This window comes from Danio rerio, chromosome 22 (assembly GCF_049306965.1).
Source record: "Danio rerio strain Tuebingen ecotype United States chromosome 22, GRCz12tu, whole genome shotgun sequence".
NCBI classification, from domain to species: Eukaryota; Metazoa; Chordata; class Actinopteri; order Cypriniformes; family Danionidae; genus Danio; species Danio rerio.
Genome location: NC_133197.1, coordinates 7,230,205 through 7,292,500, shown reverse-complemented (window position 1 = coordinate 7,292,500; position 62,296 = coordinate 7,230,205). Strand labels below are relative to the sequence as shown.

Genomic DNA, 62,296 nt, shown 5'->3' with positions numbered 1-62,296 from the left:
ATTTATATATATATATATATATATATATATATATATATATATATATATATATATATATATATATATATGGCATGTGGCATCAAAGTACCGCGACAACGCTCCGAGATCAGACGGCAAATTCAGACCATGCAGCTTCTGAAGAGCGACTGCAGGAGCTTTGATGACGACACCGATATTACACGATTGGCCAAGTTCACCACATGACAACAAACACGTGTATTTCGGGTTTATAATTGGACAAATTCCGATTCAAAAGTTTCAAAACAAACAATTCACTTTTCACACCCTCTATCCTGTACACATCTTGCTTATTAAAAGACTACAAATATTTTACTGCAGTATCATCTTTTGTTAAATAATCTGGTTATAAAGGTTAGCTTGTTTGCACAGGTTTATTTTAAACTTTTTTTATACAGACTATTTACTGCATTCATCTCCATGAACGATTTAAATGATATATTTTAGTGTATATTTTAGTGAATAACCTAAATATGAACTCAAATAAGTCTTACAGACTTGAAATAAGAAAATCATCATCACTGATCCTGCCCCCCTAAAGCTCTCTTAACAAATTAAAGTAAAGAACTATTTTATTAAATAATTATAAAATGGCTTTATTATTATAATATAAATATATATTTTATTTTCTGTCTAGCAGTTTAAAGGCTACCTGCTCTTTCTGGGAAACTTCTACATAGTTCACTTATTTTACCTTTTGTTCTTTTCAACACAATCTTTTTGGATTAAAATGCTTTTTTGAAAATTCATTCATCATCCAAAATAATGTCATTTATTAAGACCTAATCAAAACACCTTGTTTTGCTTTTTACATGGGAAATTTTTATATCTATAAATGTACATATATGTAAACCCTTTTTTAGCAGATTCAAACAAGAAGTATAGCCTAAAGATTGATGTTTAACTCCTAGAATTTATGCTTATTGCTTTGTATTTAATAGACCTGTTCGTTTTTATGTTTATATTATGTTTATATTAACCTCTCATTTCCTCTTATTTCTCTCATGCATTTGTTATATATTTTATTCATAATTCTCTCTTATTGTTTAAAAAGGAACTACAGTTTGAAGAGCCTGTATTCTGTTTTATTTGTAAATGTTTTGTTGTTATAAATAAAAATAACAAAAAAAATATGATGACGCCATGTGATCGGTCATCATGACTGCAGCAACTTTGAGTCCCGGAGTGTCCAGCTGTCCGTCTTGACGGCTCCGTTATCAACTCCGCCCCCGCCTGCGCTCGGCTAATCTCGTTGATCACCGGCTGCAGCTGAGCTTCATGTCGAACGCACCTAATAATACAAGTTTCTGGCAGCGCAGCATCTCGTTGTCATATTTATTTTGCATTGTTTGCTGATTTTATTCAACAAAACCAGCATAAGCCGAGTGTTTAGTGCGAGTTGGAGCTGCTTTGCCGTATGGTGAATGCAGTAAGTGACTGTTATCATCAATAACGTTACTCGATTAGCACAAAAGTTCAGAACATACAAAAACAGAAAAAAACTTAATATTACCTATAAAATGTTCTGCCTTTGTGCTTTGTTTTCTTTGTTTGCTCGTTACTACACATGTACACAGCGCTAAAGTCCCGCATCTTCACGTAATAACCTCGTCTTGACTAGTGCGGTTGAATGACATTTGTGCTGGGAGCACTGTACCAATGTGGCGGCGCTATTGACGCATGCTCAGGGTCCCTATGCGGTATCTAGTATATATATCTATGTGTGACACCACACGATGAAATCTAGTCCAGGCATGCAGGGGTGGACTTAACCATTAAGCGAGGGAAGCAGCCGCTTTGGGGCCCGGGGATTTAGGGCACCCGATAAATGAATAGAAACCTATATTCATATATCTTTTTGTGCATTTTCTATCATCTGTTGTAAAATCTGTTAAGATTTCAAAACCGGAGTTCCCCACGAAAAATGGAACGTCCCGGTCGCACTGCTCATGCGTGAGAGGCTAGTCCGGTGTTGCAACATAGGAACTTTTCAGAACCACCTAGCGTCACATGTTCAAAAAGGCGACTAACTACTTTATTTTGGTGTTAGTGAAGGTTTTTGGAGACTCTCAGATACGAGAGAAATATTTTTTCGCGCCTTTGTAATGTTACGGCAGAAAAAGCACACTGAAAACGCTTGTTTGAAGAACTTTCACTTGTCTTAGTCTTTCACGCAATCTGCTTCGTTTTTTTCTTCATTTTTTTTACTTAAGAAGACAATGACTTTGAAAGTGACAATGAAAATGGTAACACTCACAGTGTTTGCATCAGGTAAGAACTTTTTGTTGTTCTCTTTTTTTATGACTATGGTTGTTTTATTGACAACATACAAAATCCAATCTTACACACAAAAAGCAATGATAGTAACAATGATAATAAATGAACAGGTCAGGTTAAATAATATTATAAACGCATATAAAACTGTAAAAAAAGAAACGAAAGAAAAAATTAACAAAATTTAACGGATGTATAATTAACACAAATACAGCAAGCGGAAAGAATGTCTTATGTGTCCGTGATATTTCCAAAATAATTATCATAATAATCCAAGAATCACTTTTCTTGTTTTAACCAGTCTAAGAGATTTAATAAAAACGTCAATTTAAATAAAAAATGTGAAATGTAAGGCTGCGAATTTGAGAATTTGTTTGTGAATGAAATATTTTCCATACAAAATAAAAAAAGTTAATAATGTAGTTCTCTGATATATCAATTTTACCTTTATAATTACAAATAACATGTTGTAGTTGAAAGGCTCTGGAAGAAGCAATGTAATTACCTATGAAGATATAAGCTATTCCAGAAGCTTTTTGTTTTCACACTGATAAAAAAATATGTGAATCAAGGTTTCATCTTAAGTTTTATAAAATGAGCATGAACTATCAACCTCTATATACTTAGCCAAAATACTATTCACTGGATATGTTTTATGAAGAATTTTAAAATGAACCTCTTTTTGTCTTATTGGGAAAGCAGTACTTATGAGGTAATAGCCAGGCTATTTTTATTTTAGAAAATTTGTGGAATGTAATTATTATATGTAATTATATAATATTATACAATAAATGCGCTATATAAATACACGTTACATTACATTACATTACATTATAATTTTTGTTGTCAAATAGACTAATTCCATTTAAGTTGAGCTCTGGCTCTTTAATAACATTTTTATTAAAAATTAAATGAGATTTTATAGGTTTAGCTAGCCCTAAAGGAATTGCTTTTTGCACAGCATTAAATTCCTTAAAAGGTAATGGAAAATTATTATTAGACATAAATTGTTCATAAGAAAAGAAGTTGCCTGACTTATCAAAAGTTGAGAGAATCCCAATTATATGCCTGTAAACTATGTGCATAGAAAAATTGATTTATTTCTAATTCTAATATTAAGGTTGTTCCGTAAAATGCATTTATGAGGTGAGAAATTGTGGCAATAACACAATTTCCAGGAAAGAAGAACCTGCTGGTGAAATTTTGACAGTACAATTGGCAATTTATTAGATAGATAATTACATTTTAAAATAAATGGAAGACCTCTAATTTAAAATATATATATATATAATTTGGAATTAAAAACCCATAAAGAGTTGGGGTATTTTAATCATCTTTTAATCCAATTAATTCTAAAAGTGTTTATTATGTCCTCAAAGTCTAACATTTCAAGTCCACCCTCTTTTCTACTATTTGCTAGAACTGTTTTCTTAAGTTTGATAAATGGTATTTATTCTTCTAAATAACGTTTAGAAATATTTTGTTAACTTCTTTAGCGGTAGGGATACTAACAGAAAGAGAAAATGAAGGATATACCAAACGAGACAAACCTTCTACTTTGGTCAAAAGAACCCTCCCATAAAGGGAAATGTCTCTTCGGAGACAAATATTAAAAATACTATGAGTTTTTTAAGTCTACCAGAAAAGTTAAGCTGTTGTCTAGCCGCTATATTTTTTGTTAAATATATACCTAAATACTTTACATTCTCTTTTACTAAAATACCTTTTAATAGGGAGTCATTAGTTTCATGAATCATCATAATTTCACATTTGGACACATTCAATCCAGAAGCACATGAAAATTCTTAAATTATACTTACAGCCCTTATACTTACAGCTGACATCTTTTAAAAATAAGGCAGTGTCATCGGACAACTGGGAGATTTTAATTTCTCTTTCACAAATCGATAAACCTTCTAGGTTAGGTTCATATATAATATTTAGCAGTAGCAATTCTGTTACTGAAATAAATAAAAAAGGTAAGAAAGAGCAACCCTGTCTCACTGCGGTTAATAGAAAATCTTTTGAAGGTGCTGAAGCTAATTAAAACAAAACTACTTATATCTCTATAAAGCATTTCAATAGCATTGACCAAAAAAAAAAATCTTTTTTATTCATGTACCAAATTAGCATTTTATGTAAAAATACATACTTAATTAGGTATTTTGTATTGTTATTAAAAACGTCATCCTTTAAGAGACAGTTATTAAATTTCCAATAACCACGTAACTTTGGATTCTCCTTATGACAACCTAATTTTAATATTAATTGGTTGTGATCAGTGAGGTGTGCAAACGAATGAGTTTTGTCTTTAACAAATTGTAAGGCTAATGAGGATAATAAAAAGAAATCAATTCTAGATTTTAAAGACAAATTACTGTTTGAACAAGTCTTGTGTGTCAGGTTGAAAAAAGCACCAAGGTTCTGTGAGAGAGAGGGAAGAACATATTGATAAGATGTTATTAGAGTTCAAATGAAGAGCTTCATTGCTTCTATATTGCCAAAAAAAGACACTACAAAATTATAAAAAATGTAGTATACTTTTTTGTTTCTTTTGATTTTTCATCTTTGTTAATATTTTGTTACATGATTTCCCCAAACATTTACATTGTGGGTGTATTCTTTTCTGGATTGCGACCTACTTTTTTGTTAGATTAGTTTCAGTTTTGGCTTTGGTATTTTCTACTCTATGACTCTGGTATTGACTGTAAAGTATCTTGTAGAAAATATTAATTTTAAAGAGATCTTTGGAGATATGGGTAAATTCTCACCTGTAGTAAGTCAGTGATGCCTCTGTGAATATACTACACCCTTTAAAATCTTAAAATTACAGTAGGGTGATTTACTGTAAATATTTTTCAAAAATATTTGCATGCTGTATATTTATATTAATAATTTTTTAAAAATAAATCTCACTTATAGCAAGACTGTCTGGCTTCTGGGGATGTGCTACAAACTTTTAAATGAAAAATATAAATAAAATAAATAAATAAATACAGTTGGGTGAATTACTGTAAGTGTTCTTTAATATACTGTACAAATATGAATGGAAATATGGGAAACTCTGACCTCTAGTAAGTCAGATTAGTCTCTAGGAATGTGAGCACACATCAGAATAAGAAGCTCTAGGTAAACTATTGTAAATATGTTTTTTTTATATATTTGTGTGATGTATGCATAAATGAAGGGGGAATTTGAGAAAATAACATTAAGGTGCTTAAGCTGATGTGTACTGTATGCTTATGACAAGAGATATTGCCTATTTCTGCCTTGTATGTACCGTATAGTTATTGGTATAGTAGCCTTGCTACCTGTAGTAAATCATTCTGGCCTCTAACCATTTACTGGAATTTTCTAGAAATGCTTTTTTCTTCTTTGCTTCACTGTGCGTTTTGATTCCTTCTATGTAATTTGCAGATGATCCCTAAAACTGCGTGTGCGATTGTCCAGCAAATATCAAACCTAAAACCAACCTTGTAGAGCTGTTTTAGGCTTGACAGAATTCCATGTATAACAATAATATTGCACCTTTTGCTCAAAATCGGTGACCAATGTCTTAAATACTAGGGCTGCTCGATTTTGGGAAAAATCATGACCACGATCATTCAAAGCGATTATCAGTTAAAGTCAAAATTATTAGCGTTCCTCACAATTTTTTTTTTATAAATATTTTCCAAATGATGTTTAACAGCAAGGCATTTTAACAGTATGTCCTCTAATATTTTTTCTTCTGAAGAAAGGCTTATTTGTTTTATATTGGCTAGAATAAAAGCAGGTTTAAATATTTTGAAACCCATTTTAAGGTCAATATTATAAGCCCCTTTAAGCAATATTTTTTTTATTGTCTGCAGAAGAAACTACTGTTATAAAATGACTTGCCTAATTACCCTAACTTTACCCCAATTACCCTAGTTAAGCCTTTGAATTGCACTTTGAATCTGAATGCTTGTAGTTTGAAAAATATCTAGTAAAATACCATGCACTGTCATCATAGCAAAGAGAAAAGAAATCAGTTTTTAAAAATGAGTGATTAAAACTGTTATGTTCAGAAATAAGTACAAATCATCTTTCCATTAAACAAAAAATAGGGAGGAAAAGGGCTGCTAATATTTAGGGGGGCTAATAATTCTGTCTTCAACTGCATATATGCAGTTATTTTCCTCCCTGCAAAATAAAGAGAAATTAATACAATAGAATAAAAATATGAAACAAACTGTGCTTTAAGCATCTTCAATGTAAGAAAAACACTTTGACTACAGCCTATATTTCATCATGTGATCATATCTGTTTGGAAGATTGTAGAGGTATATTCAATTTTATTTGTGTCGAATTAGCACATTTTTTACATGTTGTCAAATGTTGCCTTATGAGAGTAACCTGAGCCATTTTAGTGACCCAAAGAAAATGAAACATTTGAAAATGAAACCTTTCCATGACAATTAAACTCTCTTAACCAATAGTCGCCATGGCTGCCCCTGCTTCATAAAATTTTAAGAATTTAAGCCTTTGTTTTTGGGATGATCTGCTGGTCTGAGAATTGTTTCACTCCCAATTAAATTAATTCTTCAGTAAGTTTGATTGAGCAAATTGGTTCATGTGTCCAACAATCACACATATATTCACAGTGCTTTGTTGTATAATTTGTCCTATTATCCTTGATTGAATTCTGACTAACTGTTTATTTGTTTTCCAGGTGTTCTCTGTGCTGGTTCAGATGTCGTGTCAGTGTCTGTGAAGAAGGGAGATTCAGTCACTCTACACAATGATTTCAAAATCACCAATCAATATAAGATTAGATGGTATTTTAAAAGCACTCGAATAGCTGATATTGATTTATCTAATGGTAAGAGCTGTACAGATGTTCAGTGTAATGAAGGCACTGAGGGATTCAGAGACAGACTGAAGCTGGATCATCAGACTGGAAATCTGACCATCATGGACATCAGAAACACAGACTCTGGAGAATATACACTAGAGGTCATTATCAGCACTGGTGGTGACCATGAAAAGATCTTCAGTGTCACTGTCTATAGTGAGTATAAAAAGCAGGGCCCCGTTTCAAAAAGGAGGTTAAGTGAAAACTCAGAATATTTTAACCCTGAAATGACCACTTCAAAATGGCAGGTTTGTCAAACTGGAAAAAAGCAGGGTAAGGCAAGCCTGTTTCTGAAACAGAGGTAACTTTAACTCTGTTAACCATGGTAACTTACTCTGTTAACCCAACATGGTCAGGAACAGGTTTTATTCTCTAAACTCTAACCGTACGTTCACACCAAAAGCGGCGAGAGCGTCAAAGTAGCCGGAAGTCATTCATTTTCAATGAGAGCCGGCGGCGATAGGCGATGATAAGCGGCGAGGAGCAGCGCGGCGCGTCTTCGCCGGCGTGAGCGTCGAGGAGAGTTGAAATGAAGTCAACTTTATGGTAATGAGCTATGACGCGGTTCGGCGGCAAGCAATCAGAATAAAGACGTCCACCGCTTGATAGTAGTTCAGGGAACACAGACCTGTGAACTTTGGTTCCGACCACAGTTGTTCCCAAGGGTTTGATTATTGCGGTCGCCGGATTTCCAATTATTTACAATGTTTTCTTACAGGAACATACATTAAATAAGTTACTGGCGAGTTACTGATGTTCATTAATGTTATATAAATTTATCTTTAAAAAGCGGGAATCTCACGCGATGTGACAGTACAGAACAGTACTGCTGCTTCAGGATATTTCAGACATATGGACACATATTTGAAAAATAAAGCAAAGCCACACCACATGCAACTTGATCTTCCATTGTTGTATGAATTTGATAAGAAGTGCGCAACATTTTCACGCTAAAAACTTGTCTTATGCAGGAATGTAACTGATAATGCTGCAACGGCTCCTTTAAGTACGAGATCAATGTAGCGAGTTTTGACGCTCTCGCCGCCGGAGCTGAAGGCAGACAGCGTTGTCGCCAGGGCGGCCAGAGCGACCTTGGACGCTCTCGCCGCTTTCGGTGTGAACGTACGGTAAGTTTCTGTTGGTCTCCTTCCATTTTTTAAATATGATTGTATTTTCTTTAATAAACATCACATATTACATTACTTTTTTATTATACTCAAATATTTAAATACTTTTAAATATTTTAAATGTAAACTTGTGCATTAACTTGAGCAGTTATATTTTCCCACGCTAATTCTCTGTTTCGTTGATATAGTTAGTGTATATATATATTTATTTTATTGTATTTTTTAAAGCAACACCACTATATCAACGAAACAGAGAATATATATATGGTCAAGTTCAGCTAGAGAAAATAATGCGGATTTCTTTTTTCAGATGTTGCCACAGTGACTCTTGATATCTGCACTCCATTGATAATGCCTTTTTTTTAGTTGCGGTGTGTGCTCTTAACTCTTTGAGTTGGTCTACTCAAATTTAATTGACCTAAAGTTGAGTTTTTTATCTCTTGGTAAGTCAACTCAGAGTTCAAGTTTAAACTAAGAGGTCGTTTGAACCTCCTTATTGAAACATGTTTAAATCACTTCATGACATGTTTATTATAACAGTGACATTCAGAGCTGTTTTTCTCTTTAGCCATCCTTAAACGGAACAGAATAATTGATCTACTGTCTCTAAGTTGCAGGATCATTTATCTCAGCCTTTAATTTAACATCTGTCATAATAACATAATTCAGGGTTTTGTTCTCCAGGACATATTGTTTAAGTGAAATTGTGGACTTACTTCATTTGGCTTTACAATTAAATGTGTCTTTGAGGTGTTTATAATATTTATTGTTATTATTATAATTTTATTATTATCATTATTATTATTATTATTATTATTACTATTATTCTTTTGTATTATGATTAATAGATACAAGACACCTGTTGAGTTTTCTCTCCAAAAAATATCCTTCAGTTATTTGTTGGTTTTTGTTTCAGGTGTTTCTGCTCCTGCCAAACAAGAGGTGGAAAAAACTCCTGGTAATAAAAATTATTTTTTAATTTTTTTATTTTATCATATGCTTATTTTAAAGAGGATTTATAACATCACATACCATATTTCAGTTTATCAGTGGAAATGATATCTGGGTTGTTTTGCATACCTTTGATGAGAATTAAAAAGTAGAAATCATAACTGTACATTTAGGGACAGAACATATAATCCAGAAAATGTCAAACAAGTCTTCTTTCTGCTAATAATTGTAGCAGACCAGACCTATTTTCTGACATGCAATCTGCCTATTTTCTCTGATATAATAATAAAAATAACAATTTTGAATGTACTTTAGATGAACAAAATGTCTGTTTTATGAACTAAAAGTTATTCTAAAATTTTCCCCACATATTAAATCTCTCCATTTCTCTTATATCCAGTTCTCATAATGTTGCTGCTGAAAACAGTCAAGTTATTTATCTGCTGATACTGTATCTGGACCTCAACCAGCAAAATAAAATCATTTGCTTTTTAGATGTTTGTAATTTCAACAGTTTAAATATGTTCCCTATTGTGTTTATTTTTTCTCCAGTGCTCTTGAATGTATAAACATTCATAATAAATATAAAAAGTTACTTCCTTTCCATAAGATAACACTGTTGTATGTTGTTTCTCTGTTTGTATTGTTGATTCAAAAGTAAAAACTAAATATTGTTTTTAAATAGTATTCTTTTCAACTGAATGAATAATTTCCTTGATCATAAGTAACGGTTAATAGTATTTCATAAGCTATTATATATCTGGTAAATAATCTAATATCTAACACCTGATGTGTCTGCCTTTTTGAGCAACCGGTTCAGTTTCTTCAGTTTTTTGGGGGGGGATCTGAATCTGTCTATATAAAAATATTGAATACCTTTATTATTGGCTATTAGTTAACTTGAAATAGCATGTTTTGTTTAAGCTCTGACCATCACAAACCCCAGAGAAGATGATAAGATTATGAGATAAAAAAGTGATCTAAATTGAAAGTTAATTTGTAATTCCTCTTTCACTTTAACACAAAGCAAACTGATTTATGCTTATGTATTTAAAATTGATATCAGCCGTACTGGATGGAGTGTCAGTCAATATCTAGCAATAACGAATGTCTGTCTCTCACTGTTTCAGATTCAGGTCTGTCTGCTGGTGCTGTAGCCGGAATATGTGTTGCTGTTCTGCTGGTCATTGGTGCTGCTGTTGCTGCTGTGATTTACATTCACAGACACCAACCAAGAAGGAAAGGTGGGTGTTATCTGACTGGAAATATGAGATTCATCATATGTAAATAATCTTCAATAGTTCTAAAAATATTCATTTTTCAACTGCACAAAGAAACTAATGATGTTATGTTTGTTATTGTTCATACAAAAGGGAGAGCAGCTGACATTAATGAACAGGTGAGAAACTGCATGCATTAAATCTCTCTGCGTTTTACCAGTTTATTTAGAAACAGTACACAGAATCACAGACAATAATCTGACATCTCTTTTTTTTGTTACTTTAGAATGACAAACAGCTTCATGATCAATTTGTTCAATGTAGCTATTAATTTAATTATGTATGTATAAATAATTTTCTGACCTTGAGTAAGTGGCACTGGACTTTTAGTTATAAGCAGAATTTCAATACTTGATCCATGCTAAACAATACAAACATGCAAATAATCCATAACAGGGAGCAGGATACAAGTACTCTCAACAATAAAAGAGTTTAGTCCTTTATTACTTAACATAATTTCACATATTTAATTGATCATTTGCAAGTATCATGTTATTGCTAAACATATAAAAAAGACAGGATATAAGACCACAATACCCTCTGCAAAAAATAAAAAAATCTCTATCTAAGCTCTATCTGTGATTTGTTTGCTTGTTTGTGTGACTGAATCATTCGTGCTTTTGATGTCTTACAGGAGCCTTTACAAGGAAACACATCCCCCGAGTAGATTGCAGAACCACAAGCAGCTGCTAATCCATAGTCTCATTCGCCTCTGGGACTCTAAGATCCTCTGGTATCCTATCCTTAAAGCTAATGAAAACTTGAACATGCAGGATTTCCGTTTGACAATTTTCAGAAAGTTTTTAACCACACTAATCCAAAGCACAACACAATCAAAACACTGTCATTCACTGGTCAGTTTTGCTTACATAATTGTTCTTCAACAAGTGGAAGAAAAACATCAAGGTTTTATAGGTAGCACTTTAACGAAGGGGTGTTTATACGACTGAAATGAAACGTTTACAATAGTGACAAGTTATGAATGTGAATGAGATTTATGATAACTGTTATTACGTGTCATTTGTTCAGTTATATAATTTTAAATGCAAAGGTGATATTATGACAACGTGACATAAATATGAGACATTTTAATTGTGTCATAATTATTTTTCTGATAAATTTTCTGTGGAACAAACTATGTCAATAAAATGTCTCATTAAGTGGCATTGCTCTGTCATAATTAAAAAAAAAATTTAAGAGCATCATTAATATTTAATGACATTATAATGACATTCAGTTTGTACCACTGTAGTTAAGGTTAAAAAAAATATTAATGGCAGTGTGTTTTAAAATTCATGACCTTTACAATGGCTTCATAACAATCATGTTTATGACTGATTATGACTTTATGAAGTGTTATGTTGTCCTGGTAATGTCAAGCTGCCATGACAAAGATGACGACTGGTTGCGATGTGTTTGTTTATGTCAAGTTTTTCAACAAACTATAGCTATGTTTCTTATCCACCTATGTTTATGTGCATTTTTGATATACGGATAAAAAATGGTTGATGGAATGATGAGCATCAATTTTGAAAATACACATAAAAAATAGGTATTTAGTAGGATAAACGTATTGTTCTGTAAGAAAAGATGAGCATGAACTACAATGAAAACACTTTACTGAACAAATTCCAGTATGAGCATTAAAAAAGGACGTGATTAATTTTTTTTTTTTTATAAGAGATCATGTGATGATAAAAATGTGTGTAAATGGTCAAGCTAGCAGGCTGAAATGCTGTTTTAGTCATTCTAAAATGCCTTAAACATTTCAGTATTAGTGTTATTATATTATTAATGACTTCAAGAACTGTCAAAAGCGTCTGTGCTCTGTGTCTCGCCTTCAATCTTCGTCGTTTATGCGCTAATCCAGTGTTTGCGCATAAAGTTAATTCGCATTTTTGGATGGAAACATACCAAATGGCATCTTTGCATTTAAACTGTCATAACTGGGCAAATGGCACTTTATAACAGTTGTGATAAGCATGCATAAAATCTCATTTGCATGCATGATGTGTTATCTTATGATTTTAAAGGTTTATTTTTTTTATTTTTTACGAATTTTTTTATGATTGTAGCTTGTCAGACTTGACAAAAATTATTGCAATGGCAAACTTTGAGTTTTCAATTGTCAAAATGTCAGACTGTATGACAAATTGACAATCCAGATGTGCCAAACACATGCAGTTTAACATAAGAGAGGTGAGGGTGAGGGGAGAGTTGTCCAACCTACAGCATCTAAACACTGGGGTACCTCAAGGCTCTGTTCTTGGGCCACTTCTCCGTCTACACGTCATCTCTAGGACCAGTCATTCAGAGACATGGATTCTCCTACCACTACTATGCTGATGATACCCAGCTATACCTCTCTTTTCATCCTGATGATCCCTCGGTTCCAGCTCGCATCTCAGCCTGCCTGTTGGATATTTCACACTGGATTAAAAATCATCATCTTCAGCTGAACCTCACAAAAACGGAAATGCTTGTAGTTTCTGCCAACTCGACTCTACCCCATAACTTATCAATCCAGATGGATGGGGCAACCATTACTGCATCCAAAATGGTGAAAAGCCTTGGAGTAACGATTGATGACCAACTAAACTTCTCTGACCACATTTCTAGAACTGCTCGATCGTGCAGATTCGCACTCTATAACATCAGAAAGATCCGACCCTTCTTATCTGAACATGTAGCTCAACTCCTTGTTCAAGCTCTTGTTCTCTCCAAACTGGATTACTGCAACTCTCTACTAGCCGGGCTCCCAGCTAACTCTATCAAGCCTCTTCAACTGCTCCAGAACGCAGCAGCACGAGTGGTCTTTAATGAACCTAAACGAGCACATGTCACTCTGCTGCTAGTCCGTTTGCACTGGCTGCCAGTTGCTGCTCGCATCAAATTCAAAGCTCTGATGTTTGCCTACAAAGTGACTTCTGGCCTTGCTCCTTCTTATCTACTCTCACTTCTGCAGATCTATGTGCCCTCCAGAAACTTGCGTTCTGTGAATGAACGTCGCCTCATGGTTCCATCCCAAAGAGGGAAGAAATCACTTTCGCTCACGCTCACGCTCAATCTGCCCAGTTGGTGGAATGAACTCCCTAACTGCATCAGAACAGCAGAGTCACTCGCTATTTTCAAGAAACGACTAAAAACTCAACTATTTAGTCTCCACTTCCTAATCTGCAATTGCCTCTCTGGATATCACACTAACTGAACCCCAAAAAAAAAATAAAAATAAATAAATTTACTAATACTTTCCTCCTTAGACTTTGCAGACCTGAAACTTGCCTATAGCACTTATTCATTGTTGCTCTTATAGTTGTGTAAGTTGCTTCCTTGTCCTCATTTGTAAGTCGCTTTGGATAAAAGTGTATGCTAAATGACTAAATGTAAATGTAAATAACCAGTCTGAAACATTAATTAATTAATTAATTAATTTTCTTAAGGAACCTGCATTAAGAAATTATTTCTCACAGCAAACTTAATTTGCAGCATTAATTTTACTCCTAACATGTCTGATTTGAAACTGCTTTTTTAAAGTTCTCCATGCGATTTGAAGTTTTGTGTGATCAGATTCTGCGCTTGTTGGTTCCTTGTTTGACGTTTGATCCAGGTGAAGTCAAGGCAGGAAAGTGCCTGAAATCATCTGTCAGAACTTCATCAGAGGGAAATAGCATCCATTAATCAGCTGTTGGTAAACATGTCAAACAAATGATCAAAGACCATGTATTTTAGCCCAGGATTATAGCAATATTTTAGGATTTAACAAATTTGTATCAGACAACCAAAGATGTGGATGAAACTACACATTGTGAGCCCAAACATTTTGTTCCTATGTTCAGCTTTTTATTCTGGAATTGTATATTTGTACAAACATTTATTTTATTTATTTATTTATTGTTGGAAAATAAAAAGAAAAATTACGAAAGAAAATCATGTCATGTCAGACTACAAAACATTTTTACATTGCAGTTGAGTAAAGGAAAACGATTATTGAAGTTTTTACATTACTGTGGTGGTTGGGTTCAGGTTTTGTAGGGGTATACATTAATAAAATACAATTAAGGGTTTTACTGAATAATATAAATCATTCTCGTTTACTTCCGTCTGCAGCTGAATCCCTTCTAGCAACAACCAGGAATGGAGTGGAGAGAGCAGATCCTATAGAGTTTGAGATAACAATATGTAAAAACAAATAATAACAAACTTTCTGTATTCACAGATGAAGTTGTAGGTATACTTTTAGGATTACAATGGGTAAAAGAAGACCTTGAAAGAGTGATCATATTCAGACTCTGCTGCGGCTCTTAATAGCTTTAATTCAAACAGTAAAAGAAGATTTATTTAAAGAAATAATATATATATATATATATATATATATATATATATATATATATATATATATATATATATATATATATATGTATATGTGAAGCAGTGGCACAGTAGGTAGTGCTGTCGCCTCACAGCAAGAAGGCCGCTGGGTCAAGCCTCGGCTCAGTTGCCGTTTCTGTGTGGAGTTTGCATGTTCTCCCTGCATTTGCGTGGGTTTCCTCCGGGTGCTCCGGTTTCCCCCAAAGTCCAAAAACATGCGGTACAGGTGAATTAGGCTAAATTGTCCGTAGTGTGTAAATGTGTTAAAAAACTTGCCGGATAAGTTGGCAGTTCATTCCGCTGTGTGACCCCGGGTTAATAAAGGTACTAAGCCGACAAGAAAATGAATGATATTAATATATATATATATATATATATATATATATATATATATATATATATACGTATATGTGTGTGTGTGTGTGTGTGTGTGTGTGTGTGTGTATATATATATCACATGTATATCACAGTTCAGCATACTGAAGTGTGAGGTAAATAAAAAGAATGCAAGTAAAAGTCACTCAAGGACAGGCACGTGCACACATAGGGCTTAACCTGTGCAGTGCACATGCCCTTTTTAGTCTTAGATAGAAAGTGCCCTTCCAAAATGATCTGAAGTGCCCCCGCGACACCCGATCATCCCTCCATCCCTAGAATATGTAAAAGAAATTGGAGTGAGACAGGAGAAGTGGATTTTAGAAATAGCAGATTGGGAAAAATGTAGGGAAATCAGTGAAGATCTTTTGCAAAAGATTGAGGATAGTTTAGATGTTGAAAGTATGTGCATAAGAGTTAGCAGTGGAATAATTGAAGCAGCAGCATGGCAATACCTATATCTAAACCTAAAATAATTAATAAAATTGTTCCATGGTTTACAAAGCCAAAGGAGTGTAGGCTTGTATGGGGAATGATAAAAAATGACAGGAAATGGAAAAGAATATAGATATCCAATGCTGATGATGGGCAGAGGGTTGTTTTTAATAATAAAGAGAAAGCAGATAGCAAGGACATTAGTTAAAGTACACAGCACAGACAATTTAAGCCAAGAGGAGAAAAGAGGGAGGGAGGAAACTTGGAAAAGATATCAGTTTGATTTAGGGAAAGATGACGAGGACTAGGTATTAAATCTAAATTTCTCAGGGACTGAGCTTAGTAGGGCATTGAAGAAACTTGTGAAAACTGCTCCAGGGAGAGATTAAATGTGTTGTGCTATGTTAGAAAATCTAACTTAGAGGTCACCAAACTTGTTCCTGGAGGGCCGGTGTCCTGCAGATTTTAGCTCCAACCCTAATCAAACACACCTGAACAAGCTAATCAAGGTCTTACTAGGTATACTTGAAACATCCAGGCAGGTGTGTTGAGGCAAGTTGGAGCTAAACCCTGCACGGACACCGGCCCTCCAGGACCGAGATTGGTGACCCCTGATCTAACTGATAAAGGAAAGGAGGTGCTGTTGAGGTTATATATCAAAATAGCCAACTGGTTATAGACCGATAGCCTTGACATCGCATATGGGGGAAACGATGGAAATAATGATTAATGGCAGATTAGTTTACTGGGTTAAAACTAAAGAAAAGACAGGAAATTATCAAAGTGGATTTAGGATGGGTAGAGGGACAATTTTAAGGCTGGAAGATGATATTTAAAAAGCCCATGTAAACAGGGAATCAGTTATAGCAGTATTTTTAGACATCGAGAAAGATTATGACATGTTGTGGAGAGATGTAGTGTTAATTAAACTTAACCAGTTAGGAGTTAAGGGAGGTATACTGAGATGGGTTAAAGAATTCCTTTCAGAAAAATCCATAATTGTAAAAATAAATGGTATATTTATGGGAATCTTACAATGTTGAAAATGGTACACCACAAGAGGGCATCATAAGCCCTTTTTTGTTTTCTATACTGTTTGATGGGACCTAGATAGAAAATCATACAGGAGTAGCATTATTTGCAGATGATAGTGCAATTTGGAAAAGAGGGAGAAACATAACATTTATAATGAAGAAAATGCAGCAGATATTAAATACAGTGCAGGATTGGACAGTGAAGTGGGTATTTAAAATTTAAAAAACAAAAAACGAAAGCAATGCTATTTACCAAAAAGAAAACGGGAGGGGAATTAAAATTGAGATCGGGAGGTAAAAATTTGGAGAATGTTGAATCTTTTAAATATCTGACAAATTAGTATCAGAGTCACGGCAGGACATCATTTATGAAATAGTACAGTTGGGAAATAATCTCATAAAATCAGGAGTTATCATTTAATTGTTGTGGGTAACAGCACCCATAGGGGTCAGTGGAAATGAAATGACAGACAAGTTGGCAAAACAAGCAGCACAGCAAACTACAATAGACATTAACATCAAATACAACAAGTCAGAAATCAAAAGTATTGTTAAAACTAAAGTACTGAAAAAATGGCAACATGGATTAATGGGAATACAGGACATCAATACTACACCATACAGAACAAAGTCAGAAGAGGTAGGGAAACAAGGAAAAGCAAACAGGAAGAAGACAAGTTTACAAGAATGAGATTTAATCACACAGCACTCAGTAATACATTACACATGATCAATAAACATACAGATAAAATGTGTGAATGTAATAACAACCAGAAGGCTGTAGAACATGTATTAATGTACTGCCCAATATATCACACAGAAAGAAATAGATTATTCACACAGTTACAGGAAAAACAAGTGGAAACTAACATTAAGAACATAAGGTTGAGCACGGGTGATGTGTGCTTTAGATATGTTTATAACTTTTTGAAAGACACAGGGTTGAGTAATACAATTTAGTATTTACCAGACTAGGTTTATATGGTAATATAGATGTAATATGTGGAAGGAAATTGTATTGGCTAAGGGTAATCAATAGAAAAAATTATTTTGGAAAAACTGAATCACACTCCAATCCAGATGGTGGCGGTAATGCACCAAAAAGCTGGTTGCCAACCACCAAAAAAAAAAAAAAAAAAACACAAGAAGAAGACTTGTTACTGCTCATGCGTGAATGCGTGAGGTGTGAGCGGTTCAAAGACACTGCTCGTCCAGTTTGGTCAACTTAGCGCTATATTTTCAAAAAAGCGACTTGCGACTTTATTTTGGTGTCCCTGAAGATTTTAGCAGACGCGTTTATAATGTTAAGTAACACAGGAAAGCACACTGTGCCGTTAAAAATTCTTGTTTGAAGGTCACTCATCACATTACATAAGAGCTTTCACTTTCGCTTATTCATTCGCCGGACAATCGGCTTCGTTTTTTTATATACTTTTTAATTTCATTTTAATAGACAATGACTTTGAAAGTGACAATGAAAATGTTAACACTCACAGCGTTTGCATACGTCTTGTCCGGTAAGAACTTTGTTTTGTTGTACTCTATTGAATGGTCAAAATTTGCTGTGACGCAGTTTATTATTCCGTTTGTTACAACGTACTGTAAAATAATGTAATATTTCTTAAGATGTCGCTGTTTTAAATGATAATTAGGAATTATGCGTACGCACAGATTTTTATGAACAGCGATTTATGTGTTAAGTTACATTTGTTCTAGATTTTAGTTTTTGCGACTACTAAGCGAGCTATGGCGTTGCCGCAATCTGGTAACAGTATATAGTATCTTATAAAGATCTTATTTTTCAAGGAAAGATACTTATATTTATGCTTTCAAAAGGATGCATGTACATGTTTGGTATGTACTGAAATTGTGACGCAGTTTTATTTGGATGAGGAGGCCCCCTACCTAGGAGGTGAAGTACCTCCGTGAAGTTGGCACCCCATGAAAACAAATAATCCCCAAAACTATGCCATTCGTTTGTGCTACGTTTGTGCTGATTTGTGCCGCAAAAACGAACGTTTGTGCTGGTTTGGGGTCTGAGATATTAAGCATTAATTTTTTAACCGTGTGACGTCACTCTCCACCCCATGTTGCGCAATTGACTTCAAAACAGCACAGGTCGTTTGTGCTCGGTTTGTGCTGGTTTGTGCCGTTAAAACGAACACGGTATCTGTTTTCCTCTTTTAGATATAAGCAAAATATTTCGGGAGCCGTGACGTCACTCTCCACCCCATTTTCTCCAAATCGCACAAAACTGGTATCATTCGTTTGTGCTGGGTTTGTGCTGGTTTGTGCCGTTAATATAAACACTTTATCTATTTTCGTTGTTTAGATATAATCAAAATATTTCGGGAGCCGTGACGTCATTCTCCACCCCATATTGTCTAAATCACACCAAATGGTCTTATTCGTTTGTGCTCGGTTTGTGCTGGTTTGTGCCGTTAAAATAAACACTTTATCTATTTTTATTGTTTAGATATTGCCTTATCAAAACATTTTAACGGCACAAACCCAGCACAAACGAATGATACCAGTTTTGTGCGATTTGGAGGAAATGGGGTGGAGAGTGACGTCACGGCTCCCGAAATATTTTGCTTATATCTAAAAGAGGAAAACAGATACCGTGTTCGTTTTAACGGCACAAACCAGCACAAACCGAGCACAAACGACCTGTGCTGTTTTGAAGTCAATTGCGCAACATGGGGTGGAGAGTGACGTCACACGGTTAAAAAATTAATGCTTAATATCTCAGACCCCAAACCAGCACAAACGTTCGTTTTTGCGGCACAAATCAGCACAAACGTAGCACAAACGAATGGCATAGTTTTGGGGATTATTTGTTTTCATGGGGTGCCAACTTCACGGAGGTTGATGACCTTACAGCAATTCTGATTTGGGCGCGGCTCTTAATGTTTACATTATATTACCACTTTAAAAATGTGTTGATGTGTGTCTGAATAAAAACTAAAATTTTAGTTTTAAGGCTAGCTATCGCGAATACTTCTGTTTGGACATGAAATCTGGTCTTACACAGACGTCATTTTTATTTTCCCTCTTTACAAAATAAACTGAGGTAAAGTTGGTTTTATATTCACACATTCCCTCTTCTTAAAAATATAATTTAATAACTGTATTCTTTGCAAATTCTATATAGTGAAATCATAGCCACAAATGACTCTCAATTTACGTTCACAGTCAAAAAATACTTGCATGTAATTTTTTGATCGAATATTCAATGTTTTTTAGGGAGCATATCATAAGTTGTCACTAAATGAATGTGCGAATAAAAAACAACTTTCCCTCTCCACAAAATAGGTGTTTCGCAAATGCGCACAGCCAGCCTGTATTTTATTTGATCTTTTTTACATGTTGTAATGCAACTGTTTTAAGTAAAAACACTCATAATCAAGTCTTGTGTTTTTATATTGAGGCAGTTTATGAAAAATTTAAAATTATTACATTTATGATTGCCAGGTTGTAAATTAAATATAATTATTAATTTCTTTTCCAGGTGTGTCTGGTCCGGTTATAGAATCTGTGTTTGTAAAGGAGGGAGATGCAGTCACACTAAATACCAATCATGAACTAAGCCAGCAAGACAGAGTTAAATGGTATTTTAATGACGTTCTCATCACTCAAATCCAAGGAGATGTCAGTCAGATCTGTACAGATGTCCAGTGTTATGAAAGTAATGAGAAGTTCAGAGACAGACTAATTCTGAATCATCAAACTGGATCTCTGACCATCATGAACACCAGAAACACAGATGCTGGCAATTATCGGCTAATGATCAACAACAGGGACAAGATTTTTAATCTTGTGATCACATGTGAGTATTCATGTTAATATTTAAAAAAAAAAAAAAGACAAATTCAAACACATAGCTGTGCATTGATAAAAGTTAATTGTGTATGAATTGTTTTTAAATAGCTTTTATTCCTGTCAAATGAAGTGTAAACATTACATGTAGGGTTGGGCGATAAAATAGATATTGATATTTATTGACCAAACACCATTGTCAATAAAAATAAAAAAAAAGTTTGGTATGAAAGCTATAGTTTTATTAAAATGTGGCTGCTGAGCAGCGCGCACCTTGGAAGCAATGCCAGTAAGTTTAGGGTGTAAATTTAGCATTTCCAATGGAGGCGCACAACTTGCACAACAGCACGTGAAAATGAGTGCCGTATTGCAGATATTATTGTAAATAAATAAGGATGTCACCAGAGTGGCTTTTTGGTTTCTTTTCTTGTGCATCCCAACCACTAGCACACCATCTGAAAGATTTTTTTAGCATAGGGGGTAACATAGTCATCCAGCTTCACAGTCTGTAATGTTGCAGTATGTTTTTAAGTAATGATGGTTGGTTCCTTTACTTGAAAGCTCAGATTTGATTGTCATAATTTGTTTTGTTTACAGAGTTTGAGGTTTACTGTATCAGTATTATTTACACCTTACAGATGTTTATCTACATTTACTCTTGCACACCCTTTGTAACATTTTATTTATTAAGTTTAAGAGTCTCTTTAACACTTATGTTTGTTTTATTATAGAGATGAGATATTTTGTTTAAATATTTTTTTTGACAACTATTTGCCTTGGTAATAATGTTGGTAAATTTAAATAAATTGGTTAAATAACAAAAAACATTAATATTTCTAAATGTATTGTTAAAAAATGTGTAATAATTATCGATATAGAATGATATGAAATGTGATGTCCTGAGTTAAAAAAAAATGTTTTTCAATATCACCCAGCCCTAATTAAATTTTATATTCCAAAGCTAAGCATTAACAAGTTTTATCAAGCCTGCGTTTTTTCTTTTATAGAAACCAAAGGAATGTTAATCTGTTCAAGAAAAAAAAACAGCAGTTTCGACTTTTTCTTTACTTGTCTTTACTGTCAAGTATCTTAAATCAGGGTATCTTCCGTCCAATCCATATCCGTTTACAAACAAAAAAAGGAAAAGGAGAAAACGGCCATTTTTCTGTGTTTCATTTGCTCACAAGAGACGAAAAAACGAGATTTTGGCTTGATTTTCTTTCTTTTTTTTTATTTAGGGTAGGAAAACGGATAAACAACTTCAAAATTCATTTTACACATGTAGGCGGTGCTGAAACCCCAACTTTCCTTTGATTGGTTAACCAAATCTGAGCACCCAGGGTTTTAACTATTATTATTATTTAATTATATATAAACTAAGTTTACATATTCTGTCATTTGAACAGTTAGCAGGCCTACATTCATTGTGTATGCATAAATTAAATAAAAATGTAAATTAGCAGTATTATTAGACATTTGTCATTAAAATAAGGTCAGTTCGATGCTAAACATCCTGCTGCTGTGCACCTGGTGCTGAGCAACGATAGCAATTTATAAGCAGCACCTAGTTTGCATGATTATTTCCAAGCAAGGCCTATATATTAGTAACGATGTTAATAATAATAATAACAATAATAATAATAATAATAAATGCCTAGTTCGCTACCAAACATCTTGCTGTTGTGCACCTGATGCTGAGCAAAGACAGCCTTTTGCGAGCAGCATCTGGTTTGCATGATTGTTTCCGAGCTACTGTAGACCTAAATAATAATAATAATTAATGTTTTTCACTTACTGTTTTTTATTGTTTCGTTTTTGTTTTTTTAAAATAGTTTTCGCAGGATCAGAATAAAAACAAAACAAAACATTGGGCTCAGTTGCTACAACAAAGGATGCTATTTTAAACACATACTTATAATTCATAATAAATAATGTCTTGTAGTTTAGACTAACAGATGAGCTTGCTGTCTGTGCGTTGCGCTAATAGTGAACTTGACATTTTCTCTTTGTGACCAAATTATGTTATACAGCGGGCCCAGTTCCATATTGCACATATAAATATTGTATATAGGCTACTAGTAGGTGCTGCCAACTCTTTGCATTTTATTTTATGCATTTAATATTGTATGAAATAATAAAAAAAGGCAAGAGCGCTCGTAAAGTGTGTGATGCGCACAGAAATTCACACATTCTGAATTAAGTTCTCTTTAACCTAATTCTGCCTAAATTGTAGAAAAATCTTTAAAATGGCAGAACTTTAATCAAGCCTTTTTCATCTGGAGAATTACAGTTATTAATAGCTTAGTCATTATTAATGATCAGTTTATAAAATACATAATTTACAGATCTACTGAAAAATAAGATGAATATGTAATAACTATAACATAATATTTTTGTACATTATAGCTTTACAGTGTGTGCGTCAAAGATGTAGTCATTGATGTAAGCCTGCTAACTGATCAAATGACAGAATATGTAAACTTAGTTTATTTATACATATATATATATATATATATATATATATATATATATATATATATATATATATATATATATATATATATATATATATATATATATATATATATATATATATATATATATACACACACACACACACACACACAGTTGAAGTCAGAATTATTCGCCCCCTTTTGATTTTTATTTTCTTTTTTAAATATTTCCCAAATTATTTTTAACAGAGCAATGAAATTTTCACTGTATTTCTGATAATATTTTTATTCTGTACAAAGTCTTATTTGTTTTATTTCGGCTAGAATAAAAGCAGTTATTAATTTTTTAAAAACCATTTTTGGGACAAAATTAATAGCCCCTTTAAACATTTTTTTTTCAATAATCTACAGAACAAACCATTGTTATACAATAATTTGCCTAATTACCCTGACCTGCCTAGTTAACCTAATTAACCTAGTTAAACCTTTAAATGTCACTTTAAGCTGTATAGAAGTGTCTTGAAAAATATCAAGTAAAATATAATTTACTGTCATCATGGCAAAGATAAAATAAATCAGTAATTAGAAATGAGTTTTAAAAACTATTATGCTCAGAAATGTGCTGAAACAATCTGCCCTCCATTAAAAAGAAATTTGGGAAAAAAATAAACAGGGGCGCTATTAATTCAGGAGGGCTAATAATTCTGACTTCAACTATATATATATATATATATATATATATATATATATATATATATATATATATATGCATACAATTAAATAATAATAATAGTTAAAAGCCTGGGTACTGGTCCACAGAGTGCTCTTATTTTGAGGGCTACATCACGAGCTCAGATTTGGTTGACCAATCAAAGGAAAGTTGGCGTTTCAGCACCGCCTACATATGCATAATGAATTTTGAAGTTGTTTATCCGTTTTCCTACCCTAAATTAAAAAAAAGAAAATCAAGCCACAATTTTTTTTTCATTTCTTGTGAGCAAATGAAAAACAGAAAAACGGCCGTTTTCTTCATTTTCCTTTTTTTGTTTGAAAACGGATATGGATTGGACGTAAGATACCCTGATTATTTTACTTAACAGTCTTAGTTCTGTATGTCTCATTAAAATTATTTTAATGGCTTTTGTATATGAATGTTCCAATACTGTGAGCTAAAATGGGCTATATTGTTTACCTTAACATGTCAGCTAAAACTAAAACAAAGCTTATTTAATTAAAGACTTTTGAAAAGTTTAACATTGTTGAAAGTTTATTATATTGACCGACATAAAAGATTCTAAATATTAAATAATAATAATAATAAATAATAATGGTGGAAAATGGAAATAAATAACAATGGTGAACACAGACCAGACAAAAACCAAAATATCAAGTTAACCAAGCTTACGTAACATCAAGACAACAACGTTGCTTTGAGAGAGTGAATCTGTAGAACAACAAATAATTCGCAGCACTTTCTCTTGTAGATTTTGATTTCATTGTCCCTGATGAGATGAATTGTGATCTGTTTTTTCCTCAGCAAGGGATTCTGGTGTTGATACAGACATGTCTGTGACAGAGGGAGATGCAGTCACCCTACACACCGATGTGAAGATAAAACAACAAGATCGCGTTAAATTCTTTTATAACAGGATTCGCATCGCCCAAATCAGTGGGGATTTTATCTGTACAGATGTTCAGTGTAATAAAGGGACTGAGGGATTCACAAACAGACTAATGCTGGACAATCAGACTGGATCTCTGACCATCATGAACATCAACACTGCAGACTCTGGAGAATATAAACTAGAGTTCCTCAGAGGCAGCAGTAGCAGCGAGAAGAACTTCAATATTACTGTAATTGGTGAGTCAAGTTATTAATGCTGTGTGTTTATGCTTGTTTAGCTGTACTTGAGAGGGCCTATTACCCTATGTTATGTAGTAAAATTACATTGAATACATTTCATAACTTATAAGGACTTATAAATCTGTCAAGTCGTGTTTTTGTCTACTGTATTTTATAGGTGTCAGATTACAGGTGTGCTGTGTACTTCAGTGCTGCAGTATGCTCTATTATAGTTGCTAATACCCTTAGGCCATGGTTACAATATGTCATATGGTGCAGTGAAAAAAGCCAGGGGTATTGAGTGAGATAATTAGATATTAAAAACGCTAGTGATGGTTCCATATTTTAAAGTTTCTTTACAGAGAGGTCATGTTTTGAACTTCTATTGGTCTCACACAGTCATGTGATGCGATTTCACAGGTCAGAGTTTACCAAGCTTGAACTTTGCAATGCAGCGAGATCCAAAACTTTTTTGGACAAGCTTGCTTTTCCGGTTTGCCGCATTCGCATGCATATGAATGAAAGTCTATGGGGCAAAATGCGTAGCGTGACTGCAGCTTTAGATGTCTGAATGCTTGATTCTGATTGGCTGATGAACTTTCTAAGTTGTGAAGTTATTCTCAGATAAAAGCACAGATAAAGTAGCTCCAGCAGATTTTGAGCGCATTGCTGTTTCATATTACTACACTGAGTGATTTCAGCTACAACAGTCTAAAATCGCATCAAACACAACTGAAGGCTTTAAATGAGATGTCAGGGCCCAGGACACACCAAGCTGTCAGTTGTTCACACATTGACTTAGCACAGGGGTTTTCAAAGTGTGAGGCGTGCCTCCCCTGGGGGGCGCCAGAGCATGTCAGGGGAGGCGCGGGAAGAAATATAATACTATAAAAATATAATTATTAAGTTTAATTATTATATGTATTTTTTATTATATTTAAACGTTTTAATTAAATAAAGCAAAAAAAAATAATAATACGTCAAATATAAGAAAACCTTTTTTACCCAGAAGGCCATAGCTGTGAATTCGCTTCTGTTTGGCAAGCCCGCCAATACAGGTATATGCCTGCTAATACAATGGGTCGGTTTCTGAGACCCCCCGATTCAAAGCTGTAATGAAGTTCACAGCCCTTTGGCCGCCGGGAAGAAGGAGGCGGAGAACCGACGCAGTTTTAAAATGATTTATTAATAACAGTGACGGCAGCTCCTCACGGAGACTGCCGTCAAACTGAAAGCAAAAGTAAAATATGTCCGGCCCGGTCCTCTCTCGGCTTCCTCTGCCCTTGTTCCTCCTTTTATGATCCAGAGCTCCTTCCGTGGGATCCAAGGCAGGTGCGCACCGCAGATCCACTTACGCGGTGGCCTCACTCCGTTCCTACGGCTCTCGGCCACGCCCCCTCGCCACAAAAGCCTTCAAGTTCACGGCTTAAACCCAAAAGACGACGATATGATGATCAGTATTTGAGTTTAGGATTTACGTGGACAGGACCAGCTGATGAACCACGACCTTTATGTGTGGTTTGTCAAAATATTTTGGCTAATGACAGCATGAGACCCGCTAAACTTTGACTGTTTTGACTGGGATGGACAGTTCTTGGATCTGTTCTATTCATATTGAACCATCATCCTAGTTTTAAAAACGTTATATTAAAATACTTGTTATTACTCTAAATAATTGCACTTTCATGCAAATGATGATAAAAGTGAGTTAACAGTCTGACATCTGTCTGTGTCTTTATATATACTGTGTATATATATATATATATATATATATATATATATATATATATATATATATATATATATATATGTGTGTGTGTGTGTGTGTGTGTGTGTGTGTGTGTGTGTGTGTGTGTGTGTGTGTGTGTGTGTGTGTGTGTGTTTGGGAGGAGGGGGGGCGCCAATGGATAAGTTGTGTCAAAAGGGAGGCTCACTGTCTTAGACTTTGAAAAACCCTGACTTAGCATGTAGAATCAGTGTCAGTTGTCAGCTAAAGACAGAGCTTTGATTGGTTATTCAGCAACGAATCACAGCACTTGTGTGACATAGCAAGTACACAATTGAAGTCAAGAAGAAACACAAACCGGCCAGCTACAATTTTGCTACATTTCTCAAATATTTGCAAACAATGTGGATTATTAGATTATCGGACATATTTGCAGGAGCAAATCCCTCCGTGGTGAGTGATGGTTACTGTGATAATGGTACTGAACGCTGATTTGTTTAGATGCGTCCTCTTGTGCAGAACGTGGCTTTCGATTCACTCGGCTTTCGTCTGTGTTCACATGCAGCTTTTTGGTCCAGATGTGATCCAGTGCAAGGCGTTGAGATTTCGTCTGTGCTGCTTTGACGTTGGCTTGGTGTGTCCCAGCCCTAAGAAACTAGTCCTACACACATGAGCATACTCACACCATCTGAACAGTGGTTTTGGTGCTGTTACCGTGGTATGAGTGTAATAAATGACACCGGTTCGTTGAAATTTATTACACAATATTGCACGCACAGGGTATAACGGCATCATCACCTCGAGTGTGCATTAGAGTTGATCTCTCTTTATCACATTGTTGTGATTAAAACATGTCATTGTTGTTTTGTGTTACAGGCGTTTCTGATGCTGAACGAGAAGAAAAGAAGTCAGTGATGGAGGGCACATCTGTCACTTTAAATGCCAGTGTCATAAAAAATCCACATGATGTGATAACCTGGACTTTTAATGACATTCTCATTGCTGATATCAGTGGAGATCAGAGTCAGATCTGCACTGATGTTCAGTGTAAAGAGAGATTCACAGACAGACTGGAGCTGGATCAACAAACTGGATCGCTGATCATCACTAACACAAGAAGTACAGATGCTGGTGTTTATAAACTACAGATCATCCGCAGTCGAAGTAAAGTCCGTCGCCGTCGCAGCATCAGTGTCACCAGCATTTGGAGCTTTAATGTTTCTGTCATTGGCAAGTTAAACAAAACAAAACGTTCAATTGAGAAACTCTAGAATGCAATACTAGTACAGTATCATTAAATTTAGAAATAATGTCTGTCTGTATTTATCCTTACAGATTCAGGCCTGTCTGCTGGTGCTTTATCAGGAATTCTTGTTGCAGCATTTTTTCTCTTAGTGGCTGCAGTTTTTACTATTACTGTGATTTTCAAAACCTGCAAGACCCAGGCACAGAATGTAAGTATTATATATGCCTTTAATTTGACTAGAGTTATGTGAGATTCATATTGACAAATGTGACAATGGACCTCAAAATTAGTCATAAGTGTCAGATTTAAAAAATGAGATTTATACATTATCTGATAGCTGAATAAATATGCTTTCCATGAATGTTTGATATGGAAGATCTGAAATATGATTATTTTAAAGTCATGAATCTGAAGGTAAAAAAAAATCTAAACATTGAGAATGTAAAGTTTAAAGTGGTCCATTAATTAAGTTCTTACCAATGTATATTGTTAATCGAATATTCAGTTTTGATATATTTACAGTAGTAAATTTACAAAGTATCTTCATGGACCATGATCTTTACTTAATATTCTAATGATTTTTTCTAATGTGATAGTGTAGTCTAATGTAATTTTGGCTATTGCCTAAAATATATCTGTTCAACATAATGGTTTGGGTCTTGTTGCACAAATGTTTTAAACTACAGCACTACACCAAAAAATAATTGTTTATTTAAAATATTTGATGTATATTTATAAGAAAATAGCAGTCCACTATAAATAATTGTACTAATACTATATTTAAAATTATACACTTAACACTTAAATATACACTTATTTTAAGTAATTATAATTATTTAAATATTTTTATTGCATGCATTGGTGCTGCAACACTTAAGATCAGGATGTACACAAAGAGTGTGAAATGATATTTTCTTAATTTCTTTTTTTCAAACACACAGAAGTTAACAGGTAAGGAAGTGTCAAAACAAAAGCGATAAAACATGTATTGTCTCCCAAATAAATCAAATCACAAATGATATGAAAAAGAACAGAAGTAGACACTACTGCTATTAATATGTACCAATGTGATATTTCAATAATATTACATTGTAGATTTGCAGGTTGTGTGTTATTATCTGAGTGAATAACTTATTTGACACCTTGTTGATAAAACGAAATACTTCAAAAGAAAATAATAAAAAAGCAACTGTGTGCCCTTACCAAATTATACCTTGGTTTTACTATAGTAAAATTGTAGTAACCATGTTTTTGGAACATGGAAACCACAAATGAACAATGGTTTTGTAAATCTAACCATTATTTAACTATGGTATTTTTTGTAAAACTGGTTAGACAAATGGATGCATAACCAAACATCAGGATTAATACACTTTTACTAAAGTAAAGCCATGGTTAGTTTTTGTGAGGGCATTATTCAGATGACAATTCACATCACACACATTGTATGCACATCCATACACATAAGTGAAGTATACTTTAGCCTTTAAAGAACCTATGATGAAGATCATCTTTTTTTAAGCTGTTTGGAAAGAACTGTGTAGGTATAGTGTGTCCACAGTCATATTCGGCTGATATAAACACAATAAGTCTCCTTTAAAAAAATTACTGATGTTAAAATAGGATCCAAATCCCTGCCATTTTGAGGCTGACTGCAACTTGACGTAGGAGTGTGGTTTCCCCGCCCATCACATTGATTGATAGCCACGTATTAGCATGTCTCCGAAGTAATGCTTATAATCTTACCAATAAGACACATTGTGCGCAAAGCATCTGGGATTAAAAGATCTGTTCAGCTTTCTGATCATCAATCATCATCAAATGTGATCAAGAGTGAGTTTTACAAGTTTAAAATGTTTATAAAACAGAGCATGTGTGTGATGAATTACAGCAAATTACTTTAGCTTTACTTAATCAGCACAGCCGCATGTCAGAACAATTATAAAAGAAGACGCTTAAATCCGGGTTTGAGGACGTTAGATCAGGTTTATATTGTACATAAACATAACAGATTGCCATACAGCAGTGGAGATTAACCTGTATCCTGTCAAATTTGCAAAATATGCAAAACAGTGCAAAGTTTAACATGCACGCTGTGTGTCTGTGCATGTCTGTCTGTGTGTGTAAAGTTTGTAAAGACGTTTGTGACTCATCATTGCAGAAAGGCTTGAATTAACTCCACAACAAATACATCAAATACTCATTGGTAGGGCTAGAGAGAATCTGCAGACATTTTGTGCTATTTCTGAGCAGAATTTTGTTACAAATCTGCGAATTTATGCGAAATGATTTTGCGAGTATTATATCTAAAACCTTAATATATGAACTAAAAAGCAATATCTTTTAACTTGTATTTAATGTTCACAGTGCAAATCCAATTAGATCCACTTTATTTGGTAAACAAATCAAGTATTATGTCTAATATATCTAATTAAAGACAGAAAAGATTACTTTACAAAATGTATTGTAAATAAATTGTATTAACTTTTTCATATTAGTCAATAATATTACTGATATTAATAAAAAAAACTGAATAAATACAAATTTACTCACATTTACACAAGCAAATAAACAATCAATGATGGACTAAAAATCTGCAGAATTCTGCATGCACAGATTCCACGTGGGCCTTCTGATTGGCAAAATTCTAACTGTGGTATTTCTCACAAATGTTACGTGAGATCTGCTTCCTTCATGTCTGTCGCAGCCGAGGCAGAGACTGGCATGTTAGGGCGGTGGGCTTGGTTAACTAGCATTAAAGTCACAGGCCAGAAAAACAGCTACATTTTGTTCAGAGCAGAAAATCCAATATTCTGAAAGGTCTAATAAATATTCTAATGTGTGTTTTGAGCTGAAACTGTACAGACACACTGTGGAGACACAAAAGACTTAACTTGCATCTTTAAAAAGGGGTAAAATAAGTGCTCTTTAATAAGCAGATCAAACACAACTCTTTCGCAAATACTAGAATGTTTTTAAATAACTATTATTTTTACAGGACAATGGGTTGTAGAAGATACTTCTAATCAGACTGACACAATGGATGGATTCCATAGGACATGTTTTAACCATCAACTGCAGTTTATAACTCTAATGGAGGGCTACTACATGAGCAGCTATGACAACTGGGCACAGGTTGTATGTGTCTTTACTTGAAAATAACTTCTATATGCAATTGAGCCATGAGTTTTGAAGCAACCATCAATTGGAGTGTATGTGAAGTGATGTCCAGTCAGATTCTGCAGATGAGGTCAAGTACTGAACAACCATGCACTGGTAAAGCTACTGAAACGGAAAGCCTGTGTTCCATGCAGATAAGTTCTCAAAAAACATACTGACCTTGTCCCAGTAGACTGTCTGCATGGACTGAAAGACTGGGCTGAAAGTAGACATTGATGAGTCCCTCCGCAATGATGTAGACATTGGGACAGATGAAGTGTACTTAAGACTTGTGACTGAAGGTGTTGTGCTTGATTCACATGGGGCTTCTTAGCGTCAACTCTTTCCATTCACTTTGGATGTGTGACATCAAGCATTGCCCAACCGAATTGTGGATCTGATGCGGCGCTGCTTGCTGCTGAAGTTCAGAACTGCCAATAGAAGGGTTGACCAATTAGATCTGTTTATGCAAATAACCAAGCTCATACAGTAGCCTATTGCGGTCTAATTTCAGAAACACCCTCTGTCAAGCGTTGACGCTGATGCCCTGTGTAAATGGACTGTTACTTGAGTTCTTCAGCTCTACTCTTATTTATTTTTTATACTTTTATTTTAAAAAAGCAAAAAAAAAAAAAAGAAAAGAAAATTGTCTATGATTGTTATTGAGGAACACTGCTTTTTTGAAAAATTAAAATTAAATTAAATTAAAACTTTTTATCCTAGCTTAGCATAGACCATTGATCTGGATTGGGCAATTAACATCTCAAAGAAACATTCACAAAACAGTTTAGATAATTTTCTTATTCTAAACTAAACTCTTTTGTAATCTGACCGAAAATGAAAAGTTGCTATTTTCTAGGCCGATATGGCTAGGAACTATACTCTCATTCTGGTACAATAATCAGAAAACTTTGCCTCTGCAAGTACAATAAGATTATGCAATGCCTGAAAATAACCAATTTATGCTAAGCTAAGCCAATAGTGCTCCTGCTTGACCCAGAGGTTGGCTAAATGTTTAGGGAGTGAGTCTCGAGGACCGAAACTGGAAAAAAATTAGCCAGTTTACAAAAAAGCTGTGTTCCCTCAAGGCCCTCATATACTTCAACTAAGTAAATAGTAATAATAAAGTCATTTCAAACTAGTTTGGGCCAAAAAAAAAGATGTTCGGAGCCATTTCAGAAGTCCAAAACAGAAGACTGACACTACCACATAATCTGTCAAGGTCAGATGTCTGCTATAAAAACACCAGAGAGCTACTAACACTGACGTTATTTTTAAAACATCTGTTTACTATACTGTATCTACTGTAAACAAAGAAAAAAGTGCTGTAACCAAACTTGATTTGAATGTTGCTCTCACCAGCACAAACAGCAACTGTATGGTAAATGCAGTACGGTCTACCATAAAACCATATTTCAGTCTACTTATTGACTTTAAATGAAGAGCAAAAAAAGAGCAGAGAAACAACATCATCAAGATTTTTACCAAGTATTAATGTAAAATTACATCTTTATATAATATTGACATCTTGACCACACTACAGATGAAAATCTTGCATCGGATGATGGTGTACTTTGTTGCGCTATGTTTGTATTTTTTTTGTTTATTCATTATTTTGTTTTTATCAAAGTTGTAAAGTGTTGTCTGCCTCTTATTTAATGTTTTTGTAATGCCAAACTACATCATTTCATGAGGATGAAGACCTGAGAGCTGTTAGGTAAGGATTTCATCATTGTCTGTCTGTCTGTCTGTCTGTCTGTCTGTCTGTCTGTCTGTCTGTCTGTCTGTCTGTCTGTCTATCTATCTATCTATCTATCTATCTATCTATCTATCTATCTCACGTTTTTTATGTATTTGTATTCTAGAACAAAACTGTTGGTTTTGAACCATGTTTTTGAACAACTACAGACTAGAGTTTACTACAAAAGAAGTATGTTTGCTCCAGTTTTAAATGTCATTTGGTTTGTAAGTGAATGGAAAAATATTGCTAGTTCTGCCTTCTCGCTCAGGTTTCTCTGGATAAACGGGATAAAAAAAGCAAATCTTCTACCTGCTCAACAGATCTTGGATTATGAATACCTAAGAGCTGTAAAGGGTATCTATCTATCTATCTATCTATCTATCTATCTATCTATCTATCTATCTATCTATCTATCTATCTATCTATCTATCTATCTATCTATCTATCTATCTATCTATCTATCTGTCTGTCTGTCTGTCTGTCTGTCTGTCTGTCTGTCTGTCTGTCTGTCTGTCTGTCTGTCTAATTCTTGTTTTTCTCATGTGTTTGTATTGTAGATCATTACTGCTCTTTGACTGAAATCATCATGTTCAGCCATCTCTCATGTTCTTGGAGAACTACAGACTGAAGTTTACTACAAGTATGAATTTCCTGCCTGCTCAACAGATCTGTGAACTTTCTGCATCAAGCAACAGCAAGGATTTTAGGGTGTCATCATGGTGCTTTCTTGCATACAAGGACATTTCTTCGGTGTGTTCCAAATATATACAGTATGAGGGCAATTCAAAGTTTCAGAACACACCCACTCATTGGGTAATCACCATGGACAGGGGTCACTAAAATTGTTTCTGGAGGGCCTATAGGACTACTACCTCTAGAGCTGCATTCCATTCTATTTTTATATGCCTTCACTACCCTCCTTTAGATGCGTGCCAATTATTACATCACATAAGAGTCCACGACTGGTGAAACGTCTGAATAGTTTTAAATGTAATGTACTAAACCCTTGAGCACTTTGGAACTAAAGTGTTGTTGCTTTCTGAGATATATTGGTGCTGGAGTGGACATATGAAGCAGACTCGCTCCTATAATCAAAATCAAGGAATGGAGGGTTCTTCAATGTAAGCATTCCTCGTTCACTTTAGGAAGTGAAACACTTCAAAATGGTGTTCCCTGTGGAAACAAGTAAAGGGAAGTTTGCGAGTTTGTTTCTAAAAGTGCACTGGAACACAGCCTTTGTATACTTGAAACTTCCAGGCAAGTGTGATGAGGCAGCTATAAACTCTGCAGGAACACGGCCCTCCAGGTATGAAGTTGGTGAACCCTGCTCAAAGGTGTTTAGGTGCCAAAACGAACTGCCCCGTGAAGTTTACTTTGATGAGCTGTTTCAAACTGCCAAGCATCCCAATTGGAACTTTGTTTTGTTGGATTATGTTCATAATTACTTTGATGCATTGGAGATTCAAGCAACACCTTCCCTCAAAGCCCTCAAGTACTTTCTCTTGTTTTTTTTGTTTTTTTTTTTTTTTTCATTTTCGTTAGGAGGCATTAGTATGGATGTTAATCCCATTTATTTTTTTCTCCTGTTTAAGCTAATGGGCTATATGTACTAGGGTTGGTTCAATAGATGATGCCAATGTCCATTGCCGATGGCCGATAGACATCACGATGCTGAGCCGGCATCACAATCCTTTGCCCCACCACAGTTGCAGCAGCAATCCGCTCTTGAAAAATACACACTTATTCCTCAGATACTGTTGGTTGTTCACCTTTTTTACGAACCAAGTTTTTTGACACCATTATAACGACACAGATCACTCTGCCTATTCATGCCTGGAAAAAGTGATTGACAGGTGGTAAATTATGTGTAATTTATCTTTATTTATGATTTGGTTATGGGTAAAACAAAGACCATGCATGTCTGTTAGCTAAAACAATAGATTACAAATAATTAATTTGTTATGAATTAATTAATTATTAATTCATAATTGATTTGCAGCCTATGGCAACAATGCCATCGTCCACCGCAATGTTTTACATTAGACATTGCACTTAATTGGTCGACATCGCCCAACCCTAATATGCACAAGGGCTTTTAATTTTTAGTGAGCCAGCTCAAGCACTTCCGGTGAATTGTCATGCCAGTATAAAATCACAGCGTTTATGATCTGCTTTCACATACGCCACTGCCTGATTTGTTTACAATATAATGTGGGCCTCAGACCAAACAAGAAGCACTGAATTCCATAGATCTGCACAATGTCTTTTGAAAATGTCTGCTGCTAAACGGTCTTCCATCTCATTTTGCACTTGAACAACTTAATGAATGTGTTAGTCTATTTAACTGACTATATTTCAATTGTTAAAACATTGATGCTGTTAAAGGAATCTTATGAATCACATTAACCGTTTACCGGAAGTTTATCTGTGACAGAACACTTGCTGACTGTGCATATAGCCCATTAGAGACAGTGCCAATTTTCTTTAACTTTGTTCTGATTTTTTTAATAGATTAGTAAGGGTTTTTTTTCTCTCATATTACAAAATAAAAAAAAAATATATTATGAAGGATTGTGGAGTTATTTCGTTCAGACTGAAAGCATTGGGAATGCACTGCTGTCACACATAGGTATGGGCCGATATATATATATATATATATATATATATATATATATATATATATATATATATATATATATTATGACTTCAGTGTTGTAGTGATGAAATCAACAGAGACATTGATTAATTGTATTTCAATCTACAATATATTTACTATTGTTGGGTCATGGCCTGAGGAGAGTATGTAATGTACTTCTCCCCCACTTTATCTCTTCAACTTTGCTCTCATGTTCATCTGGTTTTGGGGGTTGGTTTTCACTCATGTTTGACAATGCTTTGCTCAGGGTATATTAGGGAAAGGTAACTGTTGATCTGGGAGAATGGCTTTTACTCTGCATCTCCCGCACACCAGTGCGTAGCCTCATATGCTAACAAAGGCAGTTTCACTGTGTTTGTTGCTCAGCAGTGCATATGTTACAGCTAATTTCTTTATACAGTATGTTAGTTTGTTTCATTCTAATGTCTGTATATTTAAACATGTAACTTAATAAACAATTTTGCCTGCTTTAAGACGTGGAGATTCTTTCTCTTTATCAATGATGATAACAACTTTAATGGAGTCAGATTAATTACAATGGAGTCAGATAAATAATGGATTTAAACACGCCATCCTTCAACTGCTTTCTGTTTCCGATTATTGGTTCAGAATAGCAGCATAAGCTTCAAGCCTTACAACGGTATTGTGCTCACTGCTCTAAACTATATATTCTTTTTAAATGTCTGGGTAAAAAACACAAATTATTTTATTTTGAGAAACATTTACACATTTTTGGAGCAGTAAACATGTCAGGCTTTTGAAACCTTGACTTTTCATGACTGTGGTATACCGTGAAAACGGTTATCGTCCCATGCCTAGTCACACACACACACCACCTTTTTATTCTCCATTCTATTACATATCCCTAAACCAATTTTTGCATAATTTTATTTTTCGTCAAGACCATAATCGACCAAAACCTTCACAGAAGTGTTTAAAATAATACCAGTATAACAAATAATGTGCTTTGCTTTCTGAATGCAATCCACCAAAAATCTGACATTGGATTGGATTTATGTGTTTTGATCAATCAAGAAATCCTATTATTTCAGATGATAAGAAACATAAGAACTTCTGAGCAGACAGACTGAAGGTCTTTCCAGCTATAAGCGTCAATAGCTACATTTCATCCATCTATTTTATGTACATTTTGGATATGCGCATTAAAAAAAAGTTGATGGAAACACCAATATGCGCATAAACTTTAAAAATGCTCATAAAAAAACTGAGTAAGATAAAATTTTATTTGATAAGAAAAGATGGGCATAAATTACGATGGAACCACTTTTATCGAACAAATTCCAGCATGTGCATTAAAAAAAGTCATGTGATTGTTATAAGAGATCATGTGATGATAAAAATGCATGCGAATGGACTAACTAGCAGGCTGAGCACACTAAAACATCTAAAATTTTGTTTTGGTCATTCTAAAACGCCTGAACCATCTCAGTATTAGTGTTATTATGTTATTAATGAACTCCAGAGTCAAGTGTCTCTGCTCTGCGTCTCAAGCCTCTCAAACGCCACCGTGCACCATTCACTGTGTCAGGATTCCCTTTTGACGCGCAAGTCATTAATCAATTAAAGAAAAGATTCTGACAGCTTTTCCTACTGCAGCAAATTCTGTTTTTACTTTTGATATTTGGTGCCAGTTAATCAGGGGTCCGTTCTTCGTACGTGGATTACTCAGTTAGCTGGATTTGGATATTGATGATTTGACATGATCCAGGATCGTTTCGTTCTTCAAAGCTGATCTGAGAGTTGTTGTCATAGCAACAGTTCTGCTAGTTCAAACCTGATCGGAAGCAGGTTCAATTCATATAAACAGGATTAGATTGGGTCAGTTCAACCAAAGATAATAGAGAAAGTACAGAATTATGATATTTGCTTACAGTAGTAGTTATATACAATTGGGAAAATAGTTTTAAAAAAATTAACTATATATATATAAAGTTATAGTTATTAATAAAATAAAAAGTTATATTAACAAAACTTATGCAATCTGCACCCTCGAAATGAAAGTACAAAGAGAAAATTTATTGATATGAACTTTTCAGATCGCTTTAGTACAATTTGTGTATGATAATAGAAATGCAGAATATGTGACTTTAAAAAAAAAAAATAATACATTAATGCAGTCATGCACTTGTTTTGACAGTAAATATGCCAGTGATTATGCTTCACAAAAGTTGCAGACGCCTTTACCAAAATCAAAATGCTTTTGTAAACATCCAGTTATTCCATGCAGCGATTAAAAAAACGGCTACTGTAATAAAGAAAATATTTTCTAAATGTAGAACTAAATACATTGATATGCATTGAAATACATGATAAATACTCTTGACACATGAAAGTGTAAAGCCTGCAGCTCACAACAAATGTGGAAAGTTATTGCGTGTCATATTTAACAAATCGTCGACTGCTAATTTGATGTAATTTTGCTCACATGGATAATTGAATATTAATCAGATGATGTCATTACGCTGCTGTTTCGTCAGCCAATCGTTGCATTACTGATCAGATTTCGAAGATCGATAGATCTGTCCTTCACAACCAATGACTGTAAAAAATATGGACGACGCGACAGCCCTTTTTCCCATTGAACGCCTTGAGGGCAAAACGCCTGCTTGACGGGCACAAACTGTCGCAAAAGACTGCTGAAATTGGAGCCAGACATGCGCAGAAGGATTGTCTGATGGAGCCAGAGGAGGAGCCGCGAAAATGAGCAGAGTCGAGCTTCCAACCAAACGCTTTATGTAAAATCAACTACGCCCCCCGAACTTCTCAGCATGCGTTTGCTGTCATATCAACACAAATGGATGTAATAACGTTAACAAATATAAGGGGTTTTATATATTCAATCGCGCCAGCTCCAGGCCGCAGCGCATAACTTACTCGCGGCGTCGCGGGGTGATTCCGGCTCGCATGCGGCAGCGCCTGCTCGCTCGGCCGCCGCATCAGGCTCGATTGACTCGGACTGGAATCGGGCAGTGAGTCCAGGCATCCGGAGTAGGTCCAGCAGAGGTAACATTAGTCAGTCTGAGCTCTAAGAGATAAGTCTCCGGCAGGCGAGAATCTAGCCGGAACTGTGTTTTGCTATCTGGGTGGCTAGGCGTGTATCAGCAAACTAATAAAGCCCGAAAAAAGCCCTGAACTTAACGAATAAACAGTGTTCCACCAGGATCATGTATGTCAGAAACTATAGTTTACTGCTGAACTCATTTTGTCATGGTAAAATAACACAGAAATCGAATAATAACATTTCAGTCTACTTCAGTCTCCTGCCGAAGCTCAGACGCCGCGCTTTGAGAAACTGTCAATCACTGCTGTCAATCATGATGACACGCCCAGCATTAAATTACTGCTAAAAACAAACTGTTTACAAAAATGAAGATCTGCACCTATTTCAGCACAATAACCAGTGCCTTAATCGACCAGAACTATCTTTCGAGACATTTTATTGCAAGTGTAATATTTTTTTTTATTTGGGCTCAAGTCTCCTTCATTAACACGGAGGAGGCGGGCTTTATGACTTGTACTGCAGCCAGCCCCCAGGGGGCGATCTAACGGCCGAAACCTTCACTCAAACGCAGGCTTGCGGCACACTTGTTCACAACACACGCAGCGATCTCAGATCAGTTCATCCAGACATTCTAATCTGATTCACAAACTTGTTTGAAGAACCAAATTAGCCAGAGATCAGTTATCAAGATGAAAAGATCCAGGATCGGCAAAATCATCTTAGATCATTTAAGTGAGGTACGAAGAACGGACCCCAAGTTTTGCTATTTCTATAAGTTACCAAGACATTTGTAAAGTTGTAAAAGTATTCTCTTAGAGGGAGAACAAAAAACTAAAGAAAGGGGATGTAGATAACTGCTATGTTCATATATGGTCTTTCCGGTGCCCGGAAGAGCACAGTTTCCCTATCCGGGTGGTTGTACAAGTGAGTGATGTTATGAGCAGCCAAGCACGTGAAAGCTAAAATAAAGTAAGCCTATTGTTCCTGATAATTGTCTCCATTTTTCATATCAACAAACTACAATTATTATTATATTTAAATTGCCTTTCTTTCTTTAACTAAACAGAATGCTGTCATTGGTCAAGCGCGGAAACGTCAGTTTTGTAATAACCCGCACTAAACTAAGCGGACTTTAGTGTAACGTTAGTATTTATCATGGATCAAAAATGAGTGGACAAGTGGATTTAGCAAACGCGAGAGAAAGAGGAGAGGAGGCATCTTTATTGAGGCATTTTCCATACACACATTCTTTAAACAGACCCAAGATCAGGAGAATGAGGGTACAGAAGAAGACGTTAACTTTAAATGATGAGTAGCTAGCATTAACCAGGCGGAGGAGGCTAACGGCAGCGCAGCGCGGACTGGATTCATCGTGTGAGAGACAGACAGAAAAGGCGAGAGAGAGAGAGGGAGAGAGAGAGAAAGGCCCTGAAGAGGAGAGAGAAGGGAGAGAAGAGGTATAGTGTCTGTGATTTCGGATACTTTTAGGTTTATAATCAAGTCTTCATCACTAGAAGAGTAGAGAAAATACAGGGAGAGGAGGAGAGAGACAGTAAATCAGTGTTTGTATTATGAAAGACTCAGATTCATAGAACTCAGATTCTTAGAACTGGATTGGAGAAGCATTGTGCGTTATATGCCATGGCAATAATATGCTTTATAAGTTTGTGAAAGCAATACACTAAAATACCCTTAAAAAAAAAAAAAAAATATATATATATATATATATATATATATATATATATATATATATATATATATATATATGTGTGTGTGTGTAGTTTTATTAGTATTTTTATTTAATGCTTTGAAAAATAATTTAAATCTTTGCAGACTATAAATACATATGTACTATATATCATTTATTTAAATATGTGGGCAACAATTTATAGATTAATTTTATTTAAAAATTATTATATTATTCTTATTTTTTAAATTCAACTATAGGGGTGCGGCCAGGTAGGGGGCCTTACAAGATAATGTGCCCAGGGGCCCCTAAGTTCTTAATCCGGGCCTGGGCAAGTGTCCGACTTCTGATGTAATTTTTGAGCCCTCCTCTTACTGCACACGCCTGCTCTCGTTTACAATGCAGCCAAGGCGTGGCGCACCTCAAACGAGCCTATTGATTCACTAGCAAAGCGAAAGCATGACGTCATTACTGGGAAATAAAAAACATAGAACTGACTGGTTGCTCCGGTTCGTCAAATGCAAACTATTTGACACCCTTCTCCTTCTTACCCATTTCTCATTTTTTCTCCTTCAGATAAATACTGAGAACGAGAATGCTTTTAGAAGTTTTTTGGACTTGTGTTTTGGTCCTGCAAGGTAAGCTATGTATTTATTAAGAACTTTTCTCTGTTGTGTCTGTTTTTATGTTATGTTACACTCTAAAGAAATCTATTTATTACAAGACCCTTTTACATTTTCCTTCAAATTCGGTGACCTCAAACACTGTCATTCGATCTTATTACATGGCTGATTTATGCGCAGCCTTGAATAAACAACAACTACAACAAAATAGTGTTCGTTAGTGAGGCGTGGACAACATTTCATCTAATGCTTTATTTTTTTAGCATCTAAAGTTTATTCAACAAACCGACAGAAGAGCACATATAGACAATAATTCTTGACCGCAGTGTTCGTACCCGGAAATTATGACACGCGTGACTGTTAACGTAGACGGGTACTTTCCGCGGCTACACGTCGAGGAGGGGGAACCTGCAGACTTGGATCCAGGCAGTTGTACGGCCCGGGCAGTTGAGCCATTTGAGCAGAGCTGATGAGCTCCAGCGAGGGGTAGCTTGAGCTCTCGCTCCTCCTCCTGTAAGCTGTTTTAATGCGTACAGCCACCCCACCCCTGTTTCACACCGCAAGCGTCAGCGGCGCGTGAGGAGCGCGTGTGTTTTCGGCGTCCATAGTTAACAGATTAGAGCTTTCATACCGCACGCAGCAGCAGCAGTGCAGCGAGCACTACTTGATAGTTTCGGCCAGGCCCGGATTGGCTAATCGGAAGGACCGGGAGAATTCCCGGTGGGCCGGTCCGTTTTTTGGCCGCGAGGGCCGGTGTCCCTCGTTCAATCTGTTGCTCTCAGCAGTCACACTTTTTAAAAATACTTTATTCATTTACTTGACCACAGCCTTCTTATTCATTATTTCACCGCAGCTCTGCTCTTTTATCTATTCTCTCGTAGTCTCGTGAGCTGGATGCAGCCTGCAGGTTAATGATGATATAACTAGATAAGTCACTATTCTATGTACATCTGTTGTGGTACAGTGGTTAGTACGTTAGATTATGACGCGGCCAACCTGGGTTCGGTCCTTGTCTGAATGATAAATTTTTTTTTTCATTTTTATTGTTAAGACATATAATACTGTAAGGGTTGTTGAACAATTGAAGTTCTAAAAGAGCTGTTTTCTCAAAAAAAGACGTGATAGTGAAATTAGAAACTGAATTGGAAATAACCTTATTTTAATATAGTCAGTGGTGAACTGAGGTTGGCCGGTCTGAGGCTTGAAACTCCAGGGCTGAAAAAGAGTCCCACTCCGGCCCTGGTTTCGGCGCTGGGTCTATTTTTGACGCGCTGCTCACGCTCAATTAAAGTGACAGTGCATTGATAATGACCAAGACACAATGAATGACAGTAAAAAGTAGCAATTTTACCCAATAAATGCGTTAATAATGTCAAATGGTTTATATATAGTCATTCAAATGAACTTAAAACGATTAAAAACGGCAACAAACATTTATTTAGGCCCGAACTACAAAACCCAATGTAAAACAATTTTAGTATCAGTTTTGCTTAAGTTGCACACTAGTGTTGTAGGAGAGGGGAAATAGAATATTTAGGGGAGTTGTAGTCCATAGTGAAGTGTATTGTGGGTAGTGTAGTTCGACACGCATGCTGGATTATGTAAGCTCGCTGTGTTCTGTGCAGCTGAGCAGAGGAAGAAAGTTTTAATTGGCTTTGTTTTATGTTCACTCGAGTTATTCCTACCGGGAGTTGTTTGCACTGTGAATCTGACAACACGAAAATAAGTAAAAGAATGGCATGCATTGGTTACTTTTGTCCGTCTCATCCTCTGCACGAGCATGAATTACCGAGCTGTTATTCTGCCGCTGGACATCACTGAAGCAGAGAAGGTAACACTAGTTTGATCATGTATAAATATCATTATAACTATATTGGATAAATATGATTATAACTAGGTCTACAGCAACCTGATAATCAAAAAACAAATGACATGATATCAAAGGCGATTGTCTTCTGACTGTAGACACTTCTCATATAAGTTAGCTTGAGAAGCATACAGTACTATTTGATCTATAAAATTTGTAAAATAAACATTTGCAGGTTAATGAAACGGCATAGGAGGGGCCTTGGTGCAGATGAAAAGTTTAAAAAGTGTATTTGTATATAGAGAGACATGGGTAACTAGATAGAATAGACAGAGATAGGTTGATCTCTGCAGCAGCTGCCGAAGAGCTGCGCGCTGCAGACGCAGCTGGTGTGAAAGGCAAACGCCTGCGTGTATGGAAGGCCGTTAGGGCCAAAACGTCTGCAACAAACGTGTTAACGCGTAATTGCGTGTTAACACGTAATTTACGCGTTAACACGTAATTTACGCGTTAACACGTTGGTACGTGTTAACACGTCATTTACGTGTTAACACGCAATTTACGTGTTAACACATCTTTTTTTAAACTAGTCTCATTTTAAAGTGCTATCATTTATTCATTCTTGAAACTGCTTATTTTAAAATGTATAATGTCATTTCACTAAAATCACAATAAATGTTTTGCAGTCAATGATATGTAGCAGATATTTAGTATTATGAAAGGCCAGACATCTTCTGTTATGTTATGTTTGATGGCATAATAATGTATATTAATAATGTTTGTTATTCAGCTGCTGAGAATTCTTTAAAAAATGTGTCCAGAGAAATCAGAATGAGATTTATTTGACAAGTGTGTGCAAACACAAGAAATGTTTTGTGTTTTTTTTTCAGGAGCACATATACATACAGTACACACATACAAATGAACAAAGGAAAAAAGAATGGCATAAGTGGATAAAGTAAATAATACAACATTTTGGTTACAAATCATAAATAGTAAGGGTTGTGTATATTTATGACTATAAAAACAGGTAGCAACCAATCTAATAATAAAGATCGATAAAGATGTGTAGAGATCTGGATGTTGGGCAGGTGCACAGAATTAATCCTCTCCGCTGTCCTGACAATCCGCTGCAGTCTTATGTCTGATTTGGTGGCTGATCCAAACCAGACAGTAAATGAAGTTTTGTCAGATGAAGTGGCTGCAGATTCTACATTCTCATACCGTATATAACATGTCATAAATTACTAAACTATATATATATATATATATATATATATATATATATATATATATATATATATATATATATATATATATATATGTTTGCAGAACTTTGCACTAGATATTTTTATATATTTTTTATAGCTGGAAGCTCCAATCACCAAGACAAAACATTACTTTGTGCAAACGATGTAAGGTAAGCAAAGCCAAAATGATAATTTACTAAATCAAAAGTACAAGATAAAGTCAAAATAATGATTTAATAACTCAAATTTATGACTGAATAATTCTGTAGAAATTACATTACAACAATAGGCGGTAAAAAAACAACCATCTAAATATGTAATATAATTCTAAAGATGATTAATCTAATAAAAGATGTTTTTTTTTTTTTTTAAGAAAGTTATTTAATCATTAACTGAAAATTATGGGAAAATAGGATTTTTATATTATAAAACATGATATAGTTAAAAAGTATTACATAATTGAACATTCATATACATATTTGTAATTATAATGTGTGTGTGTACATGTATGTATGTGTGTGTATATATATATATATATATATATATATATATATATATATATATATATATATATATATATATATATATAAATATAAACGCACGCGCGCACACACACACCCCTTTGAACTTGTGGGGGAAACCAGAGCACCTGGAGGAAACCCAAGCCAACACGGGGAGCAGGGATGGGCAAAAATACACTGAACCACATTTTTAAATAAAATCCTAAATCCATCAATTTTACGTGTATCAATATAAACTACAAAATACAGCAGGCACAAATGTATCAAAGTAAAATACTATATATTTATTATTTTTAAAACATATTAAAAAATACATTTACAAGCGAGCAGAAAATTTCTTCGCCAACCCTCCACTAATAGGCATATTTGGTCATTCCTTCACCATTACACTGACTATACTATGTGAACAATGTTTGACAGCAACAGTCTTGAAGATGATCTCTTTAAAAAAAGATTTAATGCAAATGAGTTAGACTAGATCTCATCATTGTGTTTCCATCCATTGAGTGGCCAAAAAAATTGACACCATCTCTTAACGGTCTTATATTTTAAAAAAGGTGTTATATGAAGAGGTTTAGTAAAATATTGAATTAGAACTAAAAACCTGGTAAACACTTAAATTCTCAGCCCCAGAGTAAAGAGTCAACACATGGTTTGGAAAAAAAATAAACCATAGGATTAGTTTCTATATTTCTATTAAACTTTCAAACTGAGTGAGTATAGCCTGAACAAACAGAAAGCAGCTAACAAAGTTTAGAGGACAAGCTTACCTAATACAAAAAATAAAAAAAACAAAGATGAAAATCAAATTACAAAATTCCCTGAGCTTTCTCTCAACTATAAACAGGAGTAAAGATATACAAAATAAAATACTCACGCTTTATTCACTCTTGGAAGTAAATCTCAAAGTACACAAAATATTATATAGTAATGGAAATGCAACAATAATGTTAACTTGGCTTTAAGGCTTAATCCAACTACAAGAACACTAATAAACAATATCACAACCACAAGTGAACAATATAATAATAAAATTTACTACTACTACTACTACTACTACTACTACTACTACTACTACTACTACTACTACTACTACTACTACTACTACTACTACTACTACTACTACACTTAAGAGCTGGGGAGAAGTGTTCCTCAGCTCTCTAGCTTCAGAGGGCTGTATTTAAAGCCAAACCACTCTGATTCAGGCAGATTCATAATGATTAGCAGCTGGGAGCTAATTAACCTGAGAGCTGGTGAGAGACAGAGAGAAAAGCAGGGTGGAGAACAACACAATATGCAGGGCCTACACATAAAATAAGGTTTTGGCGGTAACCAATGCAAAACATATAACATGTCATCTGTAAAAATGGACTTATCTGTTTTTGCAAAGTCTGGAATCTGGAGTTTTTGACCAGTCTGTATAGGCTGGAGTATTATTAAATTTGTGTGTCTCATATACTGTATTTTGCAACTTTGCTATCTTTAGACAGACATCTTTCCTCTTCATTAACTATATAAGTGCACCTGCAGATCAAAATTCTGACTTTTTAAACAACCATTTAAGTATAGGTGTCACCACTGTAGGGCTTATTTTTATGTGGTGTGTCTTATTGTCTTGCCATCTACATCAGCAATCCATCCAGAACTACTATTATTTGCGCAGTTTACTAATTTTCTCAAGATTTTTTCAGTTCTTCTTTAACTTAAAGTCTTCGTTTACCCAATTAGTGAACTTCAGTACACTGTCTTTAGGTGTTTTTTCATTATATTATATTTTTTCATGGTATTGTGCATTATACCATTTTCAATGATTGTTGCCTTGCTCTCAAATATACCCCTGTCATTTGTCTGTTATTTTCAAGCATTGATGACCTTCTTAATACATTTTCTGTTCTGATCTCAAGTCTGGGCAAACAATTGAGAAAACATCAATCAGAGGCCGCATTTTATGTCATTATGTAGACTTTCAAAGTATTTTACAGTATTTGAAAAATACAAAATACAAGACACTAAAGTATTTTGATACAAAATATAAAACCATTTTCATAAAGCCAATGAAACACAGATTACAGTTTTGTATGTAAAATACTGCCCATCTCTGACAGGGAGAACATGCAAACTTCACACAGAAACACCAACTGACCCAGCCGAGGCTCAAACCAGTAATCTTCCTGGTGTGAGGTGACAGTACTACCCACTGCAGCACAGTGTTGCCCATTTTTTCAATATTTAAAAAAATATATATATAATTCAAAAATGAACTTGTATTTCAGATACTTTACAGATTTACACATTTTATATGGCTTAATAGCAAATCATATTTACAGTAATTTGAATACATCATGCACAAAGTAAATATATTTCCATTATTCTGTTATTCTGTGTGATATATGTGTCCTATAAGATGTGGCCATGTGTATTATTGGTGTTTTTAGGCCGCTAAATACTTTAATGTATCACCACACTGGAGTGAAAATCCTTTTACTAGCGTTCTAGTCATGCCAATTGCTTTCATATAAGATCCAACTAAATGTGTCACTGCATTATTTTTAAAAAAAGAATTAATGAAATGATGTCTTTATAACGAGTTATCATTATCTGAAAATGATTATATATATATATTATATATATATATATATAATTAAATGATATATCTTGATATTTATTTGTAATTATATAATTTTTTTAATTATATAATTGATTTGGTAACACTTTACAATAACAGTACATTGATAATGATGTATTAATATGTAAACTAAACATTATTATAAATTCATGATGGCAACGTGGTGGCGCAGTAGTGCTGTTGAATCACAGCAAGAAGGTCGCTGGTTTGAGCCTCGGCTGGGTCAGTTGGTATTTCTGTGTGGAGTTCTGTGTGCATGTTCTCCCCGCGTTCGCTTGGGTTTTCTCCGGGTGCTCCGGTTTCCCCCACAGTCCAAACACATGCGGTTCAGTTGAATTGGGTAGGCTAAATTGTTCGTAGTGCATGAGCGTGAATGAGTGTAAATGGATGTTTCCCAGAGATGCATTGCAGCTGGAAGGGCATCTGCTGCGTAGAACATATGCTAGATAAGTTGGCGGTTCATTCTGTTGTAGCGAACACAGATTAATAAAGGGAGTAAGCCGACAAGAAAATGAATGAATGATTTTATGATAAGTTAATGCATGCAATTATCATGAACTAACGTAAACTACAACATGAGTCACATGAGTTCATGTGTGAATAACAGCTACCTTAATTACTTGTTAGTACATGCTGTTAATTAATGTACTAATTAACATTTAAGTTTAAGCTAAATGTAACTAACGTGAACTCGTGAGTTGTTAATGTATAATTATGTCATGACTTGGAGGGGCACATCACCATTAACTCATCATTACCTACTCATGAATTCCTGTTCATGTTTATGCTGCCAGAACACTTTACTATTGTTATTCAGTGTAAAAATACTAGATGAACGTGCATCGGAAGTTCATGAGTAGTTAAGAATGGATTAATGATGATGTGCCCTTCCATGAAAAGTCACAATATAATTATACATTAACATATCATGAGTTCATGATGGTTAAATTAGACATAAACATGTACTAACAATTAAGGTAGCCGTTATTCACACATGAACTCATGTGACTCATGCTTAAAGTTAATTCATGATTAGCATGCATTAACTCATCATTAGTTAATAATAAAGTAATGTTTAGTTTACATATTAATACATCATTATTCATGCTGTTATTGTAAAGTGTTACCCATGATGAACGACATTAAACAGCAGCAAAACTATGTTGCTTTGTATTTTGCTGCTTTCGGTTTGTATTTCTTAACGCACTTCCGCGTACGTTACTCTCTCGTCATGATCTTGGATGATGAGGTAAGGTCACCGTAAGCTAAGCGTAGTGCTTCGGTCACTGAATCAGGAATAATTCAAGTAAAACGTAGCTGTGTTGTCACGATGATTGTGTCTGTCGTAACAGCTCGTAATACTTCTCGTGAATATTAATGTGGTGATGCGAGCTATCGTAATGGCTACGTTGAGCCTACGTCATCTGCTCCACTTCCTTTAAAGAAGCTCAACATATTTGGCAGCAAGGAATAAACTTACATACCGTCCTTTTTAACACGAGCTCTGTTAAACCGTCATGAAATGTCCGCTATCCATACTGTTCTCTCATCATAACTTTTTAGCTCTGAAAAAACGATTTCTTGTCAAAATAAAAGTCCCCCATAAACAATAGAAATAAAGTGATCCTTAAACATGAAGAAATGTAAGATAACTCTTATTAACGTCTGTTACAGTGTTAATTAATAAATTAGTTAACACCTTAGTGCTTACAAGAACCATTAATAAACAAATGTAACATTAGATAATGCTGAGTGTACACTACAATAAGGTTATTAATTACACCAACAAATGCTTTGTTAATGGTAAATCATATTAATAAATGGTTAACAAACATGAAAAACATGTAAGCTGAAGCTAGGAATTTCACATGAATACTCTAAAACCTGCATGTTATTCATGCTTGTTCACTACACAAAGACATCCATTTCAGACAGATTCCCCTGGAATCCACAGTTCCTCCTGTTGGATGTGGTTCATCTTTTTCATTTGGTGGTTTCTGGATACCGTGGCTCTTGATCATCTCAAACAAACACGTTCTGTCTTGGTCACAGATGCGCCAGCGAGACGCGCACCAACAGTTTATCCTCTTTTTTAACTATGTGTCACTCATTATGTTGTGTGCACAGCAATACTTTAGGATAAAAATGTGCTACTAAACCTTCACAGTCTGCTCTTACTGCTGGAATCTGCAGTCAATGAAGATTCGTCACCAAGGAGATAAGAGTCGTCTCGCGCATGCACTCTGTCTCTCTCTCTCTTTTTGCTTGATTTTCATTTTGACAATGCTGAGATTGAATGCATTAGAGTTTTTCACCTTCGTGAGAAATTAAACCCCAGACTAACACAGGTAATGAAAAATTCAACTTTAGTCATTTTCTATTTGGAGAATTACAGTTTGCTTAGTCTATAAACAATCATTTTATGAAATACATAATTTATCCAGGCCTTTATATATTTATATTTTATATCTAAACTATAAATATACATTTTAACAAAAGTTTAAGAACATTACATGTAAAAAAAATAAAAATCTATAGGGTAGGTTACAGGCTAAATAAATGTGCCTCGTCAGCTGAACATCACTGCGGTCACCGTATGCGCTTCTGTTTAATGCTTCATAAAGACAGATGACAGACACAGTCTCAATACACACTTGATGCTTGCTGTCAACTAGGCTAGGTAATTTAGGGCATTTGTTATGAGATTGATAGGATCTGTGGTTGTCAAATAAGTTTTCTTATAATATTTTTGCTGAAAATCTGTTGTAACCCTTATTTCTGGCTGTTTACACACCAGTCTCTCCAACGTGGGTATCATAAATAAACGAGGGTTACCAGGGTGATCATTCATTTCTTTTTCTTTAATCTGGAGCATCAACATGACATTCACAATCAGCATTACAACAGCAATGCATCTGTCAAACTTTTCTCCTACTTTCCGGTGCACCTCTCTTAAAGGAGCCAGAGCACATCAATAACTTTCACAACTAACAGCTATTAAACTTTGCACCAGACATTTTTTAAAGTTAATAAAAAATCTTTATAAGTAGATTCAATAACATTTTTACATTTAAGTATTAATTAACAAAATATAAATTAAAATAATGAGTAAAATGTAAGGTTACACTGTAGTGTGCCTCATCACCAGTAAAATAACCAGCCTTTGTATTTAATGTATATTTTCCAATCAATGTATCGCATCCAAACTAAATTGTGGCCAGTTTTACTTATTATACTGTGCTTTGACTGGCTATGTAGTTTAAAAGCAAAATTGTTAGCTATAGTATTGAAAAACATAATTCACAATGCAAAACCCCGGCCCTGCAGTTATCTCTCTGAAAATAAAAATCTTATGGCCTATAGCCTACTCGTTTCGGTTTAGGCTATGGGACTAAATGTTTTTTTTATACTTACACTATTTTATCCCCTATACTAAACATAAATATAATACTATATATATATATATATATATATATATATATATATATATATATATATATATATATATATATATATATATATATATATATATATATTCACTTTGGGTAAAAAACTATCATTTAATCTTATTATAAATTAGCTTATATATTTATTTATTTGTTAAAAGTGACATGATTCTCCCTAGCTGTTCTTTTTAGGCTTACAGGACCTTGTCACAACAATGAACGGAATAACAACAACCTGCTAATAATAATAATAATAATAATAATAATTATTATTATTATTATTATTATTTTGGTAATATTTGATTACCTGCCACTAGAAGCAAAACCTTAAAATAGGTGTCATTATGTCCCAGTTTGCATATCTCTTACTGGCTTTTATAAAATTAAGTAAAAGCACGCGATGAGCCGCAATTCTGTTTCTCTCTAACATACAAACTTTTATTTCATATATGAAAGAGAATTGCAGCACACCTTGAGTGCATGCGTTTATTTTTTTATAACTGCCAGAAACCATTTTGAGGTTGTGCCTATAGGCAGTTGGTCAAATTATAACAATTAGGCTATTATTAAGCCAGTTATTCCATTCATGGCTGTGACAACGTCCTGAAAGCCTAAAAAGAAAAGCTGGTGGGAATTGTGTTGGTTTCAAACAAATGAATAAATTAACAAGCTAATTTATAATGCTTAGACAATCATTTTTTTCATTAGCCACACTTTATTCTCTGTGTGTGGTTACTATGACCCAGATGTGTAGCCAATGAAATAAAATGCTTAAACATTAAAATGTAAGGTTTAGAAAATTTAAGTATAGAAAATAAAATTCAGAGGGAGAGACAGTACTGTAACTGCAGACCAGGGTTTTGTTGCATTGTGAATTACATTTTTCCACACTATAAGCTATGCAGTGCAACAACTAACAATTTTTCTTTTGAAATAAATAGCCAGTCAAAGCACAGCACATCCCAGTATTATGATATTAGCTTATAATAATAATTGTCAGGAATCCTTCTGGACTGTCAGATTCATTCACTGCACCTGAACAGCCCCAATCACCAGACTAATCACTAATCACCTTCACCTGTTGCTCATCACTGCTCACACTACATAAGCCTAGAACACACTCATTTATGGTTTGATTTATTTGTTATTAGCCAGACTTATTTCTCTTCGGTGTGACAGCATTTACCTGACGATGTAGCCTGCCTGCATGCCTACCTGCCTGCTCACCAGTTTGTCATCCTGTCTGTTATCTTGTCCTGTGAATCCTGTACTGTTTACCTCGACTGGCATCATCTTGTTTTTGTTACAACCCGAAGTTAAGTTCTGTTTGTTTGTCTTCTTTTTGTTGGTATTGGTTATTTCTTTTATGAACAACCTCAACATTGTTTAAAGTATCATTAAATATCTATTCTCTGTTAATCTGCTTTTGTCTTCTCTCTGATCCGTAATAATAATAATAATAATAATAATAATAATAATAATAATAATAATAATAATTATTATTATTATTATTATTATTATTATTAATAATAATAATAATAATAATAATAATAGTAGTTTGTGTTTTATTTTTGTTATTCATAATATTAGACATTTGTTTGGACTGTGCTCTTTTCAAGCAGCATTTTTTTCATTCTGCAGGCTGTTCGCTCTGGCAGTTGGTCAAATATTTGTTAGTTAGCCTATCATAAAGCAGAGTTATTCTGCAATCAGGTTATGTGCTTCATCAGGCTTATCATAATCTTAATAATATCTTGTAGTGTGCTGTGCCACAGTTTTCTGGTCTTGTAGTGTGCGCACGTTTAAGGTTTGTGTTCTGTAACCAGATTTCATTATTGTTTACGATTTTAAAACTCCTGCAGCAGGTGAGGAGAAAATGAAAGCACATTAGAACAAGGAAAAATAAGATACTTATGAATATCTTTAACATAATGACAAATTAAAAATGTAGCAAACAAATGACGGGCTTGTAACCCAATTACAGTGTAACATTAAATAAACCCCTATTTCCCACAGAACAAAAATCTATTTATGGGCAGGAACAAAAACTTTGTTCCTGCCCATAAATATACACTTTTATAAAAGGATAAACACTTTTTTATATCTTTCTTGGAAAATATATCTTTTTGAAACTCATTTGATATAATTTGTATCTTTATTTTAATGTATTTTTTGTTGGTCTGTTATCTGCAAAATAAGCAAGAAGAAAGAATAGCATGAAGTGCACAAGTCAGCTATATGCTTGTATACTTTAACACAATTTGTAATATAATGTGCAATATTTACAGTTCTAGAGAAGCCCGTTTTAAACGGTTTTAATTTTTAATGACATTATCATTCATTGCGCTGGTCACTTTAAATGAGCCAGGGCAGGCTTTACAGGCTATTTGCAGCTCTGACCTTGTTCCCAGATCACTTCGGAAGAATGAACTTGGTTGGATGAATGATAGAAGTAAGAAACTCATTGTGAGGAAGAAGATGCTTTGTGCATGCCTGACCACAATTTTTTTTGTTTTTGTTTTTGAGAGAGTGTACATGCCGAATTTTGCCAGCCTGTCAAGATTGTTTGCAGCGCCTTAATATTTATTACATAACTATAAGAAATAAGACTTATGACTCCAGAAGAATTTGTTTTATGGATACTGTGGCATAATAATACTGTGAAATTGTCCTTGGTTAGTTAAAGACAATGTGGGAAATATTACTTTAAATTCACTTCATTTTGAATTGACTTAAACTGCATGTGTTACCCACTACATTGCAAAGTTACTTGTCAAATTACCATGGACCATTAATTTGAGTTTAAATTCTTTCATTAGCTTGTTTATGAAAACTGCATGCATGAAAAAAATGACATTCAGTTAAAGATTCAATAACTGAAATATAAAAAATAAAAAAAAACAAGTTTTATTAGATTAATCCTCTTTAGAGAATTAAGTTACACATTTAAATGGTGAGTTGTCGCCATCTATTGTCGTTATGTCATTGCTACAGATTTATTTAGTCATATTTTGAATTAATAAATCATTATTTCGACTTTTTGTCTTGTAATTTTAATTTAGAATATCATAACTTGGGCTTTGCTCTACAGGCAGAAAGGAGCTTAATTACAGTTTTATCAAAACTTGTCAATTATTTATTGTCAATTGTTTGCACACAAGAATGTTTTGTCTTGGTGATTTGGAGTTTCCAGTACAGAGACCAAAAGTATATAGTGTAAAGTTTTGCAAACAATAAATGTATAAAAAGATCAGATAAAAAAAAACTCTAAGTGCCATCTAGAAATCACCAAATCAGACATAAGAAGACTGCAGTGGACTATCAGGACAGCGGAGAGGATTAGTGCACCTGCTCAACCTCCAGATCTCTACATATCTTTCTCTATACATCTTTATTATTAGATTAGTAGCTTCCTGTTTTAGCCATACATATACACAACCCTTACTGTATATGATTTTGTATCCAAAATGTTTTATTATTTACTTTATCCACTTATGTCATTCTGTGTTCTTGTGTTGATTTGTATGTGTATACTGTATGTATATGTGCTTCTGGAAAAAAAAAAAAACACCTTGTGTGTTTGCAGACACTTGTCAAATAAATCTCATTCTGATTTCTCTGGACACATATTTCAAAGAAATCTCAGCAGCTGAATAACAAACATTATTATTATACATTATTATGCCATCAAACATAACATAACAGAAGATGTCTGGCCTTTCATAATACTAAATATCTGCTACATATCATTGACTGCAAAACATTTATTGTGATTTAAGTGAAATTACATTATACATATAATAAGTTGGTTAATTGGAGAAATTAGTAAATGATAGCACTTTAAAATGAGACTAGTTTAAAAAAAGACGTGTTAACACGTAAATTGCGTGTTAACACGTAAATGACGTGATAACACGCACCAACGTGTTAACGCGTAAATTACGTGTTAACGCGTAAATTACGTGTTAACACGCAATTACGCGTTAACACGTTTGTTGCAGACGTTTTGGCCCTAACGGCCTTCCATATGCGTGTTGCTACTGCTCGACATACGCGCTGCGCACGCTCTGCTCACGCGCCGCTGACGCTTGCGGTGTGAAACAGGCGTAACCCCAACCCCCAGTGACATCACTCGTAGACGAAATGCAAGAAAGGAGGAGCGAGAGCTCAAGCTTCCCATCGCTGGAGCTCAGCTGTGCCCAAATGGCTCTGCAGTGAGCACCACTTGGGCGGTTGTACACCCCTGTTGTTTTTGATGCGTCCAGTAGGGGGATGCAGTACAGTATTATAGAGTGGAGGAACTATGACGTCACTTTGTAGGCTAATCGGCTGCTAGCATAAAACTGGTTCCCTCGTGAAAATCCTTATAGAATTTTCCCATAGGGTTTTCGAAGATTGCAGATAATAAGCCCAAACACAATTCATTACACTTACACGTTTTGTTCAGCCGGATAATTGTCACATGAAAATACAACTTTGAGCACTTTTGGATTTTAAATACAAACGCAAGAGTTGAAAAGCTAACATTAGGCTATAAACGGACTACACTGCCCTCGGGGCGCTCGTCAGTGACGTCAGCCCCACCCTGCTACAGACGACTTTTCAAGCTTATTTTTAGAAATAATGTCCATGACAAAGAGTTAATCTCTCTGTTTATTATATTATAATCCACGCTATATATTATAAACTAATAAATAAGCAAAACACATAGACCTTTGTGCCTTTTGGATTGTTTTTACGTGGGAAATACATGTTTTGCTTTGCGGTTGTTCTAAAAGTTTTAAAAATGTGTATGAATGTGCCTATACAGTATTATTATGAGATATATAAATAAGTGTATCGCTTGCGTGCACACAGCCCGCTTACCTTAACAGATGACAGAAATGAGGCGTGAGGAGAGACAAGTCTATCAAATGCCTGAAAGTTCCATCATCATGGACACAGAGCAATATTCAATATTCCTTTTTTGTCACGAAGTACAGCGAAAAACAGCCCATACAGTCACATCTGCTATACGTTTTATGGAGGAGTGTAAACACTGCAGTTAAATGTGTTCATATGAAGAAAAAAAGACGAGAAATCACTTGATCACATTAAAATGACAGTTAATATGCATGTATTTTTACACATTTATTCACACGTTTGCATTACTGAGAGCAGGAAAGAAACAGGCTGCTGCACTGGTGACCAGTATCTTCATAATATCGTTTAATTAAAATAAATGATCAACAAATTAATCTGTCTTGACAGACTTTACATGTGAAGGAATTATTTACACACAATCTGAATTCTCAATTAGAATAATACAACAAACTTTAAAATACTATTCATGAAAATACCTAAATCACAGACAAATCCAAACGCCCAACACGAGCGAGCTGCACTCCAGATCAGCTCAATGACGTATAATGTCCCCGACGCCGCCTGTAGTCTCATTTAGCAACTTGATAGCAACCGTCTTTTTAAAGAAGCATAATCGATTTAAAAGTTGAAGAGTGTGCTGTAACTGATGTGTTTTATGCCGTAGAACAAAACGTGAAAATATCTTGAGTTGGTGTTAGCCACGGACCTTATTTAAGCGATTTTACTGAAACCCCATTCAAAAAACCCATTGACTTTGGGACGAGGGAACCGGAAGTGCTAAAATGCTAACTCGCTTCCGGGTTTTTGCATACAAATTGACGTCATAGTTCCTCCACTCTATAAGCCTCCAAACCATAGACTGTAAAATATGTGAACGTAGTATCCGTGACGTCACCCCATAGGTTTCTGAAGAGCGCAAAAAAGACAACAATATGGCATTACACTATGTAACATTAAAAACAGAAAAGCTAAAAAAAAAACAAAAAAAAAACATGAAGCATTATGTAACTTTCAATTGATTGAATAAAAGTTTTATTTTTCATTATTATCTTCCTTTTTTTAACCCTAGCATCTGTTTATACTTTGTATTACTGAGATAATTTCTTTCATTTTGTTTTATTTATTTTTATTTTGTTTATAATTATTGTGAGATGTATTCTCTTGTACTACGTTTGTGCATATTTACAAAAAAGAAAAAGAAGAAGCCACAAATAGGGCTGCTCGATTTTGGAAGAAATCATAATCACGATTATTTTGGTCATAATTGTAATCACGATTATTCAAAACGATTTTCAGTTGCAGTCAAAATTATTAGTGCTCATGAGAATTTTTTTTTTAAATAAATTTTTTCAAATGATGTTTAACAGAACAAGGAATTTTAACAGTATTTCCTATAACAGTTTTTTTTCCTTAACACATGCTGTTGCTTCACTGTCCATTCTGCACTAAAAACTTTTATAAACCCTCAAAGAAAAGTAAACTGGAAACTCATGTTCAGCTTGACTTTTCGAGTGCAGTCAATTACAACGGTAACATAATTTCCGAATAGTTTATATGTTGTATATTAATTTATATATTGCAGTATAATTTTGATGTTAAATAGACATTTGATTTGATTTATGTTTTTGGTATTTCTAAAAACAACAATCAGTATTGTTAGGTCATGTTGTATACATATAAACAAACAAACAAACATTACAAATATGTTGTGCTGGAAATTAAACTAATTAAACTTTAACTATTCTCAGCAAGGGAGTAATTATAATATATTTAACAATTTATTTAAAAATATATATTTTCTTATAGATTATACAATACACTAGCGTGGTCTGGGTTGTCAGCTAAATCTACACTATAACTACATTGCATAGCTCCAAATTTGACTTTCTTAAAATTTATATTGTAATCTAAACAAATCTTAAAAGATCTGAAAATTGAATTGATTTTATTTTTAATTTAATATAATGCAATCCTGTTCTAGTTTAAATGATTAAACTATCATACATCTATAAATGCATAGAAAAACTCACAATTATAAATGGTCTACTAATTTTGTTCATAGCTATAGAGTATATTTTTATATATTAGCATGAGCATTTTCATTGCATTCATCCATTCATATTGTTTATCACTTATTGTTTCAGAATTTTTATTGTAAGAATTTGTTACAAAGAAAGTAATTAAATATGGGAAAGTCAGGATCACAATTTGTGGCTGCAACTAACAAAAAATAAATAATAATGACCTGGTGCTTTTGTTATACCCTTAACTGTCAACATATTCTGGGAGATTGAACTCATAAAATTCTTAAATCATAAATCAAATATTTAACAATATATATTTTGAAATGTTCTACATAGGTACAGATAATATATAAAATAGCATGAAATGTTTTTTTTTATTTTTTATTTTTTGCTCATCATTTTACATTCCTTACTGCAGGGGTGTCCACACTCAGTTCTGGAGGACTGTGTCCTTGCTCCAACTTGCCTCAAAACTTGTTTACCTGGCTCAGGTGTGTCTAATTGGGGTTGGAGCTAAACTGTGCTGGAGGCTGGCCCTCCAGGACTGGATCTGGACACCCCTGCCTTACCGTTTAAAGATTGGGATTTTTTAGATATTTGGACTAGAAACAAGCCAGAAACTCTTAAGTCAGAATTTAGTTACATCTAAAGAAAACTGGCAATCTCTAGTGTTATTGTTGCCAATAAATAAGTATTAAAAAAATCAATTGTTGTCTGGGTTTTTGTTTGTCAGGTAAGCTAAATCGTCCTTGGAATTTTAGAAAAGAGTGAATTGTTTGTCTAAATGTCAATACCACTGCAGTCTCATCAAAGCATATCAATAATCCATATTACACTGTATTGTTTGGTTATAATTTTGTTATTTTCAGAATGCAACTTTTATATATAAACATTACAACAAAATGCATATCTCTATATAAAAACATAAAACTAGACTACAATTAACCATTACACCAGTGGTCCCCAAACTTGTTCCTGGAGGGCCATTGTCCAGCAGATTTTAGCTCCAACCCTAATCAAACACACCTGAACAAGCTAATCAAGGTCTTAATAGGTATACCTGAAACATTCAGGCAGGTGTGTTGAGGCAAGATGGAGCTAAACCCTGAAGGGACACCGACCCTTCAGGACCAGGATTGGTGACCCCTGCATTACACTATCCAATTATTTGTGTCTTTAATTTTTCTACTTAAATTATTCTAAATTATTTGCAGTTGGGCTTTTGTATATCTGAAATAATTTGGTAAGTGTATCAATCGAACATATTCTATAGTGGGTATATATACACTTGAAGTCAGAATTATTTGCCCCCCCCTTCAATTTTTTTTTTCTTTTTTAAATATTTCCCAAATTATGTTTAACAGATAATAAGTTTGTTTAATCCCGCCCCTTTTCGCAGCGCCGCACGACAGAATATCGCATGCTCAAACTCTAATGTGAACGCAGCTTTATACAATAATTTTCCTAATTACCCCAACCTGCCAAGTTAACCAAATTAACCTAGTTAAGTCTTTAAATGTCACTTTAAGCTGTATAGAAGTGTCTGGAAAAATCTCTAGTAAAATATTATTTACTGTCATCATGACAAAGATAAAATAAATCAGTTATTAGAAATGAGTTATTAAAACTATTATGTTTATAAATCTGTTGAAAAATCTTCTCTCCGTTAAACAGAAATAGGGGGAAAAAATAAACAGGGGCTAATAATTTTGACTTCAACTGTATCTCACTTTTTGATATATTAACTTAGCGTTTATAGTTAGTGTAATATTAAAAAAAAAAAAAAAAAAAAAAAAAATATATATATATATATATATATATATATATATATATATATATATATATATATAGGACATTTTATAATCTGTAATAATAATAATAATAAACAATAATCTGTTGTTGACTTCAAATGTATTATTTAGCCATGTATCTTTCCCAGTTATTCAGTAAGGTCAGAGTTTTATCAGACTTTATTATTAGTTTGCTGATACACGCCATGACGAGAAAAATACAGGTGATCATATACCTCTTTGCCAGATAGAATGAAGGCATCAAATAAACCAAATGAAAATGGAGGCAAAAAATGATAAACAATACACAATCGATGTTTCAGCAGCTGATAGACATCAGTTAATGTATTAATACTGCAAAATGTATTGTACAAATTGAGGATTATTTTATATAGTGCAGGAATGTGTAAATATCCTTTTGAGATTTAGAAATCTTGCTGGATTTATCTTGTAAACACACGATTTTTCCCGCATGGTAAATCGTTATCTATGACGTGTAGGCTATTTTTTGGGTCCTGATGATTGCTAATTAAAAATAAAAACTTTTCTAAAACTGTATGCATTGTTAAATCACTTTTTATTGTCACATCAGCAGCAGCACGTGTGTTATGATATTGTTCATATTGTACAAGTGTTATTTCTTCCCCTGTGAAGATAACAAATACCAACGACCCTGTTATATGAGAAATATTTTTTTGTGCTCATGTTAGTCTGACTCAGGCTAGAGTGTATGAAAGATGGTTTATTTCTGCAGTCCAACATGTATTGCTTTTATTTAATTATAACTGCTTACATCACACAGTTTTTAAATCGTGTGTTATTAAGTGTTTTTTAAACGTAAGTGCTTATGCTTATTTAGCGAGCCTTTGTTATAGGTCAAGCGAGAAGTTTGGGGGGCGTGGCTAATTTGATGTACAAGCGTTTGATTGAAAGCTTGATTCTGCGGCTCCACCTCTGGCTCTATCAGGCAGTCCTTCTGCGCATGCCCAGGCTCCAATTTTTTTTTCTCCAAATATTTTAAGAATGGTGGGAATTAGGTTACCAGGGGGAAGAGAGAACGGAAAAATAAATGGAGTAAAAAAATAAAAAAAGGGAATCTGATTGAGGGAGAAAAAAAAAATAATACCTGAATAAATTTACAATTGCTCTATTTTGCTAAACCATTCTTAAATTTTATTAATCAATTTTGTTTCTTTTAATTAAGTAATTATTTAATTGCAGTATTATTTTAACCTGATTTGAACTATTTCCTAACAAGGTTTGAAGTTACAGATTATTTATCCTGTATGAGTTTAAGACTTTGACTAATTGACGTCTGTTTTTTCATATGCAACACATTCTGTAAGTACATTCTATTCTATTGTTTCTGTTTTCCTGCATCTATCACAACAGCTGGTTTCATGCTTTTTCCTATTCTATAATGATTTAACAAACATTGACCAACATGCAGCCTTATGATCACCACATCATTCCTTCTATTACTAAACTTATTTCTAATAACACCTACACATCCTTGAATACAATGCAATTACCTTTATCTCCATTATCCCACTCTATCTGCCCGTTTCCTATTTCCTTTGCTATCATGCTTTTCACTTCAGACATAATTTTATTTTAATTTCTACTATAGTATGTTGTAAGGTTTGTTTAGCGCGTGGATTTGCCTCTTCATTGCCTACTACTCCCATGTGACCAGTAACCCACAAGAAGCTCACAAAAAGTTCACACTGTCTTATTCTAAATTAAACTGCATCACCGCATTCATCATGTCCTGTCTTGCTATAGATGTTCCACTAATTAAGCTATTTAGTACTGACAGAGAGTCATCAGTAATATGCATATTACTGATCTCCAAGGTTGCACTTCTTCTATCCACTGAAGAGCAAGAAGCATACTATCTCTATTGTGAAAACAAAAAGACGGTCCTAAATTCTTTTTTATATTTTATTTTGAAATTTTGGGATGTATACTGCTACTGTGGTTTTCTACGATTTTGGATCTTTTGAACCAAACATAAATATCTGTACAGAGTTGTCATTTAATTGATTTATGTATTGTTGCAGTGCTTTTTTATTTAACATAATTATTTACATGTTGTGCTTTTCCCTCATATAAATGTCATGACTCCATTAAAGTTCTTCTATGAAGTTTTCCGAATCCCAGGATTTATGAGCGACAAGCATTCTCGAGTGGAAAATGTTACTGAACAGTTACTGCGCCCCCTGGTCACTGATTTTGTCACAACACCAATGTTATATGCGTATGGAATAAATTTCAGGAACTAACAAACTATACAAAGCTAGCAGATGTACTACTTTTTAGAGTAGTAGAATTTTTTTTCACACTAATATTAATGTTATTATCTAGGGCTTATATTTTCATTGTGTGTTCATATTATCACATTGACTTACATTTTCTGTTTGTGGCTCTGTTTATACATTTCTGTTGTTGTTTTTTTTTCAAAAAAAATTTTTTTGTAGATTTTTAACTTATTTTTATTATGTTAAGCCTATAACCAAGGACGATGGCTGCAAATTACCTCTATGCTATATGCCCTATGTACGCTGTATTTGTTGTCTCTATAACAAGGTTAAGTGTATTGTCTATGTTAAATTAACAAATAAGATGAAATAAATCTGTTTGCAAGATTTTAAAAATAGAGTATATCAGACCTGTAGATCAGTGCTAAATAAAAATAAAAAAACGCAAAAGAAAGGCCAAAGAAGCCAAGTTTCAGTTTAAGCTTCTGAAACAAAAGCCTTAAAAGCCCTGAAACACTAGGCCTTCATTCTGGGTGATCATTTTACACTGTCAGAATAGAAACAATAGCAAAACACATTTTATAAAATATATATTTTGCCAAGCCTTTGATAACAATAAGATCACAAATGTGCTTTTTGGCTTGAAAAGTGTGAATACAGTGTAAAAACTCAGAAGATTATCATTAACAATGATCAAGTTTTTAACCACTTAACAGATAGTAGTGAGCTGTGAGAATTCTGTATTGGTTAATGGTCAATATGAGCACACACAACAATAAAGAACATTAATGATGGATTCTGTTTTTGACCAATGAAAGTACAGGTTTATTTGTCGCAAAAGCACATTTTCATGTGTTGTCAACTGTTGCCTTATGAAAGCGGCCTGAACCAGTTTAGTGACTCTGAAGAGAAGAAAATATTTAAAAAGTGAAACTGTAAAAATGTAAATCCTTGCAGTCACAGTTGTAATCTTTTAACCAATTGGCCACGCTGGC

General features: G+C 34.3%; 2 protein-coding genes across 2 annotated transcripts; both read left to right on the top strand.

The window, feature by feature from the left end:
- The first annotated feature begins 2,060 nt into the window (after positions 1-2,060).
- On the top strand, positions 2,061-14,453 carry ceacam3 (CEA cell adhesion molecule 3). Its single transcript, XM_003201736.7, has 6 exons — positions 2,061-2,289; positions 6,986-7,324; positions 9,212-9,253; positions 10,377-10,490; positions 10,620-10,645; positions 11,161-14,453. The coding sequence occupies exons 1-6, from the start codon at positions 2,238-2,240 to the stop codon at positions 11,191-11,193; spliced, it is 606 nt and encodes a 201-aa protein (XP_003201784.1). The 5' UTR covers positions 2,061-2,237; the 3' UTR covers positions 11,194-14,453.
- Positions 14,454-17,908: 3,455 nt separating this feature from the next.
- On the top strand, positions 17,909-35,850 carry zgc:171497. Its single transcript, XM_009304437.4, has 7 exons — positions 17,909-18,255; positions 20,250-20,567; positions 24,548-24,871; positions 27,456-27,809; positions 27,915-28,033; positions 30,824-33,079; positions 33,283-35,850. Exons 1-6 carry the CDS (start codon positions 18,195-18,197, stop codon positions 30,836-30,838), a joined length of 1,191 nt encoding a protein of 396 aa, XP_009302712.1. The 5' UTR covers positions 17,909-18,194; the 3' UTR covers positions 30,839-33,079; positions 33,283-35,850.
- Positions 35,851-62,296: the final 26,446 nt, after the last annotated feature.

What these genes read in the sequence shown, in the direction of transcription:
- ceacam3 (XM_003201736.7), top strand. Translation starts at nt 2,238, where the DNA reads ATGACTTTGAAAGTGACAATGAAAATGGTAACACTCACAGTGTTTGCA. An exon ending in CTTCAGTGTCACTGTCTATA is followed by an intron (nt 7,325 to 9,211) that starts GTGAGTATAAAA and finishes TTTTTGTTTCAG; the next exon opens with GTGTTTCTGCTCCTGCCAAA. An exon ending in AGAGGTGGAAAAAACTCCTG is followed by an intron (nt 9,254 to 10,376) that starts GTAATAAAAATT and finishes TCACTGTTTCAG; the next exon opens with ATTCAGGTCTGTCTGCTGGT.
- zgc:171497 (XM_009304437.4), top strand. Translation starts at nt 18,195, where the DNA reads ATGACTTTGAAAGTGACAATGAAAATGTTAACACTCACAGCGTTTGCA. An exon ending in TTTTAATCTTGTGATCACAT is followed by an intron (nt 20,568 to 24,547) that starts GTGAGTATTCAT and finishes TTTTTTCCTCAG; the next exon opens with CAAGGGATTCTGGTGTTGAT. An exon ending in CTTTAATGTTTCTGTCATTG is followed by an intron (nt 27,810 to 27,914) that starts GCAAGTTAAACA and finishes TTATCCTTACAG; the next exon opens with ATTCAGGCCTGTCTGCTGGT.